Source organism: Benincasa hispida, chromosome 2 (genome assembly GCF_027475165.1).
Source record: "Benincasa hispida cultivar pf3 chromosome 2, pf3_genome.v1.1, whole genome shotgun sequence".
Taxonomy (NCBI): domain Eukaryota; kingdom Viridiplantae; phylum Streptophyta; class Magnoliopsida; order Cucurbitales; family Cucurbitaceae; genus Benincasa; species Benincasa hispida.
Window position 1 is genome coordinate 21541131 of NC_143479.1, and position 72089 is coordinate 21613219.

Consider the following 72089-nt stretch of genomic DNA (forward strand, 5'->3'; position numbering starts at 1 on the left):
GCGTGGCTAGCCATGACTTAATGTCAGCTAGAAATTTTACTTCATCCCAATGAGTTGAATATCATCAACATATAGAACCAAAAATTCTACTTTATCCACATCACCCATTGCTTGTTTAAAAGTTAATGGATTCTCTAAGCCATCATCAGGTATGACGACATGAGTTTCAGTTAAACCCATGTACCGATCAGGCTGTTGCACAATCTTCCCACTACGTCGAGGCATTTTCAACCCTTGAGAAGGATGTGAAGTACCAATTCCATCAACATCTCTTGTTGAAGGACCTGCAGTATCAACAACTCTTGTTGATCTATTTGTAGTTTCTCTAGTTATCTCACTTAATACCAGCATACTACGATGTTGATGATTTTTAACGTGGTCTTCCTCTAGGAATGTTGCATTTATAGACACAAATACTTTATCTTTCTAAGAATCATAAAGGAAACCACCTTTTGTCTCTTTGGGATAGCCCACAGATAGGCATATCTTTAAACGACGTGACCCCAAAAATCCTGAAGTGATATAAACTACCTTTACGTCCTCTCCATAACTCATAAGGTGTTTCTAAAAAAATTTTCGAGGGAACAATGTTCAATATATACACCGCAATCCCTACTGCGTGACCCCAAAAAGAACTTTGCAGCTGAGCATAACTCTGTTGGGGTTGATGCCCTAAATCTCGTAGGGTCCAATAGTTTGTAAACCTTATATGAACAAACTTGTATGTGATTTATAATATATGATATTTTATTCACTTTGTCTATGAAATATATGATATTTTAGTTGCATTAACTACAAACCAATAAACTAATATCTAAGGTTATCGTTGTAACTTAAACATGTATGTGGAGACATACAGGTGGATCATGTTTAAGTGATAACCTAAATGGTCTGTGATGTATGGATAAGACTAGGTACCTTATCCTGGTAACACTACGTATATGACCCGCTTTAAAGATGTTACAAATATTGTAAACTGCTACAAATGATCTGATCTTGATCATTCATGTATTAGACATATGAGCGGGGATATTCTATACAAAGAAGCTTGTATAAGACTGAACCATGAAATGCTTAGTCTCATTATATAACGTTGTTCATAATGAGGACTTTTATTTCACTGAGATGACCACAGGTAACATGACCTTAATCCTGAGTGAGTTGTGAACTCCTGCCTATGACGGTGGTCCTTTGATTTGTATGGGTGATAGTGGCCAGATCGCCGACTTAACAAGCCAACCATTTTGGGGATTCGTTTGATTAGGGAGCTTGGAACTCAGCTACATAAGATGGAATTCACATCTTCCCCGAAGCATGGGTAAACAGATAAATTGCTCTCTTAAGGGTTGATTCCGGATTTTGAACAATGTGGCGCCACACCCTCTCCTGACCCGAGAGGGGTTTAGTCATAGTGGGACTATGATCTATGGTTCATTAGAGGGATCAGTGGTACTTAAGGAGTTCAAGGTAACTACAGGGGCCCAGCTGTACTTATGAGCAATTTGTGAAGGGTCATCGTATTGTTGATTAGTTATATCCATTGTGTTGGGATTAGTGTCCTAATTCTCCTGGAGTCTCGTTGTTTTATAAAGATACACATTGTTCAAGAATAAAATAAGTGTTATTTAATTCTGGCATTTACTCATATCCAATAAACAAAGCTCTTTGGTTATCTTATGTGAACTTAAGCATGTATATGTGATATACAAGTGGATCATGCCTTAAGTGATAACCTAAATAGGTCTGTAGTATAAGAATTAAGGTGGGATACCTGATTCTTGTGACACTATGGATACGGCCCGCTTTGTAGAGGTCTGCAGGTGTTGTAAACTACTACAGATGGTAGATCCTGGCCATCCATGTGGAGACGTGGAGCGGGGGTGTCCTATACAAAGAGTTTGTATAAGACTTGGACCACGAGATGACTAGACTCTGTATATAACGCCAATGATACTAGAGACTTGCATCTCACCTAAACGACCATAGGTGACACGACCTCAATCCTGAGTGTTTTGGGAACTCCTGCCTTTGAGGGCGGTCCTTTGATTAGTATGGGTGAGACTGGCCAGATTGCCAACTCAACATGCCTACCTTTTTGGGGTCTTGTATGATCTGAAAGCTGAGTACTCAATCCAAAATAGGGAATTCACCCCTTTCCCAAAGGAGGGATGAGTAGAGAGATTACTCCCTTAAAGGCTTATTCCAAGGCTTGAACATAGTGGCCACAACTTCTCTTTGGAAGAGAAGACTCAGTCATAGTATGACTATGACTTATGTTCTTTAGAGGAATCAGTGGTACATAAGGAGATAGATGTAACTACAGGGCCATAACGGTTATTGGTCAAGCTGTACTTACGAGTGATTTGTGAAGGGTTGTCGCATTGCTGATTGGTTAAGATGGACACATAATATATCTGTGGTAAGGAAAGTTTAGTTGTCGAACTTTAGTGGAGTGCCTAGCAATTAACAGATGGTGGATCCTATGACTAAAGAGTTTAGTCAGTTGTTGACGTACCGTTGGAGCTTCGAGCTACAGGTCCATGAGGTCCCCTTGGTAGCTCAATGGATTTATTTGAGGATTAGTTTTTGGTGTTTATTTGAAATGTTCAAATTAACAATACGTATTTTGATTATATATGATATAACCGGTATGATGTATGAGATACATCTAGTAGAGGATTGATGTAAATCAGTTTTACATTAAGTACCATGGAATAGAAAAAGAAATATGGTTTATATGTTTCATGAGATGAAATATTAAAACTATAGGTTATAAATATAGTATGATAAGTTGGTTATCATTTGTATATATATATATATATATATATATATATATATATATTTATAAAACGATTGAAAATGTTTAGAGTTTTCTCTCCGCATAAAAGAAACTCACGAAGTCGTTAAGTAAATTCGGATTTACTAAATGATGACTGGGCGAGCTAAACGATCGTGTAGTGTCTGTAGGCGACAAACCGAGCTAAACGATGAGCTAAACGATCGCATAGCTTTTGCTAGACGATCGTTTAGCCTTATCTAAACGATTGGGCATCGACCTATACGATAGGTTTCTGCCATCTCCCACTTGCCCAGTCATGTATGCGATCGTTGTTTCCTCCATTCGTCTCCCTCATACCAAGTCCGAACAGAGCCCACCCTCTGGATTCTCACACCGAGAATACCAAAGTCGCCTTGTTGGTGGTGTCAGACCTAACTCGACATTGTCGAGGTTTTCTAGAGGCCGTTCGTGTTGCTGCGGAGTTCATGTTAAACCTAGATTTCTATTTTTCCTACTTAAGCAAGTGGTTAAGGAAATTAACTAAGTGAATGTTAAATCCTATGTTGAAGAGAAGGAAATTTCTAAGTGTTGAATAGATTTTCCTTGAGTAGTTTTGAGTTAAGCTTTAATTGATGAAATTTGGCTAAGTGTAAGGTAAAAAAGGACCCATGTGTTAAGAGTTAGGAGACATTAACACATAAGTTGAGAAGGCAACCATGCGTTTGTGAGGTTGGACACATGATTGGCCGAAGTATTGGCAAGAGGCATTGCCAAGAGTTGATCATGCGTTGGCCATTAAAATTTTGAGAGGTTACTTGGGCATGGAGAGAGAGTTTGAAGTAGGGTCAAGAATAATGCATGCAGTAGCCACTGCTTTTGGAGGTTAGATCAACACATGGGGTGCGACGACTGCGATGGATCCATTGGACATGATGCGTCTATGCGGACGAAGGAAATGCGTTAGTAGGTTGCGGTGGTGCGAGGGCATACGGTGCAAGGGCATGTGGTTATGCGAGGGCATGCGGTGGTGCAAGGGCATGCAATGACGTGGTACGAGGCATGCATCGATGGATGGCATGCAGCGATGGAGGCAAACGCAATGGATGCGTTGGATACTAGAGTATGCGGTCGATGGTTTACGAACGAAGGGATACATTGATGACATACGCGCGGTGCTATGCGTTGATGTCATGCGATGGAGCTATGCGTTTATTACATGCGCGCGGTGCTATGCGTTGATGTCATGCGACCATGCTATGCGTTGACGACATGCGTGCGATGCTATGTATTTATGGTCTGCGGTGGCCTTGCTACACGGGAGTGAGCGGCCGAGGGCATGCAGTGATGTGGCCTACGGTATGCGACCGAAGGCATGCGGCCGATGGTATACATGTATGCTGCCGAAGGAATGCATTGGTAGTATACGATGGCATGCAGTGATGGATATGATTGCATGCGGCGATGGATTCGATGGATACGGCGGCCTTGCTAAGGTATAAACTATGCAATCTAACGAACTAAGGTGGACCTATAGTGATTTTTCCTTGCGTTGTTAAGGCTTTCGGTAACAAGGTTAATGAGGTGGGTTGCGTTGGTCATAAGAGATGTGTTAGCAAGAATCTAGGCGATGGTGAACTATACCTTGAGGTGTTGAGTTGAGAACCAAGTCGACCCAAAGGTTGCTATGTGTTGGTGATGTGCTATGCGTTGGACATCCGAGAGCATGTGGACGCATAGGACAAGGCTAGTACTATGTGTTGAAAGGGTGTTGGTCATTATCCTAGTTGAACGCATATGAAGTTGGATGAATGCATATGAAGGATGAACGCATATGAAGGATGGACGCATTCAAGAATGTCATCTAGACATGTGGCTTGTTAGGAAGAAACCTTAGGCCTTAAGTATATGAGGTGGATTCTTAAGAAGACATGCAAAGTTTAGGGCTATGCGTTGGTAAAAGGGGAGCAAGACACCTTGGGTTGCGCTGATGCAAGATTGCGGTAATAGTATAAGGAAGAGATACTTGGACATGCGACCAAGTAGGAGGTGTCGACTTTAGAGAAATCTTGGGCACCTATAAATAGGGCCAAGGACTTTAGATGATAACTCAAATTCTCTTCAAATGACATAAAGAAGAGTGTAATGGGAGGAGACTATGCGTTGGTAGGAAGACCATGCGTTGGTTAAGAGGTTCCAAGAGCGGAGATGCTGTCGGATAGAAAGGACAGGAAGTAACATCAACTTGGGATGAGGAGTTTTCGTAGAATACTCGTGCGTTTGATGTGATTCCAAAGCCATCTGAGCTATGAGAGCCTAGATTTCAGGGTAGCTGCCAGAGAAGAAGCTCCAAGGAATCGGGCTGGAGAATGAGGACATGACAGAAGGGTCAAGCTGTCGGGTAAGCTGGGCCAGTCTTGATGTTTTGATGTTTTCGGCCAAACCACAAGGAGTTATGAGCTAATATTTTGAGGTAATCTTCCTGAGACATTTTAGAGCATATTTGTAGAAGGAAGTAACTTGAGATAAAGCTTAGAACTATGAATAGTCTGAGCTTTAAGTTGAATCTGGAATTTAGGGTTCAAAAGAGAAGCCCGGGAAGATTAAGGAACTTCTAGAGAGAAAGGTTCCTAAACGACCAAGGTGAGTGGTACTTTCCTTTAAGTCTTAAAGCATATCTTTTAGAGTAAATTGTATATTCTTATGCTATGAATGAGTATCTAGCATGAGAATGAGATTATTTGATTGAGATGGTCAGGGGATCAATAGACCTAGTTCTTGAGCCCGTCAGCAAAACCTCACGGGATGGTCAGGGATCGAGAGGTCTAGTTCCTTGACCTATGGGAGGATCCTCGTATGGGATGGTCAGAGGGCCAATAGGCCTAGCTTCTGAGCCCATGAGCGGGGAGTTGTGTGCACATAGGAGACAAAGGAAACGTAAAGAGTAAGCGTTGTAATTAGTAACAGTTAACTATCTACGGTGTGTGTAGGTAGGCAACATACTCATTCTAAGTAGTTATCAGTTTAGCTATCTACCGTGCGCGTAGATAGAGTTGAGAGCAGACCCATTCGAAGCTGAGGTTTGAATGTAACCTCGTTTTTATGATATGCTTTTTTTATGAGTTGAAATAGACTCTAGAATTTGCTTACCACTCACTGAGCTTTGTGAAACTCATTCTGTTATTTCATGTTCTTCTTCCCAGGTAGTGAAAGGTGAGGAGTTCCAGAGTGTTGCTAAGGTCAAGTTCTTCCACAAGCCAGAGTTACACTTTCGGAGGGTTTTACAGTTGTTCTTATAAACTTGTAGCTAAGTCTTGGAGTTGTATAAATGTTACATTGTTGTAATAAAATGGGCCTACTTAATCCGTTGTTGTTAGCCTCCTCGACATAATAAGTTGTTTGTTGAATTTTTTCATTGGTATCAAAGTTATTTCCACAAGAGTTATTAGGTAGTAAGTGTCAACAAAAGGGTTGATAACTGATGTAGTCATATGCTCTCCTAGGCTCAGAGGGTAGTCTGGGGCGGGGTGTGACAGTTCGTGACCGAGGAGATCGTTGAGGATGAGCGCAAAGTGTTCGTGCTGAGTTTGTGCGGTGTTGCGTTCGTGTAGATCGGGCGTTCGAGGCTTCTGTTGTTCGAGTGTTCGAGCGCATCGAAGCGTGGAGACGTTTTTGCTATTGCCCGTAGAGTTTGATCTCTTTATGCATTTGTATTGTTCATGATATAATTTCTGCATTTGAATTGTATGACCGCTTGTTTTAAAGTCAACTGTAAATATATGTCCATCACACTTTATTGTGATCGTAGTGGTGCTGTTGCTAATTCTCGTGAGCCTAGGAGTCATAAGCGCGGCAAACACATAGAGCGAAAGTAACATCTCATCCGAGAGATTGTGCATCGAGGGAATGTGATTGTCACGAAGGTAGCTTCAGAGCACAATATTGTTGATCTGTTTACGAAGGCCCTCATGGCTACAGTGTTTGAGGGTTACCTGCAGAGTATGGGTCTCTGGGACAGACCACAACTGGATTAGGGCAAGTGGGAGATCTTGTACTGAGCGTGTTATGCCCTAGTTTATTGTTTATGTACTTGTATTTTTTTTTTTATCTTGGACACCCCACTAGCTTTAGGACAAGTGAAAGATTGTTGGGGTTGATGCCCTAAATCTCATAAGGTCCTATAGTTTGTAAACTTTGTATGAACAAACTCTTACATGATTAATAATATATGATATTTTTATTCACTTTGTCATAAAATATATGATATTTTGGTTACATTAACCACAAACCAATAAACTAACATCCAAGGTTATCATTGTAACTTAAACATGTATGTGGAGACATACAGGTGGATCATGTTTAAATGATAACCTAAATAGTTTGTAGTATATGAATAAGGCTGAGTACCTTATCCTTGTGACACTACGAGTATGGCCCGCTTTGTAGGTGTTTCAATTATTGTAAAGTGCTAAAAATGAACTAATCTTGATCATTCATGTATTAGGCATGTGAGCAAGGACATTCTATATAAAGGAATTTGTATAAGACTGGACCATGAAATGTTTAGTCTCGTTATATAACACCGTTCATAATAGAGACTTTTATTTCACCAAGATGACCATAGGTAACATGACCTTAATCCTGAGTGAGTTGTGAACTCCTGTCTATTAGGGTGGTCCTTTGATTTGTATAGGTGAGAGTAGCCAGATTGTCGACTCAACAAGCTTACCATTGTAGGGATTCATCTGATTGGGGAGCTGGGAACATAACTACATAAGATGGAATTCACTTCTTTCCTGAAGTAGGGATAAGTAGATAAATTTCTCCCTTAAGGGCTGATTTTGGGTCTTGAACAATGTGGCGCCACACCCTCTCCTGGCCAAGAGGGGTTTAGTCATAGTAGGACTATGATTTATTGTTTATTAGAGGTATCAGTGGTACTTAAAGAGTTAGATGTAACTACAGAGGAAAAACAGTAATTTGGCCTAACTGTACTTACGAGCAATTTGTGAAGGGTCATCGTACTGTTGATTAGTTATATCCAATGGACAAAGAAATATATCTGTAGTGCGAAGAGTGCAGTTATCGATCTTTAGTGGAATGCTCGACAATTAATAGATGGTGGATAATGTAATTAAAGAGCTTAATTAATTATTCACATGCCGTTGGAGCTTCAAGCTACAGGTTCATAAGATCCCCTTGGTAACTCAAAAGGATTTAGTTGAGAATTAGTTTTGGGGATTAATTTGAATTATTCAAATTAATAAGAGGGAATTTAATTATATATGATATAATTAAATTGATTCAATTATATATGATATAATTGTCATAATGTATTTGATACATTATAGTTTATTTGGAATAAATAAATATTTGAATAAGATTCAAATATATTTTCTATGAATGTGATTCATAGTTATTAAATTTAATATAAATATGATTTATAGTAAATGTCATAAAAATAGATAAAAAGAACTATAGTTTATATTGTATATGATATAATATTAAAACTATAAATTGTGTGTTATATTTGATATAACATATAGTTTAACATAAATAAGATATGATAAGTTAGTTATCATATTTATTTATATTAATTTAATTTTCTTTTTAATTTCTCTCCAACTACCTTAGTATATGGTTAATTAGTTTTTGTGGCAATTGGAATAAATGAAAAATACTTTTTCTTTTCTTCCACACGGTCAAGAAGAACTACATGATACAGAATCGTTTTGTGTTCTTCCACAATCTTCTTCCTCCTCCAAAGTCAAACTCACCCTCCTAACCAAAATAGTCAGAGCCCACAACTCCCGGACTCTCACCCTGAGTATACTGAAGGCTCTTAGTGGTTGTCTCTTCTGTTTTGGTTCGAGATTTCTTGAAGAGGGCCTTCAAGCTTATTGTTGTTTTTGAGTTCGTGACAGTTCGAGGGTCTTACACGAAGAAACGTTCTTCAAATGTATAATCTCTTGAACTCTTTTTCTTTACAAAAACATGTTGTAATTGTTTAGAATGCATATCTCGTATGTTTACTGTAAGTTTGTTTTTTCAATCAAAATAGAATTTGGACGATCCGCTTCCGCTCAAGTATCTCTTTAAAATGAGTTTCTTCAGCTACATGCTTATCCTATGGTGGGATTTTAAATCTACATGGTATACAATATGCACACTATAGATACATTTTTTAATTCATATATTCACAATGCATAATTAAATAAACACATTTAAAATGGACCGGTTTTGGCATCCTAAACTTGCTAAAAGTTAAACTTATTACAATAAAAATAGAAAACAGCCTCGAAGTGCCTCTGGACACTTCAAACTAGCCCGAATCACTTGAAAAACACTTGAACCGACCTTCAAAACTGCAAAACGGCCTAAAAATCACCCAAAATCGGTCCAAACTGGTCAAACCAATCGAACCGAATCGGTCCAGGCCGGTTGAGCTACCAAACCGAGCAAGTGTGGGTCAGGATTGGGTCTGTTGGAGCGGTTGAAGAAGCGGGCGGCTTGGGTTGGTGTGAGGCGGCTGGCGAACCGGAACGGGGACACAAGCCGGACCGAGGGCTGGCGCAGACCCTGGCGCGACTGGAGCTGGGCGCGGGCAGAAGCAGGTCGCCAGGTCTGAAGCTACTACACGCGTCAGCGCTTCCTCGTGGGTTGGATCATCACTTAGGGTCGGGTCGTGGGTCGTGAACTGAACCTGTAAGCTGAATTCGGGTTTGTGAGCAAATCTTCTCCAAATTTGAAGTTGTCCACTTACCAAAACCGAGCAATTATGGCCTAAAAACGACCTAATGACTCTAGCAAATTTATAGACCTTGCACGACACATTAAAGCCCAACAAACACCAGAAAATTACAATAATTATTATAACCGAAGAGAGAAAAAGATGTCAAAATCGAAATTATCCATTTTAACATACAACTATTCATCTCATGAATCAATACTCACCATATGAAAAAAATAATAACCAAAATTGAGTACTTTAAGCATGCTCTGATACCAATTGATGGAACTTACACATTCGCAGCAAGAGGAAAAATGGATATAAAGTACTTTAATTAGTTAATTTCAAAGAATAAGCATGCAATTAAAACAAGTTAAAAGGATAGAAGAAATACAACATTTTTAGACTTGAATCTTCTCCAAAAAAAGCTCCAATCTCCTCACGAACGGTTCTTAGACCGCCACGAGAGTCTTCCCGACTATTTTTCGACCTTAGAACGAGATGGTGGGATCTAGTGAGTGAATAATTTGGAGAGGAAAAGGTTAAGTATTTTAGAGAAAATAAATTATGAGATTATCAAATAATCTCATAAATTTTCACTTTGGCCTAAAGTATTAAAATTCATTAAACTCTTCCTTTTAAAGACCATTTCATGCAAAACATGCAACTTTGAGTTTGATGGGAATTTGACACTAAAAATCTACTAACTCAAAGTGGGATTAGTGGGGCAAGTATCTTCAAATGAAGACAACACTTAGCAATGCAAAAGTTGGCATTTCCCACTCACAATTGTTGGATATTTCTACTAACTTGGTCAAAGGTCAAAATTTGACTCTCAAAATCCAAAGTCAACAATTTGATTTTTTTACTTTCAAAGTGAAAAATCAACATTTTGACTTTCATTGCAATTTTGACCTAGTAAAAAATTTTGACTTTCTAATGCAATTTTGACCAAATCCATTTAATTTCAAAATTAATTTAATTTAATATTAAATCCAACATCAATCCCAATCAATATGAATCTCTATTCATAATCTTGATATTTAAATCTTATTTAAATATCTCCTATTTTCTCTCTTTTTATGTTTAATTCACAATTAAATGTTATGTTAGATATATCATATATATTTAAAGCTTTGCTCCAAAAATTGAATTTGAACACTTCAAATTCGTTTGTCATACTGTTCTAAAGTTTAGTCCGATATGAGCTAATAAGGGGACCTCATGGACCTACATATCATGGGCTCCAACGATCCAAGATTAACGGGCTAAACTCTTTAACCTAATTAACCATCATTCGTTAACTATCAGGTCACTCCACTAAAGTCTAATAGTTGCACTCCTCTCACTGTAGATATATTATGTTCACTCGATATAACCATGATTTGTAAGTCAACCCTTCACAGGTTGTTCGTAATAACGGTTAGGTCAAAAGCTATTTTACTCCTGTGATTACATCTTGCTCCTTAAGTCCCAATGATCCTCTAATGAACAATTGGTTTGTGATCCAATCACTAAACCGAGTCTCTCTCGGACCAATGAGAGGGTGAGGCCCCTTGTTCAAGACCCGAAGTCAGCACTTAAGGGAACAACCTCTCTATTATCCCTAAAAATAGGTAGGAGTGAATTTCGTCTTGCACCCTATGTCCCCAGCTATCTACCCGGTCTTACCCCTGAAATGGGAGACTTATTGAGCCGGCATTGTTGAGTCAACCCTCACCCATGCAAATCTAAGGATAATCCCGAGTAAAGAGAAGTTCATAGTTAGCTCAGGATTAAGGCCAAGTTACCTAGATATTCGCTTTGAAATAGTCAGTCTTAAATAGTAAACAACGTTATAAAGTAAAAGTGACTTATTTCTTGGTTTGATCTTATGCAAACTCATTGCATAGGATGCCCCCACTTCTCATGTCAATACATGAACGAATCAGGATTACTTCGTTTGTAGCACTTTACAACAAATTGTAACAACTATAAAGTGGGCCACTTTCGATAGTGTTACCAAAATAAGGTACCCAACCTTATTCGTATACTATAGACCGTTTTGGCTATTTACTGAACTTAATCCACTTTTATGGCTCCACATAAAGTTCATGTATTCATATAATAGTCATGGATCTTTAGTTTATTGGATTTAGTCTTTACAAGTGAAATTCACATATTCAACAACAGTTTTATTGAATAAACATCAATAACATCTTTATTGATAATAGAATATGTTTAACAATACAAACTGCGAGTTTTAGGATATATAACCCAACATTCTCCGCTCTAGTTTTCTATTTATTTATTTAATATAATTATTTAATGTTATGTTATTATTATTATTATATAAAATTACATTTATTTGATTGTTTATTGGTCAAGATAATTGATGTGCTTAAATTGAATATTTAAATTTAGATTATATATGTGAATAATTTGATTTATATTTATTTCTTTCTACTAAAAAGAATTGATTAATTTTTTAGGCCAAAATTTGAGTAATTTATCGTTAAATTCAAATTGTTATATAAAACTAACTATAATAATCAATTTAGTGATAAAGTTAATTATTTAATTAAAATTTGTCAGCATTAGTGATTTAAATTAATTAATTTTTTCAAAAAGAACAAATGGGGAAAATTTTGGGGAATCCTACCCCCTTGGAGAATTTCACTGGGATGGAGGATGAAATGGGGAGTGGAGATGGAGACGGGGAATGGCATCCCGACCCCGCCCTCTTCCTGTGGACATCTCTATTAGTGATAACAAAAACTAATAAAAATAATAAATACATACAATATATTTGAAATGTTTAAAAAATCATTTCAAAAATGCCATGTGAGCTTGCACAACAATAATTGATATAATTAGAAATCATTTTGAAAATATATATTTTGATGGTTTTAAATTAATTTAATATTTCATTTTACACCTTTTCAAATGCAAATTTTGAAATAGTAAAATTGATTTTTAATTAATAAAAAAATATTTTGAAGTGATTATAACTATTTAAGAAAGGCGAAACATTCTTCAGGATGCCTTTAAGCCACATTTACCAACTCGTAATAAAAATTGGTATAATCATAATGAAATTTTATTAATGGATCAGTCGTAATGAATCTCAATCGTAAACGTAATTGGATTACTTTTGATCACGTTTACAGAATAATGAGTCAGTCACATTTACTGTTACCATTACCATTGGACCCTAATAACTATAAGAGTAATGGTAATGGTAACAATAACAAATTCATAATCCTCACACTGTAATTATAATAACAACCGGTTATTATTACAATTACAATGTTGTACAATCAGATTGAGCAAATTATGTTCCTTAATCAAATTCCACATTTTAATTACAGAATTGGAAGTAGGTCCTATAATTTATTACGAGTACTGAATACAAGAAAATAACAAAAAACATAATCAAATATGATTCACTTTTTAGATTACCATGAATGAATAATGTTTCACTTGGAATCAAGGTGATCTACACAATCATTGACCACTTTAAAATAATAATGGGCCATGAGTGTTTTATTTTATTATTTTTATTTTAAAAAAAGATTGGTGCATTCATAGTCACGATGCTAAAATGGAAGATGCCAACTCCAATAACATCACCAGCTTGCGACCACTCTTTAATTTATTTTGGTGTCTCCCCAACATAAAGTTGAATGGGATATAAGGTGTTTGTTTGGGGTCCATTTTTTTAAAGGCAAAGGAAACACAATTCGGGACTTGGGAGAGATAAAAGCACCAACTTGTGTAAAGGGATGATGCCTTATGGCCCCAATCCCCTAAATAAAGGAGCCTTTGTTAGTTCCCTTATGAGGCCCTAATCTTTTCTTTTTCTTTTTCTTTTTTTTTTAAGAAAAGAAAAGCCGTTGGAAAAAATCAATGTTTAAATTTTATTAAAGCCTAAATTTTAGGTTGGACAAACATCAATTTATGCACCTGGACTTTAAGAATTGTATCAATTAAAAGCCTAGATTAATATTGTATCAATTTAAATTCAAAATTTTGGGAGTTGTATCAATTAAAATCCTAAACTAATAATTGTATACATTATTTAAGCAAGGTTGTGAGCTACAAAATTGCAGGTGTGCTTAGCAAAATAGATTCCTTCAACAGCTTCACAACGATGTAAAGCATGCAAAGAATCTACGAAATATTGAACCTCACTAGAATATTACGATGAGTTCGTTAGAATGCCTCACAAAATCAAAGAATCAATCTATACCAACTTCCAAAGCATTAAAATGCTTTTATGGAGGGTGATAGCCTCAACAAGTTCCATTGAACCAAAGAAAGATTGAAACTTTTCCATAGCCATCAGGCCCGTCAATAGAATCACAAACAATAGCTCCAAAAGCCACCTCCTCACTTCCAATAACTACATTAGAATTCACTTAAAGAATCATGGAAGAGGAATCCTCCATTTAGCCTCCACAGAGGATAGAAGGATCCATCACATCCAGACCCATAAGTAAGGATCTGAACCAACGATCAAATGAATCAATCATAGAAAGTGTCTGATCAACTGGATCCAAGGAGTGGGAAGACCTGCTATCAAATACCAACAAGTTGTGCATATGCTAAATTGAGGAGATGATAAGAGAGAAGATCCTAAGATCTTGAAAACTGAGAATCTCGATTGCCCTACAAAAAATAGAGTCATAATTAGAGTAGTGAATATCAGAAAGGAGTAGACTAAGGATCCAAGTAGACCAAATGTTTCGACTTTCCTTACAAAACTATAGAGCATGAATATTAGATTCAGAATGGTGATGATACAACAAACACTTCTTGTCGGATCAAACCTAGCGATTTGCAAGAACCTCACATGTGGAGAGAGTATTGAGACATGCCCTCCATTTTTTTTTTTTTTTTTGATTTGGATGGAATTGGCAAAGTCCACAACGTCTTCCACGAACTCATTAAAAGGAATGAGAATGACAAAGCGGCAAAAGTAACCGCATGAGCCACTTTGTAACCACTTTTAATCAAATAGATGTCCTTCTTATTATAGTATTAGAAGAAGGTGTCAGAACTAGATGAACTATAAATAGAGACGGATTTAGTATGGGTCTAGGAGGACTCGAGTCCTCTCAACTTTATGTTCTTCATATATATATATATAACTGGAATAGTATCAAAATCACTAGCTAGTCTAGTAGTAAATCTATCTTTAAACCTTCCTAGGTCCAGATTCAAGTTTAAGAGGAATTTACTTTGATGATTTGGTAGAAAATAAAAGGAAAAGAAATAAAGCCCTATTAGAGTAGTGTAATTCTAAATATTCATATTTTCAACCATTCACCGAGCATTATCATAGTTTACAATTATTCACATATAATATTCACCCGTAAAAAGTAGTATAATTGAAACTATTGGCATAAGGAAACAAATGCACTAAAATTTTTTAAACAATAAAGATAAAAGAATATATATATATATATATATCAAACGTATATCAAGGTTTTAATAGGATATTGAAACAATGAACATGTCAGGTTTACAGAAATATCAATATCAATTTATATTTCGAAAAAATTATTAAAACAAAAATAAAAACAAAAATTAATTAGCAAATAAACATTTCACTAACTGTAGATAAATATTAAAAAAAATTCTTACAATTAATTTGCCGATAATAATTTTTTGATATTTTAGTTATATTTTCAACCATTTTATATCATTATAGATTAAATTTGTAGTTATGTTAGAATAGATGATAAAATAAAGGTTAAATTATAAATTTGGTCATTATAGTTTGAAGAAATTCTAAATTTATTGTTTATTATATTATTATTATTGAAATGTAGTCTTCATTATTATTTTTTTAATATAAATTGAGAGTGGGGGATTTGAACCATGAACTCTTGGTTTTTAGCATATAAAGATGTCAATTGAGTTAAATTCATTACCTTAAATGTTAGAATATCACCTTTATTATTTGATTAAAAAAATCTCATAAATCATCTATATGAGTGGTTAAACTTCTACTTTTAAATCAGATAGAGATTAAATTCTAACTTTATGTAAAATTATAAAGACTAAATTTTAAATTTTAACTAAAAATAAATATTTTAAAACATTTTTTATTCCAAAACATACGTAAACAGCAACTACTCACTCTAGTACGGAATCCGAATATCAGGCGCTTGCCCATGCTTCGGCTGAAATCTCTTGGATCTGATAACTTCTTCATGAAATTGGTTTTCAACTTTCAGCCATACACATTCTATGGTGTAATAATATTGGTGAGTGTCCTCATCTCTAATCCGGTATTTCATGTCAAAACAAAGATTGACGTCCACTATGTGCGCTATCAAGTACTCAATAAGCATTTGGAGGTTTGTTATGTTTACAAGGATGAGCAGTTTGCTGATTGCCTCATCAAATCTCTCGCATATCCTCAACATTCTTATCTTAGAACCAAACTCGGCCTAGTCGATCTAACCCCTCTTTAAGGGGGGATATCAAGGATGATGAGAAAACTGATGACAAAGCAGTCAAACAATGACTCAGATAGATTGACTATGACTTGTACGCTGATATGGACAGAAGAGTATGGAATTATTCTCCCTAACATTCCATTATTAACTCATCAATAGAATTCATACTCATGTATATTTGTTATACTTTTATTCCTTCTTCTCCGGTATAAATGTAAACATCTCAAGCATTCTTTATTATTGAGAAATACAAAAATACAGAAACCCTGATAGAGGAATTCCTCAATTGCTCGTCTTCATTATTTGTTACCTATGTGTTTTATAATCCTTGCCAGTTTCACTCTTTTTAAATTTGTCATTTATTTCAAAACTATCTCCAATCTTTTAAAAATAATAATACTGTTACATGTGATTTTTGGGCTAAAGAATAGAAGTGACATAACGAAGAAGATGAAGCTATTGAGCCAAGAAAACGATAGTAAATAAAAAAAAAAAATCCAATTGGGCTAGGAGGATGAGATGGGCTTAAGGAAAATGACTAGTTCGATTTTGAGCTAAAGTAGCCCGATCAACCTTGGCTTTGACAAGGATGAGGTAGATGCCAACCCTCTCATTGGTTATTAAAGCGTACTACGACTTATTTGAGCCTTAACAAGAGGATAGTTTGGGTCAAAAGCCCAAACTAACCTCCTCGGCCAAGGATGAGGTTGGGGTCGAGCCTCCAAAATTAATGAATAATGATGCCCTGGCCTATTTGGTGTGGGAGTTAACCTAATATGACTTGGAAACTCTAAGATGGATGCCCTAGGTCAGGATTTTACTATAAATACATCATTACGACTTCAGAGGAATAAAGTCCATTCCAATACTCAAACTCTTTACTTGTTCCATAGTTACATTTTCTAACTCAAACATCTGTAGCCTGGGTGGCAAGCATCACATGGGTTTGCATATATTTATATTTTGTAAGTCACGTGCTTCCCAAAATTATAAATTTTCGTTGTGACATGAAGCTCATGTCCGTTTTACCTGTACAGAATTTGGCATCAATAAATATTTTTTGGGAACTTTTACTAATATTTTGAAACTACTCTTAAAGTTTAAGTCCGTTATACTTTTGAATAGGAATCGAGATTTATGGAATGGGTGTGTGACAATAATCTGGAATGATGTGCTATTGTTGAGTCTCAATTTTTCTTCTAAATTATTTTTACATCGTTTGTCTCAATTTTCATTGATTATTTTAACAAACTTCAATTATAAGAATAATTATGAAACATTTATGAAATATCAAGAAAATATTATAACGGTCTGAAATAATATGTTAGATATTTATTATAAAAATAGAAAAATATTTTTATCGTCTTCAATTTAAAAACTGTGATTCACTAAATTCCACAACATTAATATTGGGGAATCTTAATAGATCGAAGTGATGAAATATCTGAACTATACAATATCCTTGCTTTGTGTAGGTTTGAAATTACAAAATAAGTTAATGATAAATATGTTTCTCAAAAAATAATTTTTAAATATAAAAAAATTTAAATTTAAATTTAAATTTTATAACAAAAAAATTCTTAAAGTACACACTCTTAAAACTTTTTACTATAAAGTTTAAATATTTTAGAAATTTTCTATTTATAAGAATTTTTGATAGTCTATCTATCTTTCATATATATATATATAATAATTTTATTTAGAAGATAAACTTTCATGCATCATTGTTTTAAGATCATCACGTAATGTTCTCCATAAAGTTATTTACAAATTACAACTACTTCATTGGTTATAATTTCAAAAAAGAATACACACAAGACTCGTGTGAAGAAACTCTTTTATTTATTTATTTATTTATTTTTATTTTTATTTCCGTGAGGAAATTTGTAATTACCAACTCAATTAGATCAGATAAATAAATAATAATAGTAATCAAAAACGTAATTTGATATTAAAAAAAAATAGAAAAAAAGAACATACAGTATGAAAACAGACTATACATATTTAATATTCGTGTCTTTAATTCTTTATAGATCATGAAAATAGGGTATTTGACAAAATTTTCTATTTATATTTCTCTTATTTTGTTAAAAGCTGTTAATTACAAATCTTAAATTTTGGAACTGTCTAAAAAGAAATTATTATTGGTGGTTGTTATTTACAACATTACATACATCACATACCACATATATGAAAGAAAAAAAAATTGAAATACATTTTTTAATAATTAAAGAAAATGTATTAAGATGAGTGCAATCTACCTTCAAATATTTTTCTTTATTTATTAATAAAGGAGAAAATACAAAATGTCCTATAACCAAGAAAATGTTAAAATATCAAATTGATCTATAAATCGTAAAGGACAACCATATATTTGAAGAATGCAAAACTATTTAATTTTAAGTTTCAATTAGTCCATACAATTTTATTGAACTCACGAACCATTCCTTTTATAAATTGAAATATTTAATGTATGCAACGATGGTAGGGTAAAATTCCCAATTGCTAATGCTACCACATTAAAATTCACTAGTTTCCTTTTTTTTTTTCTTTTTCCCAAAGGTCTTTTATTCCGTCTTTTAACATTATATTACCGTCATATTTTTCGGTTGATCATTTATTTAAAAAATATCTTTAATCTTTCAAAAATTATAGTATTTATCTTTAATATTCAATAAACATTTCAAACCTATTTTAGGATAGAAATCTTCATTAGAAAAAAAAAAAGTACACTCGACATTTTTGTTCAATATTCTAACGCTTTATCTACCTCAAAGACAAGAATAATATCATAAGTTGTGAAATAATTGAAGTATTTTTAAAAGGAATGACAAACATTTAGCCATATTCTTGTAATTCTAAGTATTTGTAGCAACATGAATGATATAGGAATTTTAGTTCAAAATTATGGATCAATCAAATAAAAATAAAATCTAACCTACAAGGACCAACTTATTTTTAAGCTATGAGAGTGTGGTTGTTTGGACCCTCAATTTCAAGCGAGTTCACTCTATATTTGAGCTCTCATTATACTAGTTGACATTTACAATTATTATAACTTACGGTTAACTATAGTATCAGCTATTTCAAATCCCTATTTATTACAGTATTTACTATTTTCTATTCATTCCTCTTTATTACAATATTTACCATTTCTTATATGACTAAAATAGTTTGTATTATAGGACTATTATAGTTCAAAGTAAACTAATCCATGCAATAAACAGAAACTATTATAACCAATCTAGTGCTCCAAAACCTTTAGGGTGGTTTGGGGTAAAGACTATCAGAAGACTATAATAATCACCTCTTAAGTACTATTTCAAAACTCCCCAATTAGCTATAGTAAATATTATGTCAAAACCCTATTTGCTACAATTTTTACTATTCTACATTCATCATTTTTTTATTCTTTGCTACAATGTTTACTATTTTCTTCTCAAGCTAAAATAGTTTATACCTCAAATACATGCTATTATAACCCAAACTAAAATCATCTACACAACACAAATTATTATAACTCAACTACAATAACCAACTCCTTGTTCCAATCCCCTTCCCCTTAGAGGTTGTTTGGGCACCCATTAGAAGTTGGTGGAGTGAGTTATTATAATCTATTCCACGTTTAGGACACCAAATAAAATAATGATATACAATTATTGCTAACCTACAATTAAATTAAGTATAGTAAATACTATTCCAAAATCTTTTTTATTACAACATTTACTATTTGTTAAGTATTTTTTATTTTTCACTCATCCGTTCTTTTATTCTTGCTATTGTGTTTACTATTGTCTAATCAAACAAAAATAGTTTACACTTCAAACATAAACTTTTATAATCCAAATTAAAATAATGTTCATTTTAAATACTGACTATTATAATTTAAGGAGTATAATAATTATTAATTATAATAACCAACTCAATACCAAAACTCTTTTTAAGTATTAAATCGGTAATATGCCGTTTTTTTAATAAAGAATCCCTTTTTACTTTAATTTTTTTCCAAATGAAAATCGTTAATTTCGTTATAAAGCCTTGGAAATTGGAATAAAGAAGAAAAAAAAAAAAGAGAAAAGAAAGCCTCAGCCGTGGGGACCACACTCCCATGTGAAATACTCCACCCAAAGTTTGGCCTGGGGCCCAGCTATAAGAACAGATGTCCAGTTGTCCAGTCCAATACCCACGAAATTATTTGTTTATTTATTTTGTTTTTATTATTAAAAAAGAAAAAAAGAAAAAAACTGGGAATAATAAAATCGCCCACGGGAAGAGATATGGAGTACGTGGAATTGAGATGAGCTGTGTCAGTGTGGTATTCTTAGTACGTGGCAATTTTCTTTTCACCCTGCCTTCAAACTGTCAGACAAAACGGCTCTCTATTTTTTCCTTTTTATTTTTTATTAAAAATATTTCAATATTTTATTTTATTTCTATTTTATCGCCGCAGCCCATAGCTTTTCTATTAATACCGTTTCCCTCTACAACTTGGATCTAAACCCTAACCCCACTGCCCTTCTCTTGCTTACGTTTTTAAACCTTCTCTTCGTTTTTTTCTTAAATTTCTTAAATGCCCTTCCATTTTCGCACTTTCACAGTTTTGGTTATACCTCGTAGGAAATGGAAAAAAATAAAATAAAATAAAAATAATAATTAAAACAATTGGAGAAAATACTTTTTTTGTACGTTTTTTGGTGGTTTCCGTTTAGTTTGAAGTTTCAAAAGGTTAACCTTCCAATTTTCAAGTATTGAGTTTTGGGTCGTTTTTATTTAGTTTAAAATTTTAAAATGTTATAATTTAATCTTAATGTTATAAAATATTACAATATTATTTGATAATTATTTAGATCTTTTTTATAATCATTTTATTTTTTATTTTTATTTTTTAAAAATTAAGTTTATAAACACTATTTCCATCTCCAAATTTCTTCCTTTGTTATTTACTTTCATCAATAATTTAAAAGGCAAGCTAAATTTAAGAACTAAAAAAAGTAACTTTTAATTGGTTGTTTTTGTTTTGGAAATTTGGCTAAGAATTCAATTATCATACTTTAAGAAATATGCAAATTATTGTAAGATATGAGGAGGAAATAAATTTAATTTTCAAAAATCAATAATTAAAAATGAAAGGGTTAGTCAATGAAACCTACAATTTTGCTCTTGAAATTTTAATTTTGTATCAATTTGGTCATTCAATTTTATGATTTGTGCTTTTAATCTTGATTTTTCACTAAATAGACATTTTTTTGCTTTAGTATTAATGCTTATTAATTAATTTAAAAGAATTATAATGAATTAAATTCCAATATTTTCATTATTATTAAAATTAATTTAAAATTTCACTTTAGAGTTAATTTAACACAAAACTAATTGGTAATTTCACTCTTTTATTGAACTTTGTTTAAGTTTATTAGTATAATTTTATTTGCAAACATACCATACTTTTCCATCTTCGTTCTGGTCCTATATTTGAAATATTTTGTTTTATTATGTTTTTTTTGAATTAGGGTGTAATGGACTTGTTCCTTATATATAGTTTGACAAAGAAGGTATGTTTTTCTTCCTTTTATATATATATATATATATATATATTGCATTAATGCATCTAGACTCTCTATTTAAATTGACTTGGCATGATTTATTAGGGTTTATTTTCTCAATATACGATCGTAAGTAACATCACAATTAGGGTTAGCAAAATTTTCTACGGAAAATTTTCGATTTGACCGGAGATGGGGTCAAACCGGGGATCTCTTTAGGGTCCTTGAATCGGGGATGGGACACGGATGGGGAGGGTGTCCCCGATCCCGCTCTGATTAAGTTTTTAAATATTTTTTCTATATATATAATTAGATTTTTACATATTTTCTCTCTCTATGAATATATATTAGGTATTTAACTTTTTACATTTAGCTTGTTTTTAATTTAGCTCAATATAAACCCAACTAAAATGTCCTAACCCAAACCAAAGATAGTTTTACAAAAAAAAAAATGTTTTTAAAAAAATCCCCATAGGAAAATAAAAGGGAAAACGCCCGTTTCTCCGATGGGGAATCCCGTACCCGTCCCTGCCTTGAAATGGCGGGGATGGGGACCATCTCCATCCCGTTTCGATCTCGTTGCCAACCCTAATCACAACGGTGAAAATCTCCAAAAGTGAATTATTTTTTTTAGTAACCCAACTTTAGAAAATTCTCAAACTTATAACATTCATTCATGAATGACTTTTTCAAACATTGAATACAATATTCATTATTCAATCTGTTACTAAATTCAAATTACGAACGTAAGGTAGAAGGGAAAATTCGTCGAATTATAATTAATTAATATTTCGTGTATAAATCGTGTCTTTCTAATAAGGTTTTCAGTTTCATTCCAAACAATATCAAAGTTAATTACTAATAAACAATTTGCTAATTTAATTATAGTGACTACAGAATCTTCCATTCGCCTCACTTCCACCGGAGAAAAAAAACCTATTTTTATTTTACTTTTATTTAATTCGATGAAATACAAAAAAAAAAAAAAAATCTTATTTTATTCTTAAAATTTGAATTTTATTCTATTTTAGTGCTCAAAGTTTTAGTAACGTTCGATTTAGTCTTGCTATTACAATTTTGTTAAAACTTAAATGAAAATGTAAGATGACATATATATTTGTGTTGAGTAAGATGAACATGAAGTAAAATGTCAACTATCATTGTGTCAAAATAATGAACGATCAAAATTTTGAATGAAAAATAACTTTTAAACTTGTCCCATTCAAAATCACGAATAATATTAAAATCGTAAATTTTTTTGAGCATGGTAACTTATTTGATAGTTTAGTTATTCAAAAATACAAGTCGTCTGATCATTTTGTTAAAAAAGATTAATAAAATTTTGATAACAAAGACTAAAGTAAGGAAATTTTAAAAGTTTAAGAACTAAAATAGACATTTTTAAAAGTTGAAAGACAAAAAAGAATAATATTCAAAATTCAGGTCGAAAATAGGATTTAGACTAAATAAAAATTTATACAAGCGTAGGGGCATATTTGCAAAGCGTGAAAATATCGCGATAAATTCGGCCTGGTCCTTACTATAAATACATAGCTTGAGTAAAGCTAGGTTTGCCAATTTGAAGAGCCAAACACGGCTTGAAAGAAAAACCCTCTCTTCTTCCTTCCTTCTTCTTCTCTCTATTTCTTCTGACTTTATCTTCAATGGCGGTTTCTTCTAGAAAATCAAGCGGGCCAGTTCTGAGGTCTCTCTCACCTTCTGGGAGGTTCTATGGCTCCTATTCTTCTTCTTCATCTTCTTCTTCCTCATCTGCCTTTGCCTCTTCCTCGTCAAGCTTTTCCACCAGAAACCCTACTTCGTTTTTCCGTAGATCTGTGTCGCCTTCTCGTGTTAATCTGCAGGGATCTTCTTCTCCGTCAGCGTCGTCAGTGAGTTTTTCACTGGACCGGTCTATTTCTCCGAATCGGCCTATCTCTGTTTTGTCTCGTACCAGTGGGAATCATCAAGTAGTGAAGAAACAGAGCAACCAGAAGAGGACATGCATGTGCTCCCCAACCACGCATCCTGGTTCGTTCCGGTGTAGTCTCCACAAAGGCGTTCAGTCGCAGCCTTCAACTCCTTACTCGTCCAATCGGCTCAACGCGCGGAGATCGGCGATGACGAATTCTCTGGTTCGAATCGGAGGAGTTGAAGGCGATTTAGTGAGGCGAGCTTTGGCTTCTCTCATCCGACCTTCGTCTCATAGTCAAAGACGCCGAGCGGATTTCTGTCCAAGACCTAGCCGGCTTTCAATCATGTCGAAAGCCGATGATCTGTGATGAAGATTTTGGTACGTTGGCCAATAACCTCTGGTTTATTAATCTTTTTACCTCTTCTCTGAGTTTTCAACGACGAAGACGGCGGATTCCAACCACAGGTTCAACGGCAGGGATATAGAGTTGGAGACGAAGCTTAAATCGGATCTGATTGCCTATACACTACACCTCGCTTCCCGGAGTTGAACTAGAGAACCTATATAACTTTTGTGTATATACAGAAAATATATATATGGAACATAAATACAGTTTCCGCGATATTGATAACAATTCGTGGAGCTTTTGAACTTTAATTTTTTCACCAATTTCAAAATCAAACATAATTCAAACCCTAATTCGTCCTTATTTCTAACTGTACAGGACTTCTAATTTCAAAAGACATGATTCAAAATTATTTGCGTCTGGTAATCGGTGAAATCAGTTCATTGTTGTTATGTTTGTTCCACTCGCTTCGTAATGCTTCCAGAACAACATACGTTTTTGTTATTTGGTTCGGCGTTCGTTCATCTCCGTCCGTCGTCAGCCGTTATTTGTTTCATCAAGTGGATTTCTCTAAGGTAAAGTGATTTCCATCTTTCTGCTTCGTATTTTCCCCTGTTTGTGTTCAAATTCTTTGATTAGTTCTTCGTAATTTCTGTTTGTTCTGTATACAGATATGCAATTGCAGGTTGAAATGGAAGTCATCTGATATCTGAACTTTGAATTTTGTGATCTGGAAGTAGGATTAATGGTAGGGGGGAAACTTCGGAGGAAGTTATGAACGAACAAGGACAGTTAATGGAATTCTCGTCACAGACTGAACAGTTTTAATTCAAATTAATTGGGATCAAATGCTGGAGTTTAAAAATAATTAAGTAAATAAAATAAGAGTTGAAGATTGATGAAGCCAGTGGAATTAGATGGGGTTGACCTACTAAAGTCCTAAATCGGTGGAAGGAACCGACTTCTATTTGGCCTATGTTCATTAAAAAAAAATAGGGATAATTGACAAATTGAGATTATGAATGCGGCTTTTCAATTGAAGAATGCCCCTTTGAAGAGATGAAGGGCTGCCTATAACCTTTTCGGAGAGGGAAATTATTATTAAGAAATGAACATTAATGGCTAAACTTGAAAATTTGGGTAAATCATTAATTTGGTTTCTATGGAGTGGGCTTAGTTGAATTCATCCTGGTGTTATGATTTCAATTTGAGATGTTCTGGTTCGATCTCCTAAAGCCCTATCAAGTTGGAGCTAGGTTGTTTCTTAGTTCAACAATCTTGTTGTCTTCAACTTTTGACTTTTGACTTTCTGGCGATTTGAAGTCATAACCATTGGAGTGACATTTGAATGTTTACACACTCTTGGACGAGAGATTTGAACTTCTGATTTTATATCTCTAATGATTCTTAAAACAAAATAGGGAAAGGCCTAATTGGCAAAAAAAGGGGTAATGAACACAAAGTTGTTGCGTGGGGAAAATTGGTACTCAACTTTGAAAGAGGAGGTAGAAGAGAAAGATGGGACTCTAAAAGAACTACGAGCTTCGGTATGATAAAGATGTCAGTTCTTTCCGACTCAGGAAAAAGAGAAGGATAAGATGACAGTGGGAGTGAAAATGAGTGGGCGATGTGGCCGTCTTCTATTCTCCCAAACCCATCATTATTATCGTTAATCTTTTTTTTTTTCATTTTCAATAATGCCTCTTTCACTCGTTTTCTTTACGTTCTCCTTTCTTCTTATCTTTTCAAACTAATAAACAATTAATATGTATGGTATAGTTAGGCAAATATTGGTCATCTATCAATCCTTCCGCTCACACTGTCGTCTTCTCAGTTTTTTTCCCCCTAAATTTAAAAGTTTAAAAGGGTATTTTTGGAATGGAAGTTTAAGTTGGAAGACACTTTTTACAATTTAGTCCTTCTCATCATGCATTCAGGTTCAAAATGTTTTGGGATGTCAATGTATTAGAGAGCACAGAACATTATAAGCTCCATTATTATTGTTAATTTTGTTTAATGTGATGTTTTATATAATATTTGGAGATTATGGCGATATGGAGCATAACATTTTCTTTAGAAAAAAATATTTTAAGTACGAGACCTAATAAAACAAATGTAGTCTCATTTCATAACCTACATTATTTTAAGAATAGGTTAAAAAATGATTAATTTATTTTTTATTATTTTAAACAGAAAAATTATTTTAGAAAACAAAAATAATTAGAAATATTTACAAATAATAAATATGCTGTGATAAAAAAAATTACCTTAACGTATTCTAAAAAAACTATAGATACATTTTGAGAGGTTATGCATCAAATATTAAAAGTAAATAAAATGGTGGGAAGAGAAAATGTGTTTATTTATTTGTTTAAATATGGATGTACGAAGTCGCATGGTTCTGAATAAACTTAATTAATATACGGAACCATAGAAAGGTATGGTTGATATTTTTCAAGTTAGTTGATTTTGTATTGTATTAGGTGGGAAGAGAAGTGAAGGACCACAGAGTTCACCGATTTCTATGACCATTTTTTTTTACACCATTTTCTTGCGTTTGTTTGGAACTCCAAATGCAATGGCTTGAAGAGATGGATCGAATTTACGTGGAGGTTTATACCTCACTTTCAATGTAATATAAAATTGTCAATACCGATGGAATGGGAAATTTGTAAGATTGACAGTGGGTTAATACTTCTGATTTTAATTTGGTTTCCTTTTAACTTAGGATTTTCTACCTAAAATGCTTAAAAAAAATAGACACGTATTATATGTCTTGAACATTTACCTTCTTATTTTTATTAATATTAGTGGTTATTTATAATTTACTTCTTACATACGTTATATATATATATATATTCACGTATACTTTCTCTCTCACCCATATTCTTTCTCCTCTATAATTTATATTCATTTCTTCCTCTTTTCCCTCTATTCTTCTTCCTCTCTATCTCTTTTCTTCTTCCGACGATGTAAGTTGCAGGCGGTAGACACGACATGAAACGAATTGATGGTTCAACACGAGATAACATGAACGATTTGAGATGAATTGATGACGTGGATGATGTGGGGCGAATCTAATGGAGGGAGCAGATTCAGTTGACAGTACGACATGGTGAGCAAATACGGTCGACGACGATGGGGAAAGATCCATGGTGGTCATGGCTAAAGAAGAAGAGATGAAGATGGAGGGTTATGTATTATAAACCGAAGGATCTTTATTTTTTTTTTATTTTATTTTTTTATATATACTGTGTTATATATGTAATTTTTTTAACTTTGGTAGAAAATTCGATATATATTGTGTTGTATGTATTCGTCTATTTGATAGAAACGATTATTTTTTTTTTTATTTAGACTTATTGTGTTATGATATATATTGTTATTTCATATATTGGTTAGAATATTTTCAAATACTTAACAAAATGTTTTAAGATAAATTTAAAACAATCTGTCGAAATGTTCTAAGTTATATTTAAAATAACTATCAATAAATTGATATGTGAAAAAAAATTCATTAAATACATTTTTTTTTCAATTTCTCCAATTGATAAATGATAGTATTTTTCTCTCTTCATTATTGAAAGAGCTTTGAAAATAGGAAAAAAAATATATAAAACGAATATAAATAAATATAAAAAAGGGTTACTGTCCAAAAATAACACTAAAAGATCCTTTAGAAAAATATCAAAGACATTTATGAAAATATATGACCAAACTCCATGCAAAAAGTACCATGGAGTTAGCATTTGGAGAAAGAAAAGATGGTTTTAATTTTGTATTTCTCCATTTCTACCACTCTAAACCCCACAAAAACTCCAAAATCATTGCATTTTGACCTCAAATTGGTTACAATTTTTCTCTGATTCTCTTGCATCCAACAAATCATTTGAATTTTGTTCTTTTATGTATTGTCAACCTTTTTCAACGAACAAATGTCTAATAGACTTATCAAAATTTCAATAATTTCTAATTAGTTCATAAACTTTAAAATTGATTAATAGTCTCGAGGAATGGGGACGAGTCCATACCTCGAGAACATCCATCTCCATCTATGTGAAAGTCTTATCTTCAACCCTTTCTTATATGTATGGATCTCCTTCTCCATACATTGACCCTTCATTTCATTTTATTTCTAAGTTTCCTTTTTAGTACCAAACTTCCCCAGCAAAAAAAAAAAAAAAACCCACCGAATCTCAATCGTTTGTCCAACATTCAATCCACTATTATGGGACCAAAAAAAAAAATGGAACTAAAAAATTAAAAATTAAAAATTAAAAATCATGGGGCTCACTGAAATCTGTTTGGATGCTGAGAAAACCAAACTTTCTTTGATGGAAAATCTGTCCCATCATCATCTTCATGTGATCCAACTTGTTGCATTTTTAGCCACTAACTCCCTTCTTTAATCAAATATCATGTGATGATGTTGATGCATTAATCTCCCTTTTTTTTGTGTTTCTTTTCCTTTAAATTTATATTTAATATGTTTTGTTTGCTTGTTTTGAATTAAAAAACAAGGGGCTAAAATTGGGTTTGGTAAATCCCTTCTTTTGAATTAATTATTTGTGGTCACAAAGGATTTGGAGTTTACTTTGGATTTAATTAACATAAATATAATTTAAATGTATGTCATGACAGGACTGAATTAAAACTTTATTATTTTAATTATGTTTAGGCAAACGTTTATTATGAATTCCTTCTCTTTATTCATTTTATTATTTATTAGGATCAATTTGTACCCTAAACAAAACTCAGAAATAGCCCATAGCCACCCCACTTGACATATTTGCCTTTTGGAGTATTGTTTTAGTGGAAAATCTTTTTTTTTTTTTTTAATAATTTTATTCCTACCATGAAAAAACCTATACACATTCAATCTTCATCTTAGTTTTTTTTTTTCTTCTTAAGACAATAAATTTTGATTGAAATATTATACTAGTCCTTATATTTTGAGGTTTGTTCAATTTTAGTCAATATACTTTCAATCAATCTTAAATTTAGTCTCTCAAAATTCATTTTTATCAAATTTGATTAAATAACAACAATAATTTTCATGTAAAGTACAATATGTGAATATGTTTCAAAATTTATAGCAAAAATGTCAATATATATATATAATCAATAATAAATTAGCATGAGAACTAATTTAATATCGATTGAAAATATGTAGACTAAAAAAAGACAATTAAAAATATAATGATTAAAATTGAATAAATTTCAAAGTTTAGGGTGAAAATGGTATTTTTGAACTTAAGTTAAGCGTAAAATTTTAGCGCAAGGAGAAAAAGTTTCATGTTCCTTTTGTCTTTCATTTGAATTCTCAATGAAAAGTTTTGGGCTTTAATTATCCGCATTTTCAGTGGGCCTTTAATTGTGTGATCTAATTTTTAAACCCACTCTTATAGTCCAAGTCATTCAAAAAGGCTTTGAACCTTGAAACTGGAGTATGAGACAGAAAAATAGCCAAAATGATGAACTAAAATGGATCACAAAAATTTACTTATAAATATTAATGCTGTCACCTCTTTAGATATTAGCTTTAATCCGCGACAAAAATTCACAAAAAAAAACCATACTATAACTTGTAGGATTGTTTTAAAATATATATATGAAAAAAAAAAATTTGACCAACTTAATTACAAATATAGTAAAATGTGATTGATAGTGAGACATCTATGAGTGTCTATCTATCCGTATTTGTCACAATGAACAATAATATTTTGCTATATTTAAAAATATTTTCAGTAGCTTTCTAATTTAAAACAATTACTCTAACTTGTATGAATAAGCTAACCTAGCAAATCAAAGATCTGAATCTTCTAATTCGAAATCGCAAAACTAAAAACAAACATATTTGAACAATTAGCTTGTACAAAACTTCAATAGACAACTTTCTTTTAGTTGCATTGGCATTCAAATCAAATGCACACATCATGTAAAATTAAAACAAACCCCTCCCCAAAAATAATAATAATAATAATAATTCAAGTTGGCTTCATGTCATAAAACAATGAAACCCACAAGGAATGATAATCATCATCCGTTTCCATTCTTTCCCTATTACACCGACAGCAAATTCTTGGGCTTCCATCTCTTCCATCTAACGGCCCAGATACTCTTGGGCTCCGGCTCGGCGGAATCAGCTTCATCATTCTCCCTTGTGGCGGCCCATTCACCTTTGGGCTTTTACTCAAGGCCCAATCCGATACTCTCCCATCTAAAGGCCCAGATGTTCTTGGGCTTCTAGGAAACATAGGCGGCCTCTCTTTTCTATCCAACGGCCCAGATAACTTCAAGCTCTTACTACTCATCACGAACTTCTCGTGCGTTCTCCCATCCAACGGCCCGGAAAGCGACACGTGTTTACTCCGTCGTTTGGGCGGGGGCTTGACGACCTCCTTAACCTTGACCTCGTCCAGGGTCGGCGGCTCAGGGGAGATAACCGCCGTGTCTTCCCGGAAAACCCCCTTATCGGGCCTGGCGGTGGGCAAAATTAGCTTGCGGAGGCAGTTTCTGAGGCAGATTTTGGTCTTGGTGAAGGCGGAAAGGAGGGGATTGTTGAGAGTGGGTTGTTGGTGGGTGTGGGATTTGGCGAGTTTGAGAATCTCGAGGCGGTGTTTGGCGATGGAGATGCCGATTTTTTGAAGAAAATGGTGGTTGAAACGAGGAATGTCGTCGGGCTTAAGGGCATTTCGGGCAAAAAGAAGGCCGTATTCGTAGGTGTGAAGTGGGTCGAGGCCGGTTCTTGAGAGCCAGGAGAACCAGTCCATTGAAGGAGCTTGATCAAAGCTTTAACAATGCTTTTACAGTTTAGAGATTGTGACATATATAGTGAGAGAGGGAAAAAAGAACAGACGGAAATTAATTAATATTGAAAAAAAAAATTTAAAAAGCAAAATACTTTTTATTTTCTTAATTTGGTCATTGAATTTTAAAATGTTACGTATTTTCTAGATTTTAAGATTTATATTTTTTAATTTTTTCACTAAATATTTATTTTTTAGTATTAATATCTATTAATTAATTTTAAAAAATTTAACGAATTGTAATTAATTAAGTTTCATGGTTTCACATCACGATTAAAATTTAATTTACAATTTCATTTCATAATTATTTTAAGTTAATTGATCGACATTAATGTTAAAAAAAAAAGTGAGTATTTAATGAAAATCTGATACTAAAAGTGTAAATTTTGAAATTTAAGGACCAAATTGAAACAAAATTCAAATCTCAAAAGTAAAATTGTAACATTTTAAAATTAAGGGACTAAATTGAAATCCAACTCAAAACTTAATGATTAAAAGTATAATACTTTGAAACCTAGGGTTCAAAAAGATATTCATTTTCAAGTAAAAAGAAAAATATAGTGTCAATCCAAGCATTGTTTCTATTTAGTTCTTGAACTTTCAAAATTACAAATTTAGCTTCAACTTTGAATTTTTTTTGAAATCCATAGATCTACTAAACACAAAACCAAAAGTTCATAAATTATTAGATATAAATTTAAAATTTACGTATAATAAATTTCCAAACTTTCAAATTCAACCCATCTTTAAAATTTTTAAATTTATCTAAAACCTATTAAAAACAAAATTGAGAATTAGGTCATTATCAGACACTTTTACCAACTAAATTTATGATTTAACTTTAAAAATAAAAGATCAAATTAACATTATATTTATACTCTTATAATCTCATTTTAGGTAGGTTTGATAATGGAAATTTTTGTTAAAATGACCATAGTTGAACGGTAAATAATATGTAGTAACAAATTGGTAACATTTATTGGACCACTAGCAAAATTTTATTAGATGTGAGTGAGGGATAGAGAAGTTATGTGGTGTATAGATCTGTTGCTTTCGGTATGGATGAATTATTTTATGTTAATTTTGGAAGTTTATGGAACATGAGAATGACAATTATGCCCCTCTCATAAATAATTTCTCTGGGACCCACTAGAAAAATTGTTTTAAATGGTAAAATTAATTAAAATATTTTTAAATATAGTGATAGAAGATAATAATAGTCTATGAATATGGACGTATATTTATAAATATTTTTTTTTTTTTGTATATCTAAAAATAGTCCAAATATATACTTAAAGTCTTATTTTTATTTTTAAATTAATTATTTAATAGCAATTTTGTTTGTTTTTGTTTACTTAGAAAATGATGCCATGAAAAAGAAAACTTCAAAACATTACAAGACCCACTTGTACATATGAGTGCCTAATCAAATCTATCTTAAAAGTGGCTTCTTTTTCAAATATTCAAATAACCTTTTTAGTTTGCTTATTCATAATTAGTTTATTTTTTAACCTTTTATTAATGGTGACAAATAGCTTTGTTTATAAATTTGCCTTAATCTTACATCATATTAAATAAGATTGAATAAAGATTCAAATCTAAAATTCAAAGATGGTTGAACTATGTTAGAGTAAGTCGAGTTACTTTTTAATTTAAGAGCAAATTTTAAAAACCACCCTTAAAAGAATGATAGTAGTTATATTTGTAATTATACCCTCAAACTTCGATCGTAAAAACAGAACTCTCAAATGGATCCTCAAACTTAGCAGAAATTATAACAATTACATAAGTAACCTAAAGGTTAAATTTTTATCATTTCGGGATCAAATTCGTATGTAACTGCAATTATCGCCATATTTAGATAGTGATTTTAGAGAACATGGGTCGGAGCGGTGTCGTCCAATCAGAAGAGAGAGAGATGGGTATGAGTTTGGGGGCATTAGGGGCTAAGTCAATAAGTAGTTTTTTTGGTAGGGTAGGGGTTGCATGTGGATTGATTCACAAGAAAGGAATGGGTTGGATGTGTTTAATATATTTTGGTTACAATGTAGGATGAAGTCAGAAATGTTATTATTTGGGGGATAGCAATATTCAATTAAATGCTATCCATAGTTGAGCTTTAATTTACACTCACACACAACATATGCAATAAAGACCTAACCCTTTCTAACACTCCAATACTACTAATTCAAAACCCACTTTATTTCCTACCAATGTCTTTATCTTAACTTATGGTCTAGTTATTTATTACTCAAATCAAAGTTTTCAACTACAATTGATTGCCTTTATTGTGTTCATGAAAACAAAGAGAAATTAATATACAAGTAAGACAAAACAATTTGAATATTTGATTAATTTCCTTTTTCAAATCTATTTTTTCCCATCAATTTATGCTTTGGGTAATTTCATATTGATTTAATATAGAAAAAGTTGTCCTTTTCATCCTCAAATTTTTAAGAATATGTATTTTTGCCTTTAAATTTTAAAATTGTATCTTTTTAGTTATCGAGTTTTTTAGAATAGGTGTATTTAGTTGCTGAGTTTTAAAAATGTAACCCTTTGATCTTTGAGTTTTTAAGAACATGTTTAAAAGGTCCTTAAAGTAATTTTTAGAATTAATTTAAATAATTATATAATATTTAAAATTAGAAAAATAATTTTAGAGAGAAGAGATAATTTTTAAAATTTATTTTTCTAATTTAAAATAATAATAATAAATATTTGAAAGATTTTTTAAACTTATTTTTAAAAAACTTGAGAACTCAAAAGGTATATTTTGAAAACCTAAGGACTAAATATAGCTGTTCTTCAAAATTCATAGACTAAAAAAGTGAGTTTCCCTTTAATATGGTAATAGAGCGAAAGTTCGAGTTAGGAGGGTGGGTTACATTTTGAAAACCTAAGAATTAAACATATCTGTTCTTCAAAACTCATAGACTAAAAAAGTAAGTTTCCCTTTAATATGGTAATGGAGCAAAAGTTCGAGTTAGGAGAAGTAGAATTTGAACTCCACTCCTTGTTTGGCCCAAGGAGTTCGTGGATCCCACGACTAGAAAAATCAATTTTATACGTTATTAACTTCCTACTTAGTGGATCTTAGAAGTTCATAACTCTCTAGAATTTACACCGTACTCCTTGAAGTTCACAACTCCATCCCTAATCCTAATGTCAATTTTCTTTCCAATCAATATTTGACCATTTACTTATAGGTGGAAAAGATTGTTAAATGACCAATTTGGTCTTTTGAAGATGAAACATTAGCTCAAATAATTCTTAGACATGTATGCCCAAAAAAAAAAAAATGATTTTTCTTAACCACTAAACATTGAGTTACCAATCACTTTTAGCTAATAACCAAGACAACCCCAATATGAGTAATAAATAATTTGATATTTAGAGTAAGCTGTTTTGCTTAATTACCATAACAAAAGTTACCATTTTTATCTCTTTTCTTATTTGTGTATTTCCAATTATGCAGAGCCAATCAAGGAAAATAACTTTTGGGTTGTTAGAATAATGTTAGAGATTTAATTTAATTAATACAACATTATTAAATTCAATAAACCTACAACAACATTGCTGAAATCAAGGGCTTAAATGCTACAAATGTTGGGAGGTCTTTATGGCTCTAAAATGGCTACTTTTAAATAATTTATTTCTTAATTATACACCTAGAAAAAATAAATATATTATAAAGACAAAAACAACCTAACAAACCAACCTTACATAGAGCCTTGTAATAAAGATGTAAAACCTACTACCACAAAAGCTACAAGAATATTTAGAATAATAAAGATTATCAAAATCTTTTTCATCAAAGTCAAATTAAGAGTCTCTTGGGATTGTTTAATATTATAACTTTGAATTTTAGTAGTGGAAAAGTCTATAAAATCCTCTTATAAAAATGTGGAGTATGAATAATATAGATATTTCTCCACTTGGTCACTAGATGGAAAAGTGTAAAGGTTTGTCCATAGAGGAAATTGTTAAAACTTGTCTCTTGAAATCATACCAATTTATTGTCTTAAGATTGATGTTGATTTTTTTTTCTTTTTTCTTTTTAATAAGTGGAATATGAAGATTTAAACGTCTGATTTTAGTAGAAAGAGTATACATGTCAATGACGTTTGAGCATATCTCACCTCAATTGGAAGATAAAAATAGAGGTGTTCGAAATATTCAATGACTCGAAAAGTCCAATCAACCGATTGAACTCAATTTGTATGATTTCGATTGGGTTAGGTTCAAATAAATAAAAACTGTATGGATTGAGTTAATGAGGGTCCACCCAAAATAACTACACACCAATTCGAGTTTATTATTCATTTTAAAAAGTATGTTTTGAAAAAAGAATACCTTCAATATAGATATATACATGTATTTATTTTAATTTTACTTAATTCCATGCTTTTTTAAAGATTATTTCTTATTCATCAACTATTAAAAGTAACTTTTTAAGTTTTAACACTATGAAAAGAAAATTTTCATAATATAAATTAAAATTAATTTGATTATCTTACTTGTGAAAATAATTAAATCAATCATTTTTCATATTAACATTTTACTATTTTTTAAAATAAAAATTTTAATAATGATCTCAATACCTAAAACATAATAGTTGTTTGAGTTAAAGAAACTTATAATCGTAACGATTGAGTTGAAATCTAAAAGTGTTTAAACTCAACTCAATTCACGAACAATTCCAAATAATGTCGTAGAACCATTGTCTAATTAGCAATTACATTGAAAATTTCAATGTTGTATCTAAATATAAATCTTGTAGGTTAGTGTAAGGATAAAGGAATACAATGAAAGAGAAAAAACAAGGGGGGTGAAAGAAAATTACTTGCTTTTGGCATCTAAAACAATAGATTTTAAATCAACCTACCAAATAAAAACTAATAGGAGTTTGAATTAAAGAAATCCTAATACATAATAATAGAACCATAAAATAATTGTTGTTAGGAAGATGGTGGTTGAATCATAGCCTCACTCTATGATTTTGACATTGAAAGCATGAGAACCCACTTCAATATTGCTACAAAGGTTGGGTACCATTAAATTCTGCTTTTACAATGCAATTTCATATAGCACATGCTTTGAAAAATTTTAAAAATAAAAATAAAAAATGTTGTGGAGATTGATTCTGAATACAACTAGTATTCAAAAATAAAAATAATTTTTTATTTTTTTAAAACTTTTTGAGGTGACACCACTAGATATATCTATTTTTCTTGCGGAGATACGTTCTAGATGTTATTACTATTATATAAATTTCAAAATTTATATATATATATATATATATATGATTTGAAATCATTTCTTCTACAAAATTTGAACAATTTTTCTTTAAATTCAAATTGTCAACGTAAAACTAATCATATAAAAGATTTAGTGAGAAATTTAACTATTACTTTTTCTATTACCTTTTCATAACAATGATTTAAGTTAATTGTGTTTTTTTTAAAAAACAAATATTAAATAAGGAAAAATTTTCAACGGTACCTTGCAAATTTTCCGTGAGAAATGATGAACGTGATGTTATTTGACTCGAAATAATGGTCTTTCACAATTGTTTATTATTGTAGCAGTGATGTAAATGTCTCAATAAAAGCAAGCTATGAGTTTACCAATTCAAACTCATTACTTTTCCCCTACAATAAGTTGAATCATTGTAAAAGACAATAAATCTCATAAAATTATTGCTATATCAGTAGCTTTCAGGTTGACCTATATATTCAAATATGATCAAAGCATACGAAATTCCGCACGGGTATTTTTCGTCGAGGGGCTTGAAAATCGATGGATTGATCTTCGCATCAATTATATAATTTGCATTTGTGAAAAAAAATCTACAAAGGAATAGCTTCTTTTGTAAGGTTAGTTTGGTTGATAAAAATTCTATGATATAATCACATTAATCTTCAGATTCATTTTTTGGATATTTGACGTCTGTAACCATGACGATCTCATCTGCTAGTTCTTCACTCCGCTCTGTTTCCTTGTAATCATCGGGGAGTACGTTGCAGTTAATGATGTACCACACTGGTCTCTCTTCCTGGAATAACCTGCACAGTCAAAAATATAATGATCGAATAAGAGAAACGAAAACAAAAACTGTTATCTATCAATAAAATTGACACCTTGATGTGAACTCATTTAAGTTGGCTCAACTTTCGATTCTTAAGTTCCTATCTCGTATTGGTTAGGCTCGTACACAATTATAGGGCTACACAATTTAGCTGACAGCAGGTTGTTCTTTAAAGTGGTTCGGTTGAACCGGGCAGAGTTTTCCTTTTCTCAGCTCCCCATCATAAACTTATGCTTGCCAGTAACACTTAAGTTCGTCGTTATATTTCATCTAACAGTCGGAAAAAATGGATGTGTGTACGTAAAAGGGAAAAGAGAGAGAGGGAGAGATTTACGGATGCTTGCAAAGCGTCGGGCATCGCACTGTAAGTGCATACTTGCATGTTGATAGTTCTGTGATAGAATTAATCATGGCTCTAGGCTCTGAGCAAACAAATCTAACCTGAAATGTAATTAAGAATCAATATCAGTAATGGGGAAAAAAAGAAAAAGAGTAATACTTGGATGGAAGCACTCAATCTCTATGCATCCCTCTCATCACTCACACACACACAAATATATATAATTTAAAAAAAAAAAAATAAGAAGAATTTGTCACAGTAAATTATGATTGAACAATTTGGTGGGATGCATAAAGATAAGTGTTGCTCGAGATGCACCTAAGTATTTTTCAAAGAATAAAGATTAAACACAATAAATCATTAATTATTTGTACCTCAGTTTCTCGCGGTTGATTTGTTAGATCACACATGGTTCCATTTGTGTAATGATGAGCATGATACCTGAGTGAGTCATGTAGACAGGTAATTAATTTGAGAAATTGAGATTAATTGTCTATTTGACAAATAATAGATCTTGTTATATCTAGCGCACAATTCTTGTGTACGACATAACTCAACAAAGCACCAATCTTACTCTAGCACTGTTCAATACACTTGTATGATCAATGATTATGATCTTAGTTGAACGGGATCTGTTCTATAGATTGTACAACTAATATGATCAATCAAACCTTTCAAACACTAAATCCATACTAGCTTTCTGTTTCATGTCTTAAGTATCATATTTGGCACATGTAAGAATTGACCGTGGAAGAATCACAAAGACAAATTAATAGTAGAACGCCTGATGAAAACTCACGGAAGCTTTTGCTTTTTCATGTATGCCTCCAACTTACTACTTTTGAGAAGTGATAGAACTAGGAAAATTACAAGCTCTACTGATTGAAGATCGCCTTTTCCTATTACTAGAAGCCTGTTCATAATTTCTTTACTCGTAACTAAAGAAAATAAAAGCACACCTTTGGGATGCATCTTTTGAGCGAGGATCCTTCAAAGTAGATATATCAGAGAGATTCTCATTGAGATTAGCAGTTGCCTCTGCATCATAGACGCCCAATACGAACTCCTGAACTACCTGTAAGATAAAACGACAGAAACTTCAAGGTCTTTACTACTTAACAGAGCATGATTTAATGTTTTTAAATAAGCAATAAACAGCCACAGTATCCTTCTTTATTCATAAGCTAAGAATAGAGAATCACGTATAGAATGCATTATAAGGCACTATATGAGACTACCTTTTCATCCTCCAAATGAAATTGTCTTAGTGTTTTCTGGTAACAAAATTCATATGTCCACCAACCCTCTTGCTGCAAAAAGAAGTTAATGAGGCAAGGTTAACATGTCAATTAATCAGGACATAATCACCACATGTTTTACCTAAAAATGCATATATTTTACAGCAAACGACCTTAGTATTTTATAGCTTTATCAGTGTTCAGCGCAAGAAAGGCACCTTTTCTCGCGTGAGGCAAGGCAACCCCAAAGCACACACTTCACTTGCATTTTTTGAATACATCGTGTACTTTTAATACATATGTATTATTTATACAGAAGAAAAAAGTAAGAAAGAAAATGTTTTAAATACTTTAGGCACCGTTAGAAATTAAATTAACCTTTCTTTAAGCCTCAATTGATAATCATCCGATTTATGTTTATGAAAATTAAGGATTTTTTTTTCTTTTTTCTTATTTTCTTTTTTTTCATTATCCATTCGTATCAGGGCCAGCTTACGCACACCTCAATTAATCTCACAGGACAACTTGCCTGCCTCTACGACATTTGGGTATCAAGGAAACCCACAGGATATTAAATCCTACGTAGGTGGCCACCATGAAAAAAATTAAGCTTGTTTGCTCACAATTTCTATAGCATGGTTGTCATCTTTCTTAAAGAAGAATTTGGATTCTTAGTCAAATTCAAAAAACAAAAAAAAACAAAATTTTTAAGAACTACTGTTTTTAGTTTTCAAAACTACTAATAATAATCGGTGGAAGTAGTTTTTATAAGCTTAATTTTCAAAAACCAAAAAATAAAAATAAATTGGTTATCGAATTTAACTTTTCATTGGGATGCCAATTTCTCAAGGCACACATTCAAAAACACAGCCAACAGCTACTTTTCTTTTGAGATATATTCTAAAATGCAGATAATATAGTCATCAGACGCATGCAAAACAATATTCAGGGATAGACCCTAACCCGGACAAAGCATTGCTCTTTTAATGCCTCAAGCAGCTCATCTGGAGTCTTCAATTTGACTCGCTTCTCAGATTCCACAATCATGCTACTCATGTTCAGTTGAACAGTTGGCTTTCCGCTCTTGGACTTCTCCACCTTAGGCAAGTAACATAAGTAATTCTTTCCATTTTTATTGGGCATAAACACAGATTCCTGGTCATCGTCCTGCAAAATAAAAAAAACATAGTAAGTTCAGATGGCATACGATATACCTACATATTCTTGAATTCTGAAGACAGATATCATACAGCTTAGGGAAAGAAGATTCTGTAGGAAGTCTATGATAAGGAAAAGAATATGGTAACTCGTAAGGCAAATGGGATTGTAAATGGAAATGTGACTTTCCCTCACATCTGGGTACAGATGCAGATTACAGGCTCAATATCTCATCTCTTCAAGTTTATGGAGAACATTACCAATAAATCTTCATGCACGGAAAATGTCTTTTTAATTTGCACTAACATTTGCAGCAGAATTTAGTACATACAGTCACTTAATTATCAAGCATCTAAGCGATAAAGTACACATAGAAGCCATCTTCCCAACTCCTCTTCCATAGTGCATCTTAACGCCAGTCTCATGTAGAGGCCATCTAAGAGGGTCCTGGAGTTCAAGAAATCATTTGCATACCAAATATTCCTATTGCTTAATACCAAAAGGATGAAACTACAATTATTTGCTTCAAAATTAGGTGCCATGGATCAATGTAACACAGAAAATTTCTCCTCATTTATTTATTGTATTTAGTCGTGCCAAACAGGACAATCAACTATCAATCTCCAAAGCCCTTCCTCAAATCCTTGTCTCAAAGGAAGAAGGCAACTAATGAAAATTTCACAGAGTAGGCAACACTGTATTGTATAAAACTAAAAAATTAGCCCAACAGAGAAAACATACGATGATAAATTCAAACAAAGAAACAACAAAATAAGATAACTAGAGATTGATTATTGGAAGTGTGGAGAAATGCAGAACAGATTGTTCCAGCTTGATACCCTCAATAATTCTTGAATGTTGAATGGGAACAAGTTCATCTTCAAAGTCATTTTCCCTTCCAATATTTTTCTATTGGAGCTTCCCTCATTCCTTTTATCGAACATAATGGTGCACATCATGCTTTAATGAGTTCTAATATGCAACATCAAGCACTCTTGCTTTCTTGGTCCAAAAAGTGCATTGTTGGAACTGGGTTGGAACGCCAAGTGGCTCAGGATTTAGGGGTTGCCGCTATAGCCGAACATGGGGAGAAAGATCATTTATACTGATACTGACAATGTCATTTTTCGAGCAATGGGTATACTAGAAGAAGTCCTTTAGTTATGTATCAAAAGTTCTAACAAAAATGGCAAAAGTACTAAGTGAACCAGGGTAAATGCATTAAAAGTTTGCAAATTTTAGTCGACCGTGCTGCTATAGTTCGTGGCAAACTGCTTTGGGAAAAAACATATTAGCAGCTTATATGCCAAGGCAAGGTTACAATGCTGAAGACGCAGTGCTAATTAGCGAGCATTCGATATACAAAGATACCAGAATCTATAATCTTTGACTTCGTAAAGCTGTACAGTACTATATGTTGGGTGACTTAATTGAGGATATCTTGAACAAAGTTACAGATACACTACACTCCGAGTTAAAATAAAAAGGGACGGATACCTAAGACCCAAAAGCTCCCCATCTAATTACATCATATAAGCGAATAGGATGCAATTAATATCAAGAACTAACACAACAACTAAGTAACATTAAAAAGCTTACCGGATTGTACGGCGAGTCTTGTGGATGGAATTCAATATTGTATTTTGGCCCACGAGAGTTGCGACTAAATGTACCACCTGCTAATCAACAATCAGAAACAAGAGAAAATAAAATTTCATACTAAAAAGTTACTATCAAAATAAGCAAAAGCAATACACGGAAAGATGCCACGCCGCACTACATTTTGAAGTTTCAATTGGTGTTAAACAAGCTATGAAATATCAGCCTCTGGAGTTCGCTAATTCCAATATGCGATGAAATATATTGTATAACGAACTACCCATAACAGAAATTCATCAATCACATCTATTTCGAAAGCTTTCATGGGAAATTTTGAAGAAAAAGAAAATGAGGGAGAAGAATTTCACCTAATTGAGCTGGGAAGATCTGATCAGCTAACGCAAAGTGGCAAAGATTACCAGCTAAAAGGATCAACAACATCAAATTCGTCATTTCTGCGTCCTCAAAGGAATGTACAATGGTGAAAAGGAGGGAAGCAAAGTGGAAGGGATAGGTATTTTTAGCTGGAGGCGAAAGGGCGACGACGGCGACGGCGAGAGGAAGAAGAAAGTGGGTCGTCGGTTTGACGGCCTCGTGTTGTTTACAGTGAGTGATGCACTTACACGCATGCTTGACCAATGAATATTTGCCACATCATTTGGTTGGGCTTTCTCAAGAAAATGGGTTGGGTCCAGTGTTCAATGGGCTTTGTTGGCCATGCTTCCCCTTACTTCTAACGGAACAAGGACGAAAATATCGTTACCGAGTAAATATCGATAGGCCAGATTTATACGAATATATGAATGGATATTTAAATATCCTAGATATTCTAAGAAGAATTACGAATGTTATGGAAATTCATACAAATATTGTGAATTTTTTTGTGAAATTTTAAAACAGGCTTATTTAAATAATAAAGTGCAACTTTAAGCATATAAATCAATAATTAGAAGTCAATTATGATTGATAATGAAATAATAGATAATACTGAAGACCGAAAAAATATGTTAGCATAATTCATTTGATAATGACAATATTGCTCCGAATTCATTGTATGTTAAAAATTTATAACATAATTGGAAGTATGTCATCCATGTTAAAAATTCTTCAGACCTTCCAATAGTAAATTATGCTAGTGACACTATAGATACAACTCACTTTGTATTTGATACAAACACAATGATCCAACGCGTTCGTGTAGATGACACGTAAGTGGAGGTATCCTATGTAATGAATTTTCATAAGACCGGACCACAAAATAGTAACTACTAGATGTAACACTATTAACTAGTTAGGTTTCGATTTCAATAGAATGATCTAGGTAACTTAGTCTTAATCTTGAGTATATTATGAACTCCTGTTCATGAGAGATTGTCCTTTAATTTGAATGGGTGAGAATGGCCAGTTCGCCGACCTAACAAGCCTACCATTTTGGGGACAAGATCGAATAGGGAGTTGGGAACATAATAATACAAGATAGAATTCACTTCTTCCCGACTTTAGGGAAGTAGATGAGTGTTCCCTTAAGTGGTGTCTCCGAGACTTGAATAAAGGGCTCTACCCTCTTGTTGGCCTGCGAGGGGTTTCTGTTTAATGGTTGGATCATAAACAGGTTGTTCATTAGAGAAGAACTGGTACTTAAGGATAAAGAGGCAACCCAAGAGTAAAACGATAACTTGACCCACTTGGTGTTATAGACACTCATGAAGGACTAACTTGTTATTGGTTATATCCTTGGACACAAAAATATATCTACAGTTCGAAGAGTGTAGCTATTGATTTTTAATGGAGTGCCCGGTAGTTAGTGAACATTGATTAATTTAATTAGAAAGTTTAATTAATTAATATATCATTGGAACTTCTACTCTTTATGTCCATAAGGTCTCCTTGTTAGCCTACTAAAGAAAAAGATGAATAATTTGAATTGTTCAAATCAATTGATAGAATAACATATTAATGAGATTAATATGATATGACTAATTATAGACCTGATCTATAATTAAGAGAGAAATATTTGAATAGGATTCAATTGTTAAATTCTTATGAATTTGATTCATAAAGAATTTATTTAATTTTGAGAGGTGGAGGCAAATAAACATATGGTGTTTATTAATTAATTAAACATATATATTAAATTGAATTTAATATGGTTATTTGATTAATGGGATAATTAATTAAATAATGGTTATTTAATTAAATTAGCCCTAAGAGTAATTTAAATTTATTATTTACCCAAATCAGGGAAAGGGAATTCATTTGGTGAAATGAAACACTAGCCTCCAAAAATTAATCTCATCTAAAAATTTCTCTTCTCCATATTCTCTATTCTTCTTCCTCATCCAAGGTATAGAGACCACTCTTCTATCCTTGGATTCTGAAGAGAATAACGAGGTTTCGCTTTTGGTGGTGTCCATTATTTGTTGGAGAATCATTCAGGAGAAGATGACGAGGAAATCGTGAAGAGTTGGGGAATCAACGAAGGTATGTGATATTCTTATTTCCCTTTTTACTCTTCAATTAGCATGTTGGTTTATTACATGTTTATCCCCTGTTTGGTTCTGTTTCCTGTGTTGATTTTGTTTCATTGAACTTCTTAAGTCTGTATTGGTCGTGGAGCAAGTGTTCACACGCTTTTGCTCTGGATTCGATCCCTTCAATTGGTACCAGAGCCAATTTTTTTTGCATTTTCATTCTTTGGTTTTGTTTTTGAAATAAAATCTAGCTTAGAGGTGGGGTTTCTGTTATGCATTTTGAGTGTTTGAGCATTGGTTTGTAATATTGGATGTTTACGGTTTTTTGCACATAGAACTTGTGTTTTAATTTATTAAAATGTAAGGGTCTATTATATTTTGGACATTTAAATTTTTGCTTCGAGTCTGTAAGTTCATATTGGTTGTGGAGCAAATTTTGCTGAAAATATCGGTGCAAAACGGAGCCAAAATGTAGCAAGTTCAAAGCAAAAATCACTCAAAAGGGGCATTCTGCCCAGCAGCGTCACGACGCTACGATGCAAGGCGGAAGGCAGGCGCTGCGTCCGTTTGAGGTTGATGTACTACATGTGGTGCTGCGGAGCAACGCATTTTTTAAACGCGCTTATGATAACATCAACTTGCTAGTTGGTGTGTTGGTTCCTACTTTTACTTGGGGCTTTGAGGTCGTAGGTTTGAATCCTGGTAGTGTTTTGATTTATGATTTAAATTAGTGTTGAGTGGTGTATGTATGCCATTTAGATTAAAATTCCACCTTAGGATAAATATGTTCGTGCATCATAATTAAAAAGGGTTATATTTTATGGATGCATGATTAAATTAGCATGTTCATGCATCATAATATAAGTGTTATGTTATAAGAATGTATGATCACATTAAGCATGAACATGCATCATGCTATGTTATAATTGTTATAATGAATGGTGGAATGATGTATGTGCATGCTTGATTTTCATGTACGATTAATATAAGTGTTATATTTATCAAATAAAAATGGAATTTGCATTGAACATATCATTACTTTCTATAAATATAATTTTTTTTATTTAATCAATGTCATTAGATGCAAATTTATAGGTGTTAATAAAACATTAAAATATAAGTGTTCTGTTTTTAATGAGATAAATTAAAATCTATAATCAAGATTTGCATGCAAACATAGGTCCCAATTAATTTTAAATGGTTTAAAATTAATTTACCTAGACTTATGTTGGAAGTTTTTTTAATGAGATTAGAAATAGGTTAATCTTTTAATTTGTTTTAATGGGATTAAAATGAATTCTGTTAAAAGCTTAAATTTATAAAATAATTGTCCATATGGGACCTTTGTCTAAGGAACATTTTGTCTAGGCAGGGTATATTTAAGCTGACGGAAACGAAACACCTCCACCCAGGAACCGACCTGGAAGGTGAATTAGACAAATATTTTATAGGTATGCAATAAATGATTGATTTTATTAAAGATTTTAATAAATGAAATCAAGTATTGTTAATATAAGTGTTATATTAAGCAAATTAAAAGGACTTAAATAAATTAATTAACCGATTTTTAACTAAGTATAATGAAACCCTAAAAATATTAGAATATTTTAGTGGGAGAAAAATAGTATATGAGATATATCAAATTTTAGCTCTCACGTTCCTAAGAGTTCACACTGTGAAATTCATGCTCGGCTTTGTGTAGTTCTGGGTGCGGCCTCCTTTCAGAAAGTGTTTGCATGGGTCAATAGCAAGGTGAATAGGGAAAGTGTTCATAGTAAGTGAGAGAGGGACGTGTATCAATGTATCCTATAGTCTCCTCCATTAGGTTGCATCGTGAGATTCCTATGGTTCGCCTGCGTGCCGTCCTGGAGCGATCATCCCTTCGGAGAGTCTAATTATAGGAGTCGGAACAATGCAAACTCTAACAATAGATAGGGTTTCTTAGGTTAATCTTCAATAGTTGTCTTTCCTTTCGACAGCCTATTGAAGTGTACCTCTGGAATTCGAAAATAAGAGGGTCACACTTACGGGATGAATTAAACTAGTTAATGAATCCTTGATCGAAACAACAATAGCTAAAAACTATAGGAATAAGAGTTATTCTGGTATTAGTGATTAGCTGAGATTTTTTCAATTTGAGGGAGGAGTAGGTGATCACCCTTCAGTGGTTGTTGCTCTAAACCTTTGAAGTATCGTTGCAAAAACTAAATCATTAGTTTAATTAGGGTTCTATGACTATATGCATTTTTGCTAAATTGATTGGATAATTAAGTAATAGGCTAAGACAAATATAATTAATACGATCAATTGTTTGTTATTTGTTTCAACATGTCTTCCACAATCATTTCCTTACTTAAAAACGAAAAAATTAACAGTGAAAACTATGCGACGTGAAAATCTAACCTAAATACGATTTTAGTTATTTTTTATCAGTGGTTTGTCTTGATGGAAGAATGTCCTCCAATCCCCACTCGTAATACATCCCAAGCATTGAAGGATGCTTATGACCATTGGACAAAGGGCAATGACAAGACCCGAGTCTACATCTTAGCAAGTCTGTATTACGTTCTTACCAAGAAGCATAAGGTCATGATATATGTGTGTCAAACCATGGAATCCCTCTCGAAGATGTTTGGACATCTGTCCATTCAGATTGGGCACGAGGCCCTCAAGTACATTTCTAATGTGCACATGAAGGAAGGTCAATCTGTGAGAGAACATGTTCTCGACCTGATGGTCAAGTTCAATGCCACCAAAATAAATGGTGTGGTCATCGACGAACATAGAATATTCATTTACAAGTTACAAAAAGAGTGTGTTCGCACGAGATTTCAAGAGAAATTTATTTCATGGAACTTGAATTTTGTATTTGCATTAATCTTGTGGAAAGTGAATACAATCTCTAATACATAGTATTTTGATACTTTCAAAATAAATTATAATCTTTAAGTGGTTGATCTTCTTGAACGATCGGCCTTTGGGCTTGTTGATCTCCTTAGGTGATCGGCCTTTGGGCTTGTTGTTCTCCTTGGATGATCGGCCTTTGGGCTTGTTGATCTCCTTGGACGATCGGCCTTTGGGCTTGTTGATTTTCTAGGACAATCGGCCTTTGGGCTTGTTTATCTTCTTGGATGATCGGCCTTTGGGCTTGTTGATCTTGATCGACATTTGGGCTTGTTGATCTTCTTCGATGATCGCCTTTCGGGCTTGTTGATCTTCTTAGATGATCGTCTTTTGGGCTTGTTGATCTTCTTGAACGATTGGCCTTTGGGTTTTATTGATCTTCTTGGATGATCAGCCTTCGGACTTGTTGATCTTCTTGGACGATCGACCTTTGGGCTTGTTGATCTTCTTGGACGATCGACCTTGGCGTGTTGATCTTCTTGGATGATTGGCCTTTGGGCTTGTTGATCTTTTTAGATGATCGCCTTTTGGGCTTGTTGATCTTCTTGGACGATTGACCTTTGGACTTGTTGATCTTCTTGGATGATTGACCTTCAGGCTTGTTGATCTTTTTGGACGATCGACCTTTGGGCTTGTTGATCTTTTTGGAGGATTAGTGTCCACACGAGGCTTCCGAAGAAACTTGTTTCGTGGAGTTGAACTTAAGTTGGTGTTGATGTTGATGTTAATTTGATGCGATGTGGTTCGATCTTTAGTGCTTGATCCTCAGATTTTCTCTCGGTTGAATGCGTACGCTTGATGTATAGAAGCGGGGCATGTGGATGTTCTTGAGCTTCGAGTCTTGGAAGAATGCTTGTATCTTCAAAGGACTTAGTCTTTAAGCATGTTCATAATGCTTGTATCTTCAAAGGACTTCAATCTTCAAGCGTGTTCATAATGCTTGTATCTTTTTCAGCCTTTAGAATGTTTATGTCTTCAAAGGACTTCAGTCTTCAAGCGTGGTCAGCTTCAAGAGTCAAGGAGTCTTTTGATTGTGGAGAATTTCTTTTAAGCTCTTTGGAGTGTAGAATTGCTGACCCCTCAAAAGCTTCTTTATTTATAGGGTTCATAGGTGGGTTTCGTGGGCTTGGGCTTGGTTGGTCCATGTACCTGGCCTTTGGGCCCAATTAGTTGGATTTGGGCTTGATTTGACATTTCGGTCAAATCCAGCCCATTTTTTTTGGCTTAGTTGGATTTTAACCCATACAATAATATCAAATTGGGTCAAATTAATTTTATATGATTCAAATGTTATCGGAATTTGTCTTCGAATTCAATTTGGGACACATGACGACTTCTAATTAGTCCAAAATTCAATTATTTAGAATTTTGTTATTAATTTAGTAAATGACATGACAATTTATGATTGGTCCAAAATTTCTCATTTAATAGAGTGATGCGGCATTTAAAAGGGACAATTGATTTTGAAATTTTCTATAAGCATGGAGGAAATGAAAATATTGGTCTAAAAGTCTATACAAACAGTGATTATGCTAGAGATTTAGAGGATATGAAGTGCAGTTCAGGTTAATGAAAAACTAATTATCGTTCAAGAATATGTGTATTTAAAAAAATAAAAAAGAAAAAACATTCGTAGTGTGTAGCATTTGGAGTAACTCCTTGACATTTGTTAATTATTAATTAATGAATTATTAATTCACTTAATTTGCTATTCATCTTCCCAGCCCAAATTTTGTTTTTTCCAGTCGTATCCAGTGTTTAATGGACCGCAATAAGTTGGGCCCAGCGTTTAATGGACCGTTGCTTCAGTTCTACTGGGCTTTATCATTGGACTCTACTTCTACGCTTAATTTTAGGATTTTATTGCTGGGCTTCTTCAAACTTATTTGATTTTATATTTATATGTGGCGTGAGATAATCAAATTTGATAGTATAAGTTTTATGTCAATATAAACTGTTGACATAGCTCATCTGACAAGTTTTTTAATGTAATTTAAACAAGGTATATTAATTCACCGGTTCCTTTCCTTTTTTTAGTTCAATAATAGATGAGGATTCGGACCTTTAACTACTCAATTGAGAGTACACATTACATATTTGTTAAACTAGGCTTAATGGATAATTATATATATATATATATATATATATATATATATATATATATATATATATATATATTACATTTGCATTGGTTAATATTTGATTGAAATTGCGTTAATTAGTATTTAAGGACCCGTTTGAATTGATTAGAGTTTTTTTTTTAAAAAAAAAAAACTTATTTTTATTTAAACCCTTTTGACAAAAATGGTTCAAAATATACTATGAAAATGTTCCTAAAACTATTTTGAGTGGTTACCAAAATACTCAAAGTAGAATTTAGAGAAATCAAATGATTACATTTTGATTTTAACTATTTTGTAATTATGTTATTGTTAGAAAGGGTATATCTGTCAATGCTTAAAACTAAATAACGTGTATTTTAATAAATTATTTTTTGTTTAAACATTTTTTTAAGTAGAATCTTAGTTTAGATATTTTTCAAAATTGCATCTACAAATTAGACATTTGTTAAGTTGTCCTTATTTTATTTTTATATGCGGGATGAGATAATCAAATTTCTAATCTTAAAGTCGTTAGTATAAGATTTATGTCAACATGACCTGTTGGCATAACTCAACTGACGAGTTTTTTAATGTCATTTAAACAATGTATTAGTTCACCATTTACTTTCCTTTCTTGAGTTTAGTAATACATGGGGATTCAAACCTTTAATTACTCAATTGAGAGGACATATTACATTACATGTTAGTTGAACTATGCTTATATTAACAATTTACTCCTTATTCAACTTTATAATTAATTAAAAAAAAATGTTTGATTTGCATGATGGATAATTATATAAAATGAAAAAAACCATTACATTTTCATCAGTTAATATTTGATTCAAGTTGTGTTAGTTAGTGTTTTAGGGCATGTTTGGATTGAATAGGGAAAAAACGTTTTTTAAAAAAATCTCATTTTTATTTAAACTCTTTTAATAAAAATTGTTTAAAATATTCATTAAAAATATATTTAGTTAGTTGTCAAACATTTTAATCTTTTTTTAAAATGATTTTCAAACTAATCACTTCAAAAGTAATATCAAACATAACTAAGACTAAGAATCACTTTTGAAAACACAAGAAATTCGAGGCTACTGCATATATTATTAAAAAAATTAAACTTTATTTTAATAGAACTTTTTAACTCTTTATTGTATTTAGTAAATTCGTGAATAAAAGAAAAAAAAAAAGTTAGTGTAGTTCATAGAAAGATAGAAGAGTTTTGTGAAAGGGCGGTGGCTTAGGATGCAAGGTAAAGCAGGAAGTGGGTGAATTCTGATAAAGGCGCCTAAAAAGGCTAACCGACCAGCCTCATTGGGTCCCACGAGTGGAGCGGCTGGTGCGGTGGTGGTTAGCTCATGCCCACCGTTAGTTTCAATATTATGTTTTCTTTAATGGCTTTTATATATATAAAAAAAAAAAATAATAATTAAGAACTTTTAATTTGTTTTTGTGTTATTTAAAGCATGAAATTTAAACACCCACAAAAAGTAAATTTAAGGTTAGAATTACCAATAAAAAATTATAAATGAAAGAACCAAAAAAAAAAAAAAAAAACGAAATGCGTTACAATTATATGTATGCTTTACAAATGTGTCACGTGCTTTAATTTATTTTTTCATGTACGTATCTATTTTTATTTACTTAAACAAATATAAAGTTTCACGTCTATAAATTTAATGATAATTTCCATATAAAAACCAATTCTGACATGTAATTGCTCAACACCATATCTATGAAATAAAACAAACATTATAATTTTTTTTCTTTTGTAAAAAAAAATGTAGTTGGGTAGTTGATTACAGTTTTTTTTTTAAAATATTGTAATTAAAGTGTGGGGTGGAGGAATCGAACCTCAGATGTTGAAATTAATAATACATAACAATATGTCAACTGAGTTATACTCTTGTTGGCTAGAGATACATTTAAAAATATAAAGTACATATTATTATTTGTTAGTAAGTATATTATTATTATTTCATTCCATGTTATAGTTCATAAATTTGGGTTATATTTTATAAGATGAGATTTATATTCTCGTAGTAAATGTAATAATATGAGGATATACCATAAAAATTTAGCGCCTACACAACAATGGTATGAAAAAAATTATTAAAAATTAAAATTTCAATTTTTGAAATCAAATGTTGAGCGTGAGAAGATAATTATTAAGAAAAAAATCAATTCACCAATGCGACAATTTTTTTTGAAAAATGATTTAAAGGAAAAAACCATTCATTATCATTAGCATTGAATGATCAAAATATGACATTCAATAAAAGAAAAGGATTATACATTTAATGATAAATTTGACATTACATAATTATTGACATTTAATGTTAAATTCTATTACACTAAATATAAGATATAAAATATTCTAAAAATTAAATGATAAATCTAGTTACAAAATTGTTGTGGATTTGAGGAGCACAACAGGAATATGAATGGTAATAAAATATAATATTAAAATAAATAAAACATAATATATAAATAAAATAACAAAATAAGAAATGAAAAAATTCTCAAATTTCTCCACTTTCTCCATTTTTGTTGGAATTTGCCCAATACGTGTGTGTTTCAAAATCGGACCTTTAATATTAATATTGTTGTTTTCAAAACTTATTAGAGAAATATTGTTGTTTTGAAACTTATTAGAGAAATATTGTTGTTTTGGGATTTCGAGGCTAGAAGTCGAAGGTTGAGGATTCGACTAATGTAGAGGTCGAACGTTGAGAACTCGACAAACAAAGAAAAACTTGGAAACAATACGTAAATTAGGGTTGTCGAGGGTTGAAGTTTTGACATACATAAGTCGAAACTTCAACCCTCGACAAGGAAAAGGAAATCTCGCTAATTTTGTGATGAGGATCTCACTCTTGAAGGGAATCTTGCTAATTTTGTATATTAGGTTGTCGAATGTTGAAGTTCTGGCATACATAAGTCGAAACTTCAACCCTCAACAAGGAAGATAAGTGGGTGAAGCAGATTGTAAGAGAGAGCGAGATTGTAGGAGAGAGTGAGATTGAAAGCGAGATTGTAGGAGAGAGCAAGATTGTAGGAGAGAGCGAGATGGAAAGCGAGATTGTAGGAGAGAGTGAGATTGAAAGCGAGATTGAGAGAGCGAGATTGTAGGAGAGAGCGAGATTGTAGGGGAGAGCGAGGTTGAGAGAGCGAGATTAAAAGCGAGATTGTAGGAGAGAGCGAGATTGAAAACGAGATTGTAGGAGAGAGCAAGATTGTGAGCGAGAGCGAGAGCGAGATTGAGTCTGCCACATCATTAAACGGTCAACTAGTCAGCTGACGTGGTCTGCCACATGGAAATCGTCTTCACTTTATTTACTTTCCATAACTCTGAAAAAGTGCATATATATCACCAAGCTGCCCCTGCTCTGATTCCCCTGCACGATTCCCTGCATGCATTGATGTTATCCGATTCCCCTGCTCCGATTCCATGCATTCATTGACGTATTCATGCCCCTCTGCCATAGCCTTAATGCCTTTTCAACCACCCTAAACCCGTGGGTCGAGTGTTCAACACTCGACCTACATCCTTTTAAACCACCATCCTCTTCATTTTTCCTCAATCACTCCCTTGATAATTTTTGAAGACTCACTGCCCTTGATTTTGCTCACTGCTCTCCCCTTGATTTGCTCACTGCCCCCTCACTGCCTTCGAAAATAAGCCTTCGAAATTGTTGAATGAGAAATTTTGGACCAATCACAAGTCACCATGTCGTTTGCTAAATTAACGACGAATTTCTAAATCATTGACTTTTGGTCCAATTAGAAGTTGACACATGTCCCGAATTGAATTGAAGACAAGTTTTGATGACATCACGTGGATGAATCAGATGAGATTAAATTGGTCCAATTTGATATTACTATTTGGGCTTAAAGTCCAAACTACAAAAAAAAAAAGTTGAATTGGACCCAAATTCCAGATCAGGCCCAAAACCAACTAATTGGGCCCAAGGGTCAGACCCATGGACCAACCAAGCCCACGAAGCCCACCTGAGAACTCTATAAATAGAGAAATTCTCTTCATTTGTAAGGGCGGTATTTTCTACACTCAGAAGACCCAGAGAGAATTCACTAACAAGCAGAGGACTCCCAAGACTTCTGAAACTGCATTCCTATAAGGCAGAAGACCTTTGAAGACACAAATACTCTTTCAAGACTTCTACTTCAAGCTTTCAAGACTCCTGAAGTTGCACTCCTATAAGGCAGAAGACCTTTGAAGATACAAATACTCTTCCAAGACTTCTACTTCAAGCTTTCAAGACTCCTGAAGCTGCACTCCTATAAGGCAGAAGACCTTTGAAGATACAAATACTCTTCCAAAACTTCTACTTCAAACTTCCAAGAATCCTGAAGCTGCACTCTTATAAGGCAGAAGACCTTTAAAGACACAAATACTCTTCCAAAACTTCTACTTCAAGCTTCCAAGACTCTTGAAGCTGCACTCCTATAAGGCAGAAGACCTTTGAAGACACAAATACTCTTCCAAGACTTCTACTTCAAGCTTCCAAGACTCCTGAAGTTGCACTCCTATAAGGTAGAAGACCTTTGAAGATACAAATACTCTTTCAAGACTTCTATTTCAAGCTTCTAAGGCTGGACGTCATAGTCTCAATACCAAAGGAGGAAACGTTCAAATATTGAGGCTAAATAGGTTCGAGCGGTACTGTTCATGTAACAAGTGGCAAGCATTCGGCATCCCATGCTCGCATTTTATGGCCGTTTGCTCACATTTTAACATGAACTACGAAGATTTTATTGAGAACTACTACAAATTGTCAACATATGTTGAATGTTACTCTCCTCAATTTCAACTTGTACCGCATGAAGATTACTGGATCACACACCTTAATATGCCCGTCCTACATCCTGATCCATTGTTGTTGAGAAAACCTGGTAGACTGAAAAGTTCACGTTATCACAACGAGATGGATTGGGCAGAACCAGCCACTCGACAACGATGTGGATTTTGTGACCAGTTAGGACATAATCGAAGGAAGTGTCATTCGTTACTAAGACGGGCTCCAGATAGTTAGGGATTGAAAAATAAATAATTTTGTTATTATATATTCATTTTAGTGTATATTCAATTTTTTTATTATAATTTATTGTATATTCAATTTTTTTTATTATAATTTATTGTATATTCAATTTTTTTATAATAATCTATTGTATATTCAATTTTTTTTTATTGTAATCAATAAAGTTTTACATTATTCTTACCCTCACACTTTTCTCTACTATTCAATTATAGTCAATTTTAATATATATTTTTTTTTCAAATCATGGCTTTAAACCCAGGACCTGTTGATCCCAATGTTTTGTACGACCAGTCCATTCATCGATCATATATTGTATGACGAGATCGTACTATTGGAGAAATATCTTGCAGGCATCGATAGGCAGTTCTCGAGCGCACTATCCCGCTTCATCCTCGAATACTACCGCTACTGCGCACATCTGGATTCTATGGGGTTGCCAAATTAGGATTTATTCAGTTGGATTGGCATCTGATCACAGCCTTGGTCAAGAGATGGAGGCCCGAGACGCATACATTCCATATGTCTGTTGGAGAGTGCACTATCACTCTACAAAACATAGAAGTGTTGTTGGGGTTACCTGTTGACGGTGAGCCAGTCACCGGAGTGATGTACGATGACTAGTTAGAAGTTTGTCAATTGTACCTCGATGCGACCCCACCTGCCGACAAGATTAAAGGATCAAGGTTAAGTTTAATATGGTTAGGAACACAATTTCGTGAGCTCACAGATGATGCAGACGAGGAAACCGTCATAAGATATGCGCGAGCATATATACTATAAATGATGGGTGGAAGTCTGTTTTCAGATAAATCAAGTCATTTTATTCACTTAATGTTCCTGCCACTGTTAACTAAGCTCCATGATGTGGAGCGGTATTCGTGGGGTGGACATTGCTTGGCATGGTTGTATAGACAACTATGCAAAGCAACAAGACCTGAGGTTCGAGAGATAGCTGGGCCTCTCATACTTTTGCAACTATGGGCTTGGGAGCGATTTCCAACAATGGCTCCACAGCTACATCACGTTAATGACGCTCAATTAGTTGGACGAGCCTACGGTTCTCGGTATGTTGTTTTAATTCAATTTAATTTTTATATCACTGATCTAGTTAATTTAAATTCTAAATTATCAGTTTAAAATTTTAGGTGGAGAGACAAATTTTGTGTGACTAGGACAGCCACACATGTAGTCAACCAGTATAGATACATGTTTGATCTGCTTCAACCTGAACAGGTGCATTACACTAAACCTAATTGATTATTTTATTCACATTTTTATTGTAATTGTCTTTAATATTCTCTAATATAATAGTTTGTGTTTCAGGTTATTTGGGAGCCGTACAAAATTATTATGCATACTTTGTCTAATTTTTGTACGAATGGTCAAACCATATGGTGGACGATGAGTCCTCTCATATGTTTTCACATTGGTGAGTGGCATCTTCCTGACAGGGTAATGAGATAATTCGGTTTTCAGTAGGATGTCCCATCGCCTTGTAATACTTAACCCGTACTGCATGATATTGACCTAAGGACTAGAGATTGGTCCAAAAAAGTTGCACATTTGGTAGTGCGATGGCACTATCGTGCAAGGTTTATTGCAGGGGGGTTTCTCTTGAACAGTTTGACACAGATGTTACTCCAGAATATATTCATTGGTATAATAATATCACAAGGCACTACGTCACTCGTCCAGGAGCAGCTGTAGGTCATCTGGTAAATGAATGAATATTATCTAATTATTTTTAATTTAAATTCATTTTAAATATTGTCTAATTATTTTATAATTCATAGAGATCGAACAACAGTAGACTCCGTGAGGTTGGAAATGATCCGAACCAGGTTCTTGCTATATGTAGTAACAACCAAAGCTATATGGAGGAAATTCATTATATGTACGATATACCTATTGTTCCTCCACTAGCTCCTAGACTTAAAGGACCTGTTCGGGAAGAGGATGAGTTTGATGAGGTTGCACATAATGTAGAAGAGTTGTCCCCTATGATGCAGATGCAGAGGCAAACTGATTATGTTAGTACGATGATGATGATGCCAACATTTGGTTCAGGACATTATGACTCAGAGGCTGGTCCTTCGTCTTCATACGTGCATGGACATGGTCGGGGTCGTGGAGAGCATAATGAATATTTATATTATGAAGCGCCTGTAGAGGTACCAGAGCAACATCAAGAAGAACTCGAGCAACCTCAAGTTCGAAGTCGACGACGACAACCAACTCAAAATCAACGACGTCTGCCTTGTGGGACACATTGATTTTTGTAATTATTTTTAAATAAATGAGATATTTAATTTATATTTTTTTTTATTTTTATGAGTTACTATTTTTTTAATTTATTCTTTTTAGAGTTTAAATAAAATAATAAAATATTTTTAGAAATTATTTTTATAAAATGGAAAATTAGAAAAAAAAAAAAGAAAGGAAGAAAGAAGAAGGTGGAATGTGTAATAATTAAAAAAGGAAAAAAGGGAAATTTGTACGATATTCTCGCTCTCGCTGACGCTCAAAATCTCGCTCTCGAATTTGATTGAGAAGTTCAGTAGCAAAAAGGAGATTCATTAGCTCGTTATTTAGTCAGACTTGCTGAGATGACAGAATCCGTAAAAATTATTCAACAAGCTTTGGAAGGAATTCCAGAGGGACCTTATGAAAATTTAGAAATACGATCTTTTGATAGAGAAAGGTCTCCGGAATGATAATTAAACAGACTCAATAATAATGTTAGGAAGGGCAAGGTCGAGGGTTCAAAATTCGACGTACAAATGAAAGGAAGGTCGAGGGTTCAAAATTCGACCTAGTAGGTCGAATTTTGAACCCTCAAACAACAATATTTTTACAAATAGTTTGAAACAACAATATTTTCCTAAATAGTTTCTAAAAGGACAATATCCTTTTAATTTTCCCTTTCAAAATCCACAAAATGCCACTATTTATAAGCATTTGGAAAGTAGAGATGGATTCAATGGACTCTAAGGAAGAGTCATTACAAGACACATGGACAACACTTTGAAAAACGAGGCATGACACATGGTCAATAGACACTAAGCATGAGCATCTAATGAGCATCTATTTTCTATATTATTTATAATACTTCCTCTTAGATGCCCATTATATATATATATGAAATATGCCTCGTTAAAACCTTACAATACTTCCTCTCGTGGAAACATCACTTGAGATCTCTAAGTCGCCGCATTCTAATGTTGTGCACTAATTTTTCTAAGGTTGTTATATGTAACAACTTTGTAAAAAAGTCGACCAGGTTATTCTTCGAATAAATTTATTGTACAATGATGTTACCATTTTCTTCAAGATCATGAATGTAGAAAAGTTTTGGTGAAATATGTTATGTTCTATCTCCTTTAATACATCATTCTTTAATTTGGGATATGCATACTGTGTTTCATGCTGTGTTGTCTTCATATAATATTGTTGAAAGATTTTTACTAGAAGATAAACCACATGTTCCACAAATGTGTTAAGTCATTGATCTTAGCCATACACATTCTCGTCTAGCCCCATGAATTACAAAAAATTCAATATGATTTGAGGAAGTAGTCGTTATGGTTTATTTCACTGATCAACACAATACAACAATTCCTCCAAATGTGAATAGATAACCTATCATGTCACAGTTTATGGAAATCTTAAGAGCAATATTGAGCAATATTAGACGCAAAAATGTTGTCAATAACCACATGAGTTCGGTTCCATCTTTTTCCTATCATGTCATAGTTTATGGAAATCTCATTCTTATCTTTAGGTATTTCACCTTCCTCACTGTCATGTCGAAGATTTTTTCATGGGTATTTACATCCTCAACCAAGTCTTCTCGACTATGTATTATTTTTCTTTTTCGATGGTTTTTATCTCTGGAATCCACTGGTTTACCACGCTTCTAACATGTTCCAGATGATAGAGTTAGCATACAATTAGTGGAAGAAATCAGGATCATTAAATACTCTAATTCATCAATTTTAGTAATTAAGACAACATGCTCATAAGATAAAATGAGGGTTTATGAAAAACTCACCTTTGAAGACTTCAATCTGCAAAATTAGCTTGATTCTTCACTTTAAAAGGATGTAAACTACCACTTGATCTTCCCTACTATTCTCTTGGACCTTAGATTGAATTGTGAGATTCAAAATGAGTTGGAATCAATAGAATTTCGGAGATTTTTTTGGTATTTTTTCCACCTCAAGAAAGAAGAATACTTCTTCTTCAGCTTCTTTTTGAAAATTCAGATGCATGTCTTCTATTCTCAGCTCAACAAGGCTGAGAATGTCTTCCTTTAGCATGTCATGTGAACTCACATGAAGAAGACACCTCCTTCTTCAAGGATTTGTGGAATTGTGAGTCATAAATCAAATGTAGGAAAATACCACTTAAAAATGAAAAATGATTTAAAAAAGAAAAACCAATTTTCTAAATTTTAAATTAAATTTCTTAAATTCAATTTAAAACAAAATTTATTTTTAATAGAAATTAATTAATTAATTAATTAAATTAATACATTAATATAATTTAATATCTAATATTAAATTAATAAAACTCCAATTCCACAATCATGAATCTCTATTCATATAATTGATATTTAAATCAAATTTAAATATTATTCAATTCTCTAATTTCGTTTAATTCGTTAATTAAACGTGTAATCACATTGTATATAATTACTAATTCCCTTAAATCGAATTTGAACATTTCAAATTAAACTCATCACTCTAATCTAAGGTTAATCCGTTTGTGAGTTAATAGGAGGACCTAATGGACCTACATATTATGGGCTCCACCGATCCGAGATTAATCGGTTAAACTCTTTAAACCGAATTATTCAACATTGTTAACTACCAGGCCACTCCATTAAAGCCTAGTAGTTGCACTCTCCTCATTGTAGATATATTTCTGTCCACTTGATTTAACCGTAATCAGTAAGTCGACCCTTTATAAGTTGTTCGTAATAACGGCTGGGTCAAATGCGGTTTTACCTCCGAAATTACATCTTTAACCTTAAGTTCCACTGATCTTCTAATGAACAATTGGTTTGTGATCCAATCACTAAACCGAGTTCTTCTCGGGCCAATGAGAGGGTGGGACCCTTTGTTCAAGACTTGGAATCAATACTTAAGAGAACAACCTCTCTAGTATTCCTAAAAGCGGGTAGGAGGGAATTCCGTCTTGCACCTTATGTCTCCAGCTATCTACCCGATCTTACCCCTGAAATGGGAGGCTTATTGAGTCGACGCTGTTGAGCCAACTCTCATCTATGCAAATCTAAGGATAATCCCGAATAAACACAAGTTCATAGTTAACTCAGGATTAAGGTCGAGTTACCTAGATCATTTAGTTGAAATAGTTAGTCTTAAATAGTAAACAACGTTATAAAGTGAGAGTGACTTATTTCTTGGTCCTGGTCTTATACAAACTTGTTACATAGGACGCCTTCACTCGCATGTCTCTACATGAACGATTTAGGATCACATCGTTTGTACTAAATACAAAGTGATCCGCATCCGATAGTGTTATCAGAATAAGGTACCCAACCTTATTCATATACTATAGACTGTTTTGGTTATTTACTTGAACTTGATCCATTTTTATGCCTCCACATAATGTCCAAATACTCATGTAATAGCCATGGATCTTAGTCTATTAGATTTAGTCTTTACAAGTGTAATTTACATATTCAACAACAGTTTTATTGAGTAAACGTCAATAACATCTTTATTGCATATAGAATATGTTTAAGAATACAAACTGCAAGTTTTAGGACTATAAATCCAACACTAGACTCATTAGTGACAACTTGTTGTGTTGGGATATCAATTTTTGATGGATTATTGGATCTGGTATATGTGATTTAGTTATTTTCTTTGCATCTATAAATGCATCCGGTAACTGATTTGCTATATTTTGCAAATGAATTATCTTTTGAACTTCAAGTTCACATTGATCTAACGATGCATTCCATGTAATTTATTTTTCCAACTTCTTAATTCCTCCCCCTAATGCTAGAAAATATGTTGTGAATTTGAATAGCACAATGGAAACACAAATGGTAATAAAATATAATAGTAAAATAAATAAATAATAAAATGAATAAAATAAAATATATAAATGAATAAAATAAAATAAATTTACAAAATAAGAAATGAGAAAATTCTTAAATTTCTCAACTTTCTCCAATTTTATTAGAATTTGTGCAATGTGTGTCTTTCACAATCCACCATATGTCACTATTTATAGACATTTGACATTTGGTGAATAGGAGGTAGATTACATGGATACTAAGAATGAGTCTATACAGGATACATGGACAACACTTTAAAAAATGAGGGTATGACACATGGTGAATTGAATGCATCTATTTTTTATATTATTTATAATTAAAATATAATTAAAATTTAGAAAATAGTAGGTTAATTTTATAAATCTTTCTTATGTTGTCGTAAAAATTGAACCGTTTTGAAAGGTAAACTTCTGGGCCGGAGTGTGGGCGTTGTGAAAGGCCCATTAAAAAGTTCTTTGTGATTGTCGTAACTGCAATCGCACATGGCATATTCTGTTCACGTGGGGACCACTCTATGGCCGACATGGGAAGATGGGGTCCTGCAAAACCCTACCTTCCCCACGGCTATTTTGTCCGCATCTTTTTAATTTTCATTTATTTATTTATTTTAAGGATTTATATCTTTTAAACGGAAAATTTTAAGTTTTTTTTCCCGTCCGAATTTGGTTGGAAGTATCGATTTTTTTTTTTTTTCATAAAAATAAAAAAAATTCAATTTTCTCAATATCTTCTCTATACTATTATTACCAACTGATTTCAATGAAAAATCAGGGATCACAACAATAAGTTATAAGCTATTAAAAGTTTGCCTTTTTTTTTTTTTTACTTATAAATTTTGAAATGTATAAGAATAACCCTTAGGAAGATTTTTTATTTCTAAATCAAGATTGTCTTCTCTATTTGAGAAAAAAATGATGCTTTATTTGATAATTATTTTTTAAAAATTTTTTGTTTTTTTTTTAAAAAATTATATTTATTTTCTTTGAGATTTTTTACCATGGTTCACTTTGTTCAAATAAACACCCGAATTCCTAAACAAAATCTACCAAAAACAAGTTTTAAAAAATTATGTTTAAATTATGTTTTTAATTTTCAAAATTTAGTTTGGGATTTTAAAAATATTGGTGAAAGTAGATTACACAACATAAAAATTTATGGTAAAAGTAGAGTTTAGAAATTTAATTTTCAAAAATAAAAAATAAAAAATGTCTCATTTGGTAACCATTTAGTTTATGTTCTTTAAAACTAAGTCTATTTCATCTACATTTCTTACAATAATTTACATCTTTATTAAGTATAATAGCTGAATTCTTAGCCAAATTTAAAAAACAAGAACAACTTTTTTAGAGTTGCTTTTTCTAGTTCTCAAATTTGGCTTGGTTTTTTAAATCATTAGTGAAAAGTAGATAATAAAGGAAGAAATTTAAATATGGAAGTAGCGTCTACAAACTTAATTTTAGAAATAAAATAGTTACCAAATAGGACCAAAATAATTATAGAATGAGCATAAAATTAAAAAAAAAGAAAAATCAATTTGTGAAAACAAAACTTGATGTGGAAAAAATATAGTTTAGTTTGATTATAACAACTTTACTATTTGAGAGTTTTATTAGAGAACAGTAGTATTGGTTCCAAAAGTGGTTTGTGCATCTCTACTGTTAAAAGAGTTTAAATGCAATACATTCATAATTTTCTTTAGTTCAAAATGGTAAGTGAAGGATGAATGATAATTTAAGTTTTATCCACTAAATTATGTTCAAAATAACAATAAATTCAAGTTCAAAAAGATCGAGGAGTCTATTTGTGTTTTTGAAAATCTAAAATACCATTTTTTTTGTCCAACATAGATGTCTTAAATTTTTTTTTACTATTATGTTTATTCTGAAGAAATAATTTATAAAAATCTTTAGATAATCGTGTTTATTTTGCAAGATTATTATACATGAACGTCTTAAGTTTATGTATGTTTACCAATAATGCCCTTTATAATTTTTAGGCGATTTACCTATTATTTTAATCTAATTTAAATTTATATAATATTTGATTTTTACTATTTTACTATTTTATATTTTTCAAAATAAATTTAGTTTATAAAAATAATTATAAATAATATCAATAGTTGTAGAAGAGACCAAAATCACAAAATACAAAAGTATTGGACAACAATTGGAAAGAAAAAGCATATTCCACCTAAAATTTTGATTGAAAATAAATCAAGAACTATTCAATTTAGCTAAAGTTTATATATACATAATCATTATTTTATTTTAAACTATAAATAAAAAAATGTGAAATAAAGAAAATTGATGAAGAAAAAAAAAAGTGAAATATTAAGGATAAAGATGCAATGCTCTCTACATCTAAATTAATATGCATCTTAAAAATTAATCATGTTGTTAGATGTCGATGAAAATTCTAACACGAGTATTTCAAGATACCTAAATATTTCATATATATATATTTTATTATATATACTAAATGTTTCACATTTATCACATAATAGATGAGATAATCTAAATGTGTATCTTATAAAACTATAAAATTCCCACCAAACAAATCACCTCTAAATTGTCGGATTAAATTTCTATTACATGATTTTAAATTTCTTAAAATTATACTAAGCGATTAAGAAATAATCCCGAAACTCGACACTATTATACATTTTATAATGTCTTCTAGCTTAATCATACATGTTTAGAAAATCATATAATATTTATTCACTTGAACCCATAAATTCTCGTAAACACAAGTTAGTCTAATTGTAATAATTAATATATAATTCTGGATCCCTTTTTTCCCCTTATAAGCATATTGTGTAAGGGAAAAAAAAGTATATGATAATGTCTTTTCATGTAGCTTTTAGCACGTGTAAAAATAAAAATAAAGCCCAGTGAAGTATTTCCACCCAAAAAAAGGGGAAAATGCTGGGTCAAGTTTGCAAGATAAATAATATATTAATTGTTATTTATTTTTATATTTTCCTCTTTTTTTAACGATGAGAGATCGAATCTTAAATATTAAATTTGATAGTACAGATTCATGCTAATTGAATTACGTTCATATTGACTTTGGTCTCTCCTATTTAATTAAAAAATAAAGTAATATTTTCCTTATATATTCAAATCATTTATCAGAAAAGCATACCACTAAAATTTGTGATTTGTGGTTAAATTACCTGTTTAATCAATTTTGTATATTTGATCTCTAAACTTTTAAAGTGTCTAATCAATTCTTGAAATTTTAATTTTATTTCAAATAGATTCCTGAGGAAATGATATAGATTCTTAAATTTCAAATTTATGTTCATTTTTAAAATTTTTCAATTTTGTATCTAATAGATTTTTTACCTATTTGACATAAATATAATATTGAAATATTAAGGGTCCATTAGACAAAAATTTGATATGATTAATGAAATATCTGTTGGAATAAATAATATGTGACCGTTCGTGAAAAATTGCATTGTTTTATGAATGAATATGTTCTTTTGAAAATAACTAATTTGAAGAAGAGACGCGACTATTCGAATGGTCATGAATAGTCTATAAATATACCTCTTCTTCAAATTGCTTTTAACAACTTTTTCATAAGCATTTTTCTCTCATAAAACTTAAATCCCTTTTAGAAAATTTGTGCAAGTTCGATTTATTTTCACAAAGTGTAGTTTGTTGGATCTTATGGATGGGGTGCTACTTCTATAAGAAAGTTAATCTATTCTATCCTAAGCGACAGTTATTTATGAAACTCAGACACTAGTAAAATGGTCTTATGGAGACAAAGATTCTTTTTGGTATATCAGGTTTTATATCTTCTGATTTTTGGTAATATTACTATCCATACAACAATCTTAAGACAATTGTACTCATTTTTTCTGTTTTGTTCCAATTTTTTTCTCTCACTTTATCTCATTGTGTAGACTTTGTACACAACCATATTGTCTTAAAAATTTTGTGAAAATGCAATTCTTATTATTATTTTTTTTTAATTCAAGTGCAATCTGCATAAAGTTTTGAATATAAATATTGTTTCAAAAACTAGAAAAAAGATTTAAAGGAAAACATCAGTTTGCACCAATTTTTCTCTTTAACAAGCAATCCACGGAAAGAAGATTAGTTATATTTTAGAATTATTTATACATATATATAATATTTTGATTTTGATCTTTCTTGCATTTATGTGATTGAGTAATTACTATGATCTAAATTGTCAATTTGTTGCAACTGTGATTTGCAAGAAATTTCAGGTTGTGTTTTGATTATCTGCAGCAATTTTGTGGTTTTGCTTCAAAAGGTTTGTTTTTTTTATTTTTATTTTTATATATATATATATATATCCAAATGGTATCTACATTAGTTTTTTTAACAAACTTTTTGCATACATGAGATACAAATGTGTTCGTGATTATTATTGTTATTATTTGCTACAAAAAGTCTGTAATGCAAACTTGAATTATTGAATTGTTTGTCATCTTTTCTTCATTGAAAGTGAGTTTAATTGGTCATTGGAAGTACCAAGGAACAGGGTGGGATTGGGATGTCATTCCCCATCTCCATCCTCGCTCTCCATTTCATTTCCCATCCCCGTGAAATTGGATCAGGGCAAAGATTCCTTGGGAATTGGAAATTTTTCCACGTTACTTTTTTTTTTTTTTGGTAAAAAACCAATTAACTTAAATCATTAATGTGAGCAGATAATTAACAATATCACTAAATTGTTTATTATGGTTAGTTTTGACAATTTGAATTTAGAGATAAATTACTCAAATCTTGACTTTAAAAAGCTAATTAATTTTTTTAGTAGAAAGAAATAAATATAAATCAAATTATTCACATGTATAATCTAAATTTAAATATTCAATTTAAACATATTCATTATCTTTTTCAATAAATAATCAAAATTTAAATTTAAATGTAATATTTATATAATAATAATAATAACATAACATTAGATGACTATATAAAATAAATAGGTAGAAGCTAATCGGGGCGGGGACGGGGACGGACCCCGTCTCCGTCCCCGTTGGGAATTTTTTCCCCACTCCCTCCCCCATTCCTCGCCTAATCAGGGAATCCCTGCTCCGTTCGGGGTGGAACCCATGGAATCCCGTCCTCATAGGAAAATGGACATCTCTAACTGGAAGTTGATCGATTATTATTTTTTTCTTTCTCTTGGCTTAACTTAAAAAAATTGCAAATCTTTCAAATTGATTGTGTTTTGGAAATGCAATTATACGTTGAGAGTGAGATATTTCATATTCTACTTTAGAAGAGATGGTCCTCCTTAAATTGTATTTTTCCATAGGTTGAAAGCAATATTTCTTTTAGCATGAGTTCACCATTGGAATATGTACAGTGGATTATTATTTGATGTTATGCACTAATTTTGCATTTATAGAGTTATGTGTATGAGAAGAATGATTTAAGTCATGAGTGTTGTTCTATTTCTGTCATTATTAGCTTATTTTGGTATATTATGCATAATGGATATCTAGCATAATGTTTTCATGTCGTTTTACGTTTCAAGCCTAATGAATAATGTCTCAAGTTCATTTGTTGCTTTATTTTATTTCGTGAGAACTTGTTCGGTAAAGTTATTATTTTGGTTCACAATTATTTGGTGATCGCTTTCACATAAATGTCATCAATGATACAAAATCTTGCACCATTTTTTGTAGAAATCATGGAGAAATTTAATGGTCATGATTCTAAATGATGATAAGAAGATCTTCGATGATCTTCTTTGTCAAGATTTTCGAAAGAACATACTATTGTAATATTTGAGTAAGAAGCCAACAAAAAAAAGTTATTTGCATTTGAGGCATAGAAACATATGCATAATATTTATGCAAGAGCCACATTTTGATTGAACTAGATAGCACACTATATAATGTTTATAGTGGTGGATTCAGTGAAAATCTACTGCAATCATTAGAGAAAAATAATATATGTAAGACAAAAATGCCATAACATTGATATTTATGGTTAACAATTTTTTAATCTATAAAATGATTGATTCCAAAACCGTGATAAGACTTATCCGGTGAATACGTCTCTCCGTTTGAAGGTCAATTATGTTTTGTATAGAATTTTATATATGAAAATATAGAAATTTCCTTGGGACTTATGAAAAAGTCGAAAACCTTTTGAAAGTCTTTATGTTATTGTGGGGGTATAGGGAAAAAGTGACTAGTTTCGATTCATAATCCAAGTTTGAGAATATTGGATAACAATTTAAAAAGAGGTTGGGATATTTTGAGTTGGCTACAAAAATTTTGTATGGTATTCCTAAAGTTTGAGGCTACAAAATTTTTTGGTATTCATACAACCTAAACCTCTTTAATGAATAATAATAAGTCCCAACATATAATGAAGACTTAATACAATTAGACAATTATTTTCTAGTGGACTTATCACAATTGACTTTGCAAGGTCAAAAGATAATAATGTAGACCTGCTTATAAAAGGCTAACTAGAGAGTTGGTTGAAAGTTCATCAAGGAGAATGAGATTGAAGCCTTTAATTTTAAAGTTACTAGAGAGGCAATCTGGAGATCCTAAGATCTAGGCTCAATGGACAAATTAACCTCTAGATAACTTAGTGAACACGGTGTTGAATTATTTTTCTTACCCATACTAAGGATGAAGAGACAGTACAAATGTGGTTTTAGGGTAAGCATTGTGCTTTTAATGATTTCTATAAGTTGTTAAATAATTATCTATGAAACTGACATATACGATGTTCTTTATAAGAATCATCTATGTGAGTGTGAAAGGGCCGCTTCTATGAGAATTTTAAGGTGGATTTTCTAAAACACCATTTTAGTTTACTACTTATATGTAACTTCAAAGTTTTTACTACTTATCCTGATGTAGATTCTTCGTTGGGAAATACTAAATGTTTTCTTTTCTTTAATCTTAAATTGTCAACTTACCATTTATGGAGGGATTGTTGGAATAAATCGTATGTGATCTTCCATGTAAAGTTGCATTGTTTCATGAATGAATATATCATTTTGAAAATAACCAACTTGAAGAAGAGACACGACTATTTGAATAGCTACGAATAATCTATAAATATGTCTCTTCTTCAATTTTCTTTTAACAACTTTTTCATAAGTATTTTTCTCTCATAAAACTTTTCTCCCTTTTACAAATTTCTGCAAATTCGGTTTATTTCCACAAAGTGTAGTTTATTGGATCTTGTGAGGAGGGTGCTACTTCTATAAGAAAGTTAATCTGTTCTACTATGAGAGACAATTACTTATGAAACTTAGGCACTAGAGTGAGTAAAATTTTCTTAAGGAGACAATGTGAAGTCTTGGACTCAGATTCTTTTTGGTATATCAGATTCTATATTTTTTAATTTTTGGTAATATTATTATTCATACAACAATATCAATTCAAAATTAAAAAAATTAAGTTTCATTTGATAACCATTTGATTTTTGGTTTCCAATTTTTAAAGATTAAGCTTATGACACCCCTTCCACCTCTAAATTTCTAGATTTGTTATTTACTTTCTATCAATGTTTTAAAAAACTAACACAAATTTTGATAACTAAACATAGTTTTTACTTTTGAAATTTGGCTATGAATTCAACTCGTTTACGTGAAAACTATAGTAAGAAATTGAGAGAAAATAAATTTAATTTTCAAAAATTGAAAATTAAAAATAAAAAACCCGATAGTTATTAAACAAAGAGACCTACATGTTTACCGTAATGAAAAGTGGAATAATTGTAATGAAATTTCATTGATGGATCAAACACAATGAGTCTGAATCACAAATATAATTAGATTGTTTTTTTTTAATCACATTTACTTATAATTACAAATTTGTCACATTTACTGTTATCGCTAGATCCTAACGTTAACAATAGCGACAATAATAACAATAATAGTAATAGTAAATATGACATATTCATAATTCTAGTATTGTAACGATAACAGTATCTACAATAGTAACATTAATGATAATAGCTAGTGGATCCGAGGTAAATTTCAAATGTAATCAGATTGTTGAGGACCCCAAATTCTTCATTAAGATTACGTTTTTATTACAGAATTCAAAGTGGATCCCATATTTCATTATGATTACGGAATATAGATAAATAATAACAAATTCAATCAAATGAGATTCATTTTTCAGATTACCATTAATTTATTAAATTTGTGGGTGGGTAAATGCAGTCTCAACACGTACTTTGAGGAAAGTTAATGAAAGTTTGTCATATTCGTCCTCATATTCACGATTGTAATATTAAAAAAACTTTTTTTTTTTAAAAAAATTCAATTTGTAATTTAACCAAAATTTAACTATTATCACGAGAGAGAGGAAAAAAATGTTGGAAAAAAAAATTATAATATCATTACAAAATTGTGTCTCTCATCCAACAACCCATGGTTCTCACTTTTCACAACGGGGAGATGACCAAAAGACTTGGAATTCACGGCAATCGTGGGGCCCACAGACACACATATAAATATATATTATATTGAGTTATCGAGTCAAACGACAAACCCATCTATAAAAACAGTAATTTAATTCAGGAATATAAAAAATAAAATAAAATGATATATAAAAAAATTATTATCAGCTTTTGCTCAGAATTTTGTGGCGTTCACGACAAGTTGTTGGAAATCTTACTCATTACAAAAGTACAAACGGATTCTACGGTTGGTTTTCAATTTCATTTCCCCTTTGCTAAATATATTCCGTCTCTTTCAAAACAAAATTTCTTCTTTGTTTCTCACCCCGAGTTTCTCCGGATTAATTTCAGAGGTTATTACATTTCTCAGATAAGTTTATCTTCCTTACATTTCTTCCATTTCTCCACCACCATAATTCTACTTTCTTTCTGTTTATCATCCATATTTTTTAGCTCAATTGTCTGCTCTTGTTTCTTTCTGAATTGGGTTTTTTTAGTTCTTGAATGAATTGCTAAAATTCCGATTCGGGAGGAGCAAAAAATCGGCGGTGTTGGGAATATCTCTGTTTCTAGAATGCTGAATTCATGAATGGAAGCCCTTATTTGAATTTCAAGGGAATTTGAGGATTGTTCTACCCTTTTTTTAAGGGGTTTTGTGGGTTTCTCTGTTTTTATGTTTGATAATTTGGGGTACTTTCTTCTGCATTTGATTACAGGGGAATTTGTGTTTGGGTAGATTTTAGGCAATTTTTACTTACAAATTTGTATGTGCTCTGTTGATTTTTCTCGAGGGTTTGGAATTGTTTGTGGGGTTTGATTCTCTTCCTCTTGGACTAGTCTAGTTTAGTTGGTTTGAATTCGTTTGAAGTGTGTAATTGTAGAAATTAGTTATTTTCGTCGGTTCTTGGTTCTTCATATTGTTTGATTTTTGATGGGGAAGCAAAGTGGGAAGAAGAAGAAGCAGATTGGTGATAAATTCCGGGAGGCGGTTTCGAAGCATCGCCAAAATGGAGATGGAAATCCAAGTTATGACAAAGACCATGTTATTTTCATTACTATGTCTCAGATTTTAAAGGAGGAGGGCAATAAATTGTTTCAGTCTAGAGATCTTGAAGGAGCAATGTTGAAGTATGATAAGGCTCTCAAATTACTCCCAAGGAATCATATAGATGTATCGTATCTTCGGAGTAACATGGCGGCATGCTATATGCAGATGGGGCTTACTGAGTATCCACGAGCGATTCATGAGTGCAATTTGGCTCTTGAAGTTACTCCCAAGTACAGTAAGGCGTTGTTGAAGCGGGCCAGATGTTATGAGGGTTTGCATAGGTTGGACTTGGCTCTAAGAGATGTTAAGGCAGTTTTAAACATGGAGCCAAATAATATCATGGCTTTAGAAATATCAGAGAGATTAACAAAGGCACTTGAGATGAAAGGATCGAAGGAAGAGGATGCTGATATCAAGCTACCTCTTGATTTTGTTGAATTGCCTTCTACAATGTCGCCGCAAAAAAGAAAAGAAAAGAACCGAAAGAAGAAAAACAACCAAAAGACTAAGGAAACCATTGATGAGAAGAAGGCGGATGAAACAGTGGAGGGGGAGGAGAAGCCTGATGAAATAATGGTGGGGGAGGAGAAGGTTGATGAGATGGTGGAGGAGGAGAAGGTTGATGAGATGGTGGAGGAGGAGAAGGTTGATGAGATGGTGGAGGAGAAGAAGGCTGAGGATAAACTAGTTGTGGAGGAGAAAATCACAAGGACACAGGAGGAAACACCTATGAAAACTGTGAAATTGGTGTTTGGAGAAGATATTCGATGGGCTCAATTGCCAATTGATTGCACTCTATTGCAACTGAGGGAGGTTATACGTGATCGCTTCCCTACCTGCACGGCGGTCCTTATCAAGTACAGGGACGAAGAAGGTGATTTGGTAACAATTACTACCAATGAAGAATTACGATTGGCTGAAACATCTAAGGAGTCACAGGGTTCTGTTAGATTTTATATATTTGAAGTTAATCCAGAGCAAGATCCATTCTACGAAAGGTTTAAGAATAACGAGGTTGCTAAGTGTGAAGTTGAAGAAAATAGCATCTTTGAGAATGGCCATGTATTAAAACCAAAAGAAATAAAGATGTCATCTTGCATTAATGACTGGATAATTCAATTTGCTCAGTTATTTATAAACCACGTTGGATTTGACTCTGGCCCATACTTGGATCTCCATGATCTTGGGATGAAGCTTTATTCTGAGGCTGTGGAAGAGACAGTAACAAGTGAAGAAGCTCAGGGTCTTTTTGAATTAGCAGCAGAAAAATTTCATGAGATGGCAGCCTTAGCACTGTTCAACTGGGGAAATGTTATCATGTCAAGGGCGAGGAAGAAGGTCTACTTCGCAGATGGTGGTTCAAAAGTGCATGTGCTTGAACAGATCAAAGCCGCATTTGATTGGGTCGAAAAAGAATATGCTGAAGCAGAAAGGAAATATCAAATGGCGGTGGAAATCAAACCAGACTTTTATGAAGGCTATCTAGCTCTAGGAAAACAACAGTTTGAGCAGGCAAAAGTTTCTTGGCATTATGCAGTTAGCAGCGATGTTGATCCAAAAACATGGCCCTGCACTAAAGTTATGCAACTTTATAATAGTGCCGAGGAAAACATGGAAACAGGCATGAAATTGTGGGAAGAATGGGAAGAACAGCGTACCGGCGAACTCTCTAAATCAAGCAATGTTAGAACTCAGTTGCAGAAGATGGGGTTAGATGGGCTGATCAAGGATATATCAGTTGATGAGGCTGCAGAACAGGCTAAAAATATGAGGTCTCATATAAACCTCTTATGGGGAACCATGCTTTACGAGCGATCAATATTGGAATTTAAGATGGGGCTGCCCACGTGGCATGAATGTCTGGAAGTTGCAGTTGAGAAATTCGAGCTTGCTGGAGCTTCTGCAACGGATATCGCAGTTATGATAAAGAATCACTGTTCAAGCAACAATTCACATGAAGGTACAGTGCTAATATACTTTCTTTGAATCTTTTCATTCCGAGTTAAATGTCTTTCTTATCTCCTCCAATTATATACAGGTCTTGGGTTCAAAATTGATGAGATAGTACAAGCATGGAATGAGATGTATGAAGCTAGAAAGTTACTATCTGGAGTTCCATCGTTCCGATTAGAGCCATTATTTCGGCGAAGGGTCTCGAAAATCTACCACGTGTTGGAGCAAGCTTGATTGCAAACAAATTTTTAGTTTTTTCTTACAGACTAGAAGGAATAGTATTAAAGGTAAGTTCTACCAAAAAAAAGGAAGAAATACATTACAACTGCATACTTTTAAGTTTATCAAAAACTTAAGAAATTACATCATTGTAACAATGGCTTGGTCTTGTTCTGTTCAACAGGTTTCTTCTTCTTCTTTCATGGTACAGATGTAGCTTGCTTCCTAAGAAATATTAGAAGATTGTTGTCCATTTCTGGTGTGTTCTTATGCATTATTTCTCAATACAGGGTTCTTCAATCCATCCAACATTTGGGGACAATAAGAAATTGCAGGGGCTTCCATTTTAGTTAGTTTCTGCTTTCACTTTCATCCTCTTGTCTCCTCAAGTAGTTTTTCATGTTTAAGCTCATAGTTATTATAGTTTTTGATTGTCAAAGTCTCCTAGAAAACAAATTCTTTCATTATTTCTTATCTTGGTTTGCAATTTTTAGTGTAAATGACACTTATTTTGTAATCTTAGTGGAGCTATATTTGTATATTCACTTATTTATTTATTTTTAATTAAATTCGAATTTCTTCCCTTTTCTTGGTGTTTGAGCCTAACTTTTATTTGGTTCTTTTAGATTATTTACTATCTATTTTATAATTTGGAGTTTTTTTAACAATTTAATTTAATTCTTATAGAAATTCTACTGTGTTTAATGTAACCTTTTAGCCATTTATTAAGATCATTTCCACTAAACATTAGATTTAGGATTAAGCGTCAATTTACGGCTACTTTTAAAAAAGTATTTGTACAAATAAGTTGATCATTGCAAGCTATT

At 32.4% G+C, this 72089-nt stretch overlaps 4 protein-coding genes across 5 annotated transcripts; 2 read left to right on the plus strand and 2 right to left on the minus strand.

Moving 5' to 3' along the window:
- Positions 1–23060: 23060 nt before the first annotated feature.
- LOC120071112 (uncharacterized) lies at positions 23061–25570 on the plus strand. The gene is made up of 2 exons (XM_039023172.2): positions 23061–23785; positions 24132–25570. Exon 1 carries the CDS (start codon positions 23160–23162, stop codon positions 23772–23774), a length of 615 nt encoding a protein of 204 aa, XP_038879100.1. The 5' UTR covers positions 23061–23159; the 3' UTR covers positions 23775–23785; positions 24132–25570.
- Positions 25571–29609: 4039 nt separating this feature from the next.
- Positions 29610–30588, minus strand: LOC120071438 (sterile alpha motif (SAM) domain protein). Its single transcript, XM_039023724.2, has one exon. It carries the CDS (start codon positions 30524–30526, stop codon positions 29741–29743), a length of 786 nt encoding a protein of 261 aa, XP_038879652.1. The 5' UTR covers positions 30527–30588; the 3' UTR covers positions 29610–29740.
- Positions 30589–36375: 5787 nt separating this feature from the next.
- On the minus strand, positions 36376–41771 carry OS9 (ER lectin-like protein). 2 transcript variants are annotated; one of them, XM_039022546.2, is made up of 8 exons: positions 41357–41771; positions 40989–41065; positions 39195–39398; positions 38232–38303; positions 37953–38068; positions 37368–37434; positions 36988–37094; positions 36376–36630 (listed from the first exon to the last, which is right to left on the minus strand). In XM_039022546.2, the coding sequence occupies exons 1-8, from the start codon at positions 41439–41441 to the stop codon at positions 36480–36482; spliced, it is 879 nt and encodes a 292-aa protein (XP_038878474.1). In that variant the 5' UTR covers positions 41442–41771; the 3' UTR covers positions 36376–36479. The 2 variants fall into 2 exon arrangements, with proteins under 2 accessions (XP_038878474.1, XP_038878473.1); XM_039022545.2 differs by having other exon boundaries at positions 40989–41068; positions 41357–41606.
- Positions 41772–68219: 26448 nt separating this feature from the next.
- On the plus strand, positions 68220–71847 carry LOC120071082 (protein PHOX1-like). The gene is made up of 3 exons (XM_039023116.2): positions 68220–71050; positions 71129–71330; positions 71447–71847. Exons 1-2 carry the CDS (start codon positions 68974–68976, stop codon positions 71275–71277), a joined length of 2226 nt encoding a protein of 741 aa, XP_038879044.1. The 5' UTR covers positions 68220–68973; the 3' UTR covers positions 71278–71330; positions 71447–71847.
- The last annotated feature ends 242 nt before the right edge of the window (positions 71848–72089 follow it).

Excerpts from the sequence above, each read along its gene's own strand:
- LOC120071112 (XM_039023172.2), top strand. The coding sequence starts at position 23,160 with ATGGCGGTTTCTTCTAGAAAATCAAGCGGGCCAGTTCTGAGGTCTCTC.
- LOC120071438 (XM_039023724.2), bottom strand. The coding sequence starts at position 30,526 with ATGGACTGGTTCTCCTGGCTCTCAAGAACCGGCCTCGACCCACTTCAC.
- OS9 (XM_039022545.2), bottom strand. The coding sequence starts at position 41,441 with ATGACGAATTTGATGTTGTTGATCCTTTTAGCTGGTAATCTTTGCCAC. Across the intron at positions 39,399-40,988 it reads AAGACTCGCCGTACAATCCG|GACGATGACCAGGAATCTGT; the intron begins GTAAGCTTTTTA and ends TTTATTTTGCAG. Across the intron at positions 37,435-37,952 it reads TCAAAAGATGCATCCCAAAG|GTATCATGCTCATCATTACA; the intron begins GTGTGCTTTTAT and ends TGACTCACTCAG.
- LOC120071082 (XM_039023116.2), top strand. The coding sequence starts at position 68,974 with ATGGGGAAGCAAAGTGGGAAGAAGAAGAAGCAGATTGGTGATAAATTC. Across the intron at positions 71,051-71,128 it reads AAGCAACAATTCACATGAAG|GTCTTGGGTTCAAAATTGAT; the intron begins GTACAGTGCTAA and ends AATTATATACAG.